Source organism: Malus domestica, chromosome 17 (genome assembly GCF_042453785.1).
Source record: "Malus domestica chromosome 17, GDT2T_hap1".
NCBI classification, from domain to species: domain Eukaryota; kingdom Viridiplantae; phylum Streptophyta; class Magnoliopsida; order Rosales; family Rosaceae; genus Malus; species Malus domestica.
Window position 1 is genome coordinate 23,348,149 of NC_091677.1, and position 72,089 is coordinate 23,420,237.

Sequence of the window (72,089 nt, forward strand, 5' to 3'; positions counted from 1 at the left end):
TCCCCCTAAGTTAGACATAACTTCCAAATAAGAGAACTACAAGCAATTCAATTCAGATAATTTACACATACCGTTGGTAAAGACATAGCTCCAAGATATAGCAGTGTCTCCAATGGTAAAGACATAGCTCGTTTGAGAACCTGCTCTATATGGGTAAGACAGATATCCAGCATTTGTGTAACCAACAAGGCAGGAATCAACCCAAGAATCGAAAGGGGTGATGTCTCATCTCGAGGATTCGTGGGTGTAGAGCAAGCCCAAATCCGTTGTACCCTTTAGGTAATGGAAAATGTCTTTAACACCATTCCAGTGTCTGTGTGTGGGCGCATTGCTGTAACTAGCCAAAAGATTTACAACAAAGGATATTTTGGGTTTAATGCATTGAACCAAGTACAATAAAGCCCTAATTGCACTTAGGTATGGAACTTCAAGCTCTAAAATATTTTCCTCATCCTCCTTTGGACGGAAGGGATCTCGTTTAGCATCTAGAGTCTGAACGACCATAGGAGTACTCCAAGGCTTTGCTTTATCTTCATTAAAATGTCACAACACCTTTTGAGTGTAGTTTGATTGATGTACTAGGATTCCATCCGAATAATGCTTGATCTCCAAGCCGAGACAATATCGAGTTTCCTAAGATCTTTCATCTTAAATTTCGAATTCAAGTGAATGGCAATTTTTCTCAAGCTCTGTGAGAGTTCCGATGAGGTTCATGTTGTCGACATAAACTGCAACAATCGTAAATCTAGAATGTGACTTCTTTATGAACACGCATGGGCATAATTCGTTGTTCACGTAACCCTGACTTGTCAAATGTTTACTCAGACTGTTATACCATATTCGTCCAGATTGTTTCAATCTGTAGAGTGATCTCCTCAATCTAATAAAGAGAGTGTTCTGTGGTCTAGAAGTATTTGAACCAGTCAATGGAAGTACTTCTGTAACTTTCATGTAGATTTCCGTATCTAGATCTTCATAGAGATACGCGGTTACCACGTCTATAAGTTGCATATTCAGTTTTTCAGAAACTACTAAATTGATAAGGTAGCGGAACGTTGTGGCATCCATTACGGAGAAATACGTCTCATCGTAATCAATCTCAGGGCACTGAGAGAAGCCTTGCACTATGAGGCATGCTTTATATTGCACTATTTCATTCTTCTTATTGAGCTTTCTCACGAAAACCCACTTATAACCCACGGGCTTCACATGTAATGGAGTATGAGCTATAAGTCCAAGCACCTTACGTTTCGCAAGCGAATTGAGTTCAACCTGGATTGCTTGTTTTCAGTTTGACTAATCTATTTTACGTCGGCATTCATCAACGGAATGTGGTTCAATGTCATCGTTAAGCATGATGTCAGTAGCTATTGTGTAAACAAATGCATCGTTGACGATCATCTCATTCCAATTCCAGACCTCATCCAATACTACGTAGTGGATCGAAATCTAGCGATTATCAGGAGGTCGGATTGTCTCATCTAAGACATCATCGTAATCTAAAATAACCTCATGCGTTCGAATAGATGAGTGAATGATGGTCGATTCAGACTATGGTCACTAGTTTGTGTCGTTTTCTTCTTTCGGGGTTGTGAATCCTTTGAACCAAGGGGTCTGCCATACTTTAGGGTTGGAGCTAATGACTAGTTAGCTGCCAATGTACCGAGCCGCATAGAAGGTACGGCCTTCCCATCTTCAAGAACTGTTCGGCCTTCCCAGGTGGTATTACGGCATACTCGAGGTACGCATATCCTTGCAAGTGTGTTTGCAATAGGTATATAGGAGCCTATCACCTTAGCTAGATTTGTAAAAGCATCCGACATGCTTTGAGCAATGCTCTGAAAATCTATAATTTGTCACACCTCAGTTTCATACTAGCAGTGTGGGGATCTAAATGAGACATAGTGGGAACATACCACGATAATTCGCAGCATTCTCCAGGAACGTTAGCATGCTTATCTCCCCTTAACAACGAGAAGACTATCTCATCAAAATGACAATTTGTAAAACGTGCAGTAAAAATATCTCATGTCAAGGGCTCTAAAGAGCAAATAATTAATGGTGAATCATAACCGACATAGATTCCCATATTTATCTGAGGACCTATTTTGGTATGTAGTGGCAGCGCTATTGGCACATAGAATGCTCACCTAAACACACGTAAATGCGAGACGTTAGGCTTATATCCAGTAACCAACTGTAATAGTGAACGAGGTTAGGTAGCGATGGGCCTCAAGTGGACCAGCATGGCTGCATGCAATATTGCATAGCTCCTGACATATACTGGCAGTTTGGTTTGTATAACCAAAGTTTAAGCTATCAATTGAAGGCACTTTATGAAAGCTTCTGCCAGGCTATTTTGGGTGTGAACATGAGGTACATGATATTCGACTTCAATCCCTATTGACATGCAATAATTGTCGAAAGTTTATGACGTAAACTCTCTAGCATTATCCAGACGAATCGACTTGATCGGATAATCAAGGTGGTGAGCCCTTAGCTTAATAATTTGTGCTAGGAGTTTCGTAAATGCAGCGTTGCGTGTAGACAGTAAGTAGACATGTGACCAATGTGTCGATGCATCAACCAACACCATAAATATCTAAATGGTCTGTATGTTGGTTGGATAGGTCCACAAATATCCCTTTGAATCCTTTGAAGAAACTTATGAGGGTTGTGAATAATCTTTGTAATTGAGGGTTGAGTATACAACTTCCCCAAAGGACAAACTTTGCATGGTGGGAATCCAATGTAGGGAGGTAAATGATGCCCATGTGATGATTTAAGGATACGGCGCATTATGTCACGTCCAAGATGTCCCATACGATCATGCCAAAGCAGCAAAATGCTCTGTAACTCATGCACAAGGACGGCCATATGGTGGGCTTCTATGTTGCGAATGGTTGTTATGTACAACCCACTCGGGAGATGTTTGAACTTCTCGTGAATATGCTTCTGGCCATACTCGTAAGAAATGATACAAAGAAATTTAGAACCATTCTTTTCAGTGGTTTCAATATGATATTGATTATCTCGAATATCTCTAAAACTTAGCAACGTTCTTCCGGAACATGGAGAATAAAAGGCCTCTTTAATGGTTAAGACAATACCATTAGACAACATTTTACGGGTCTTTCTGTATCCTTCAATCAAGTTGGATGAGTTTGAGAGAGTTGTTAGAGGTGATTTCTTAGGTACAAAGTTAGTAAAATAAGGTCGCTCACGCAATATGGTGTGCATGGTAGCACTATCAGCCAGACAACTAACTTCCCTACTAGACATACCTAGAAATAAATTGATTGAATTGGTCACATGCATAAATATAATTCCATTCATTCAATTAATCAATTCGAGAATAATATCCATAATTCAAAACAAACCAAAACCAAACAAATTATTCCAAATACTTATAAAAATTGTCCAAAAATTAAACCACAAACCTAAATATTAAGGGAGCCACTTCTAGTGGGTTCGGCCATTAGGGGTTAAAAAACACTAAAAGCATGTCTAGAAGAATAAAACTTATTCATCCATAGGAGCTGATGCTTCCTGAAAATTTGATATCTCCATAGATGTAGTAACATCTTCGGGATGTTCCACATGGGCAAAGTTAGACTCATGATGGGAATGATATTTGGCAATAGCCTCAGGGGTAGCTATGCATATGCATAACCAATGATCATCTAGATCCACAGTGGTAACACATGTCCATTTTAGTGGAAGCCGATTGAACGATAGTTTTCCCTTGTTCTTAAAGTTTGGGGCCTTAAGGGCCAGAGGTTGGCGCTTCTGGGTCAAATTTCCTCCATTGGATGGGCCTTGGCTCTGTTGACCTTGGGCGCATGGTTAGGCTTGTTACCCATTACCACGGTCACAATGATTTTTCATAGTTTATGGCTGCTAGAATTTGTCGCATGCACTTCAGGCGCGGTGTTCGAGCCAGTGGGTTGAGCTTGATGATTTTTCATCAAAAGCTGGTTTTGCTTTTTAGCAATAAGTAAAACAAAGATCAAATCCAAAAATTTGGTGAACTTTTATGCCCTATATTGTTGCTGCATGACAATATTGGTGGCATGGAAAGTCGAATAGGTATTCTCCAAGAGATCTGATTCGGTTAAGTCCACTTTATAGAACTTAAGCAGTGATCAGATTCTACAAACTTCAGAGTTGTATTCATTTATGGACTTAAAGTCTTGGAAGTGGAAATGCTGCCAGTCATATCTTACTTCAGGTAAGTAAATGTTTTTCTGGTGATCGAAACGGTCGGCTAGAGCAGGCCAGAGGGTGAGTGGGTCTTCCTCAGCGAGGTACTCGGTCTGCAGTGTATCATGGATATGTCTTCGAATAAAGATCATTGCAGTAGCTTTCTGAGTTTCATTGACGGGTTTATCATCGGTAGGTGCCTTAATGATGGCTCTAATACCCTTTGTAGTAAGATGAAGCTTCACGTCTTGAACCTACTTTAGGTAGTTTCTTCCAGATAGGTGTAATCGAGCTTGTTCAAGTTCGACATGTCCCTAAAACGGAGGGTACAACAAAACGTGGTTAGTCATATTGTAATCCATAGACATACATCGTAGAACATTTAGGTTCTATAGACATGTATTGGTTTAATTTAAGCAGTAAAGCTATAGGTTTCCTGTGGTAAGTTTTGAATGAAATCTTCGGGTTTCAAAGGCACTAAATAAGAAACTACAAGTTCAATTTAGCTTTATGAACGATTAGTTCATAAATGAGAGGTTCTTGCAAGAACACAAAATGCAATATGTTGATTTAAGTGTAGTGGATTTGAGTTCCTTCGAGAACTCAAGTGTGAGAGCTTCGGGACTACGTCAACGGTTCAAAGTATAAAAATAAATTATTGAATCTTTAATGTCCAAAAGTAATCTTTAGGTCAATAATTTTGGATTAATTATCAAATTAATGGACTGCAGGCCACTTTTAATTAATTCAATAGATCAAGACCAAACGGGGTCGATCGTGGAAGCACAATAATGATAGATGAGTCATATTAGCTTTAGTTGATGATAAACCAAGTGATAATTAAATTAGAATTAATTAGCGTAAACCAAAGTGCCCTAAAAAAATATTTGGGCATGATTTATAATATGGGGATGCCAAAAATTGGCATTGGGTCGGAAAAAAAAAAATAACACGGGAATAGGCCTTACAGTTCAGCTGTAGGCTTATTAGGTAGTGGGAGGGCTGCAAGCCTCTGGGCCGTGTGGCTTGGGGAGCCCAACAGCAAAAGCTGCTGGCTTTGGGCCTAAAAAACATGCTTGGGTTCAGGCCCAACGTGTGTTGGCTTGTGGATTGGTGCAGGGAAGCCCAGCCGAAGCTGGGTTTTAGGTTATTGGGTCGAGGTGAGTCAAGCCCAGTAGCAAAAGCTGCGAGCGAGTGGGCCGAATGTTGGGATAAAGCCTAGCAAGCAATAGGTTGTTGTGGGCAGACCTGTCATGGGTTAAGGGAAGCCTAGCAGCTCAGGGTTGCTGGAGATGGGCTAGGGACATGTGGACATGCCCAAGAAGGCTGTAGGCTTCTCGGTTTTAGCTGAGAGACTTTAGGCCCGTGTAAGCTTGCCAGGCCGAAGGCTTGGCGCCTCTGTGCGTGAGCAGCAAAGCCCAAAGGGCTGCTGCTGTGTGGTCCAAGGTGTCAAAACAACACCGTTCCATGATTTTCTTCATGCGGCTAGGTTGCAGGCCAGTGCGGTGGTTCAACGGTGATGCCACGGCGATGCGGCTGTGGTGCCGCATAATCCCATATTTGTTTTTTTTTTTTTGATATCTTTAGGGTTGAAAAACCCTAAATTGCTTCTAATTTATTTATATGCTTTGACTCACAAATTCCACATAGCAAAATAATTGCGTAATGCATGAAACATATATATATATATATATATATATATTGACAAATATATGAATCATTTACAATATATATATATTGGAAGGAAAATATAAATATAGGGGGTTCATGCATCATGGGGAATGTTTTCATGGTTTGTGGACGTTTCAAATATCTTACTTTATTTTAAGTGTACCTGATTAACAGAAAACAAATAAAAGCCTTTGACTTTTGTAGAAGAGAGCCACCTCCTACGATCCTTCATTTCCTTAGCTTTTGGTAAAAGTATGCTGATAACGTGTTGTAGGCATATTTGATTGAACTATTCTAAGGGAATAGAGAGGGGGAGGCCGGCGGCAATAAGAGAAAAAATAGAGAGATTTAATTATGAGGTGTGTGTTGTATCACCCCATTGTGCCTTTATTTATAGTAGTAGGATATGTTAAATCCTTACCCTTTTAGGATTACAACTTTAATAGGATATTAACTAAAGGGAATATTCAAAGATATCTCTAGATACACTATGATTTACACAGTCACATTCCTATTCTAAATATGACTGCATCAAAATTAAGTTTTATTTATTTATTTACTTTTATAGTGTAGTGTAGGCAAAGAGTGAGATTAAAAAATTATAAACCACATTAAAAATAAAAATATCAAGTAATTTAAAAATACCAAACACATTTTTAGTTTGTATAGAAGAGAGTGCGAATGTGGAAAACCTTAATGAAAACATCATCAATATAACTCTTAAAGACAATATATCAAACCGAAGTTTCAATACCATTTCCCTTGGTGATTGGTGAAAGTTGAAAGGTTTTATTGTCAAAAACGTGCAAGGTGGTTCCTCAACCTTGAAACGCAACTCCCTTCATTTTGCATATCCTTGAACATTTGGCCTTTTGTAGTAATGTACTAATGTTTTTTTCATTAGGCTCTTATTTTGGGGTGTGTAATAACTTGAAAGACAAATGTTTTTTTTAATGGTTTGAAGTAATATTTATGTGACCGCGTGATATGCTATACTAATTTAGTATCATGTTTTCCATTTTTTTGGGTCAAATTATGTTTTTCATTTTCATTATTTATTGATTCAAATTATATTTTCTTTAACGGGCACAAGTTAGGTCATATTACCTGATAATATTAACGGATCGATTTTGGGTAAACGGGTGTTACACGACACGACCCATTAAAATATCGGGTATGTCACGAATACGACACGTACACGGAAGACACGACATGAATGCCTGGTCTACTTAAGATTGTGTTTATTTGCAACTCCATAAAACCATCTAAAACTAAAAGTGTATTTTTAAAATTTGTGCCCCACCTTCCTGCAAATAACCTAGCGACACTACCATCACTCTACTTCAGGGCAATAGGTGAAGTCCCAGCGGGCCATGCTTGTTCCACAAGACATGCGATCTGATTCGAATATAAACATAATCATCCTATAAGTCTTGGAGTTTCTACAATTTAGGAATTGGTATATGCTGCAAGTAATTATAACTCCTAAGAGGATGCAATATCTACTTCTAGATATCATCTAGGACTCTCCTAGCTTAGAAAGAGGATTCTATCCTAAAAAGTTCTCTCTCCCCATTATGATAACGCAATCTAAACACTTGAATTCTCTTACTCACTACTTGAGTCTAAAATCATTCATTAATTTGACCGTCGGAAAGCCTTTGGCTAGTACAACCCCCTGTCTTAGGCTTGCTCACAATTTTTTACTGTTTTGCAGATTGCTTAGATTTGTGCTCAACCATTATTTATGACGGTGCGCGAATTTGGTTCCAACAGTTCTTTAAAAAATTTGCATATGATAGAGTTTTTTTTATCACTTCAAGTAGAGGAATAATTATTTTCACTTTTTTTAATAGCTCCATAATGCCTCTTATGTGCTTCTCTTTTTTAGCTTGTCTTGCAAGCTGTGTGAAAGGTAAAGGACTATGAATTTCTGCGGTTGAAGAAGAACGAACAGGAACCTCATATTTGGTAGTTGTGTCTGTCAACAATGGTGTATTGTAGAAAGCAAATGTAGTGAGAGAGAGAAAGTGTTAAACTAGAGAGAGAGGGATGAATTTTCACACTTTGTATTTTCTATTTCTCAATATTTATAATTACATTCCAATATGGTACTTATAGCTTATATCAATATCAACAATTCTAACTAACTCTATATCCCAACCAATTACAATAAGACACATGTCATTCAATCTTACACACTAAGCATATCTATCAACCTATCATCCCCTCTCAATCCTATACTAGGAGCAGCCAAGCATAAGATTGGAACTGAAAGAACTGAACTGTGGAGCACACAGGCCCTTTGTCAAAATATCGGCATATTGCTCAGCAAAAGCTACAAACTGTTACTGAATAGAGCCATTTTGAACCCTTTCTCGAAAAAAATGACAGTTAATTTCAATATGCTTAGCTTTAGAATGCAGAATAGGATTCATAGCAAGAGCCATGGCTAAAATGTTGTCACAATGCAGCAACGGTGTATCAGCACAAGGAACATGTAAATCCCTGAGTAACTGTTGAATCCAGACCACTTTAGCTATGGTAGTAGCCATTGCATGATACTCTGCCTCTGTAGAAGATTGACTAACAGTATGTTGCTTTTTGGAACTCCAAGAAACAGGATTTAAACCCAGAAAAATCACAAAACCTGTAGTGGATTGTCTCATTGGGATCACCAGCCCAATCTACATCCGTGTAAGCTTTTAAAGACATAGAACCAGATGTAAAACATAACCCCAAGTGCATTGAGCCTTTGAGATATCTTAAGATCCTTTTAACTGCAGCAAAATGTTGCTCAATAAGAGAATGTATATATTGACAAACCTGATTAACAGAAAAGGCTATATCAGATTGAGTGAATGTTAAGTATTGCAGAGCACCCACCAGACTTCGATAATATCTAAGAACTGCAACATGATTGCTACCATGATTTAAAAGTTTTTGATTAGGATGACAGAGAGTATATCATATTAGCTTTTTGTATAATCTCCTTGATGTACTTGGTTTGATGAACAAACAACCCGTGTGACTGATACTCAATTTGTAGTCCAAGGAAGAAATGTAATAGACCTAAATCCTTCATATCAAACTCATGAATAAGTTGAGCAATCACAGATTGAACCAAACTGTCATAACTTTCTGTGAGTATGATGTCATCAACATAAAGAAGAAAGACAACCACTTCAGTACCAACAGACTTAACAAAGATAGAAGAATCTGATATGATGACTTGAATCCCAAAGAAAATGAAAACTTTGTGAACCTCTCATTTCATGCCCGATGGGCTTGTTTGAGACCATACAAAGATCGTTCTAGCTTACACACATAGTTTGGATGTACTTGATCCTGAAAACCTTGTGGTTGTGACATATAAACCTCTTCTTCAAGAAAACCATGAAGAAAGACATTTTTAACATCCAATTGCTTAAGTTTCCATCCATTTATAGCAGCAGAGATAAGACTAACCTCACAGTAGTAGGTTTCACAACTGGACTAAAGGTCTTATAATAATCCAACCCAGCCTCCTGAGAAAACCCCTTGGTAACCAATCTAGCTTTATACCTAGCTATAGAGCCATCAAAGTTCTTTTTAATCTTGTAAATCCATTTACAACCTACAAGATTTTTGTTTAAGGGAAGAGGAACAAGTGACCAAGTATGTTGTTGAACCAAAGCTTGCATTGCTTCTTTCATTGTATCTTGTCATGGCACAGACTTAGAAGTAGCTAAAAAAGTTTTAGGCTCTGTAAGAGAAGGATCATCAGCAATAGAGACTAAAAAAGCTTTCTTCTTTACAATACCCGAGGTTGATCTAGTTTGCATAAAATGTGTATTGAGTGTAGAGACTAGCACAGATTGTTGAGTATCAACTTAAGAAGAAGTAACATCAGGATGTAGCTCTGTATTACTTGTAGAGTATCAACTTAAGAAGAAGTAACATCAGGATGTAGCTCTGTATTACTGAGAGACTGTGACTGAGTAGACGCACTGGAATTGAATGGAGCTTAAGGAGAGAGAAGGCCACAAGTGTTATCAGTTGATGCAGAAGTAGACTGGGTAACAATAAGAGTTGACTGTCTAGAGGGCAATAATGTTGACACTTGAGGCAGTGGTATAGCAATAACCAAGGAATGCGTAAATGTATTGGGATGCACCACAGGTTTAAATGCATGTAAGGTGGATGAAGCAGCACTATTGGAAGGAGAGGAGGACAATAGTGAACCAGGAAAACTGTATTCATCAAATATAACATGTCGAGACACAATGAGTTTATTTGTTCTGAGAGAAAAACATATATACCCCTTGTACTGTAAAGCATACCCTAAAAAAATACATGTTGTAGTTTTGGGATCTAATTTGTTGCTCCTATATGGTCTCATGGAAGGATAACAAGGCACACCTAAAAACTCTCAAGTGATCTAGTTTAGGGGGAGATTTAAACAGGAGCTCAAATGGAAATTGCATTTGAAGAACAAGAGTATGCATCCTATTGAATAGATATGAAGCAGTGGCATAAGCATAGAACCAGAAATGAGAAGGTAGAGATACTTTTTGAAGGAGGGTAATAGTAGTTTCCAACAAATGCCTGTTTTTCCTCTCAACTAATCCATTTTGTTCCGGGGTGTATGGACAAGACATTTGATGAACAATACCCTTAGCTCTAAGAAAGGCTTTAAAAGCTAAACCCACATATTCACCCCACCATCACTCTGGAATATTTTGACATGAGTACTGAATTGAGTTTGAACATAAGAAACAAACTGAGCAAAGATAGATAAAACTGCAGCTTTATTGATAATAGGGAAAACCCATGTATATCTTGTACATTCATCAACAAAGGACACATAATACCTAAACCCTTCTAAAGATGTTACTGGAGCATGACCCCATACATCAGAGTGGATGACTTCAAAAGGAAAAATTGATTTTGAAGCACTACCAGGGAATGGTAATTTGGAAAACTTGCCTTGTAAGAAAGGGATACAAGTAATGGAGTCTTTACTACAAGAAACAGAAATGGAGGAATTCCTAAGTGTTGCAGTAGTAATAGCATTTGTAGGATGCCCTAGCCTACAATGCCATAGTTCAGAGGACACATTTTGACCCAAAAAAGCAGTTGGAGTATGACTTCTTGATCGGGAAAACTTAAGAATTGGAATTGGGTAGACAGCATTGTTACTCAGTCCTTGGTATAACACTTTCCCTGTGGCCTTGTCCTGTATAAAGATGGAATACTTATCAACAATACATCAACAAGTGTTATCTTTACACAATTGATACATAGATAACAAATCTTGAGGCAATTGAGGGACATGTAATACTGAATTAAGGTGAAAAGTATGTGATTGGGTAGGAAATGAAGTGTTGCCAATATGAGCAATACTCAAACCTTCACCCCCAGCACCAGTGATTGTCGCATGTAATGGATAAGGAGTTGCAGGTTAAAGATTAGTGATGTCAGAAGTCATATGGTTGTTTGCACCTGAATCAAGTAGCCAAAACTCTTGTTGAGGTGCATTAATAACTAAGTTTGTCCTGGCTGGCATAACAACTAGTTGATAAGGCTGAAATCGTGGAGCTTGTTGAAATTGAGGAGGTTCAGAAGAGTAATAGTTAGGTGAGTGTTGAGAAGAACCAGTTATAGGAAACTATTGAGAAGTGACTAGAAGTTGTTGAGAACTAGTAGCATTTCTATCAACACATGTAGCTGCAGTGTGTCATTTTCTATGACAAATCTGACAACCATTCTAAAAACAATTGAGAGTTGAATGACCTTTCTTGTCACAAATTTGTAATGGGTTGTAAGCTAAACCAGGATGTGATTGAATAGAAGGAACATTCTAAGGAATATTAGCACCATACTGAGATTGCTGAGAAGGCTGATGACTTGAGTAAAACTTTTTACCCTTTCCTTTAGACTTGAAATTATGCTGAGAAGGCTGATAACTTGAGTAAAACTTTTTACCCTTTCCTTTAGACTTGAAATTATTGGCTCGGAAGTTGTTAAAGGAATCAGAGGCATACTGAGAAGGAAAAGCAAATGGTTGATAACCAGGCATAGTAATCTGTACAGGCATTTGATTATGATATCCAGGCATTGGCAGAGGGGAAAATCCAGGTATAGGCATCTGAGAATACCCCAAAGAAGAGCCATCTTGCATCCCAATAGAACCAGACGATTGTCCTTGATCATATTGAGTCTGAGCTTTCTGAGCATACATAGCAGACATTAAGGGAATTTGCTTGTGAACTTCATCAAGTATGGACTCTTCAGCCTTTAATTGAGACCTAAGTTTCTTGGGAGACACTAAATTCTTCTTGCCATGAATGATAGCTTTTATAGTGTTATATTCAGAGGGTAGACGTCTTAGAGCCACAATAGCAATGTCCTCATTAGAGATAGTAACTCCAACAGCAGCCAATTGGTCTCTAGAGTCCTTGATCCGTTGAAGATATTAATCAATAGACTCAAGCCTCTTTTTAATGTTCTATAGATCTATCTTCATTTGTACAATACTAGTGAGAGTGACACTAGCAAATCTTTCACGAAGATTATCCCACATTTCCTTAGAACTCTGACAACCAATTACACATGATAAAGCAGAAGGTGATAAAGTAGCAGCAATAAGAGTCATAAGAGCTTTATCATGAATCTGCCATATCTTGTATGCATCAGAAATGACTGTAGTAGCATCAACAAGATCATCCATAGATTTATCTTCTCCAGTTTTCGAAGGACAGAGAATGAAGCCATCAATGAAACCAATGATGCCATTTCCTTCCAAGAGAAAGTCGAGTTGAAAGCTCCAGGTAACATAGTTAGAATCATCTAATTTCATTGTCACTGTATTTCCCACACTTGGAATTAATAAAGAAATCAGAGATTGAGTAAGAGCTAACTGATTAGGGTTTACCATTGTAAACAATCAAGTTCCGTAACCACGAAGAAATCGCAAAAGTGAAGCAAAAGACAACAAGAATCAATACTTCAACAACACAGAGTCGAGAACCACAGAAGAACAATGAATCTTGAACACAAGCAAATGCACAAATCATTGGACGACAGAATCGAATCAAAGAATAAAAGATCACAGTGACCAAATACAAGATGAAAAAAGAGACACCTTGCAATCGACAGCGATGAACACCCAAGTAAGCGCGCAATTATGCAACAAAAACCCTCAAATCTTAGGGTTTTAGCACTGACGTGAATCGAACGACCATCGACTTAGCAACATCGACAAACAAAGCAAAGAAACGGCGACACCAGCAAACAAGCAACTAGACGAGCGGAAGCAACCAAGTCGTCAATCAATGGCGGTAGCCACGATTGGCATTGATACCATGTCAACAATGGTGTATTGCAGAAAGAAAATGTAGTGAGAGAGAGAAAATGTTAAACTAGAGAGAGAGAGATGAATTTTCACACTTTGTATTTTCTATTTCTCAATATTTATAATTACATTCCAATATGGTATTTATAGCTTATATCAATATCAACAATTCTAACTAACTCTATATCCCAACCAATTACAATAAGACACACGTCATGCAATCTTACACACTATGCATATCTATCAACCTATCAGTGTCAAGGGTTGTGGCATTGCTTTAGGCTTTAGGGAGCTCCCAAAATGCCTATCAAGCTGCTTTCTTTTTTTTGCAGTGACTTCTTCATTTTCTTTTTCATTAATTTTTGGATTTCAGCCTTGTTATCATTCACCTTTCCACTACTTAAAGTGGTGGATAGCTTCAATATGATCATCATTGGGTTCTCATTTGTTTAGTTCAACCTTCATCAATTGTATAAGACATTGAGGGAAAGGCAAATCCTCAATTGTAATATTGTTGAAATGTCTCACATCGGCCGTATCAATGGCAAAAGAAGAGTTTAAATACCCTAATTCCACTCCAACTAATACCGAGGCCTTTTGTGATAAAACTCCACACCTGAGGGATTGTGCAGGTGGTAGTTAGCAAGTTGGGAATAGTATCGGTGTTGTTGAAAGTGGGCCCTTGGCCCGTCTCTCTGATACTTATACAAATATATTTGTGTTCAACACTACCATTGGTGTTGTTAAAAGTGGGCCTTTGGCCCGTCTCCTTGATAATTCTACAAATATATGTGTGTTCAACACTACCATCACAGTGCAATGAGTATTTAATATTATATTCTCGATTATTGGTCACTTGAATCCATTCTTTCACTGGAAGTGAATTGTTGCTCATGATTTTCTTATTTACCTTGCCATCTTCTTCTTGTTCCAATGGGTCACCCTCCTTTGTATCAATCTTAAATCCGCTCTCTACAGTTATAATCACATTGACTTGTTCTTAGCGCTCCCTTTGTGTCCTTGGAATAGGTTCCGTTTGACTGGGAAATTGACTATGTGCTCTCTCCAATGGACTTAGAGTAGTAGCGATTTGCCGTAATTGAACCTCAAAATTGGATTGATTCGTTTCCAACACCAAATGGCTTTGTCTAAAGAGAATCCAACCAGCTTGGACAAAATTATCCAAGAAGTGCTTGTCCAAATCGCTTTGTCTAAGAGAACCTCATAATTGGATTGGTTCTTTATGAGAATCCAACCAGCTGCTCACTTTATCCCTTAAAGAGAGTGGAATAAATGAAGTCAAATTTGTTCTTCACTAACATTGGTGAAAGTGAATGTGGAATATAGTTTGATGAATGCCTTGATATGATGGTATGGATTTTCCTTATCCTTCCCATATAAGATAGGCAACAATTGAAAGATTTGTGGGCAAATCTCAAATCATTGCGCAATTGGAGCCAAAACAACGCATGACTGTACGTTGTACTCCGTTGGTTTTATATAATCACGTATGAGCCTTGGTTATAGTAGTGGCATGGCAGTGGTGGAGGATTATCTCCACCATTATTGAACCCATGGTTTTTCTTGAAACACTTGCTACCTCCGTTGTTCTCATAAAGTACGCTCAAGTTCTTGGTCAATAGGAATAAACTCAAGCTTGAGCGAACATCTTCCCTGCACGCAGCTAGAGAATTTGTGTGTTAATGTGCTGCAAACAAGGCAGTGATATATTAAAGGGAAATAACCAGAAATAAGATATTTTCTTAATCTTGGGACAAAAATAGGACAAACCGGTTATGCACAACCATGCACAAAACCGAAATTACTAAAAGGGATAGTTTAGTTGCGGTCCCTGGTCACTAATTGTTATAGACTCAAACCTTATGCATTTTAGGTTTTAGATTGAAGTCCATCTCCACATAAATAACATAATAATAAAAGAGATGTAATAACTCAAACCATTATTATTCTTTCATTTACACCACCAATTTAATTATTGAAATTTGCTTATGGGTTTCAACAAAAAATAAATAAAAAAAATTGCTTATGGGTGCATTCTAGATATTTGTTTTTAATAATATGAGTACATTTATATAATAAAATTTGGGTACATTTTACATATAAAAAATTGGTACATTTATATAAAAATGTATATACATTTCACATACAAAAAATCGGTACATTTTATACCAAAAAAAGGGACACATTTTATATAAATTAAATGGGTACATTTTATATAAAAAAATAAAATGGGTACATTTTAGATTTAAAAAATAAATAAATAGATTGTACATTAAAAAATGGGTACATTTTACATAATAGGAATGGTACTTACAAAACGAAAAAAATTGGTACATTTTGCATTTAACAAAGTGGTAATTTTTAAATAAAAATGGATATATTAGAAAAAAATTATGGGTACAAATAAAAGGTTAAACAATTATGAGTACAAATAAAAGTTTAAAATATGGGCACAAAAAGAAATTAATAAATGGGTACAAATAAAAACTGAAAAGAAAATTGGTATAATTTAAAAAAAGGGTTGCAAATTAAAAATGGGTACAAACTAAAAATATAAATATATGATACAAAGTTTAGCCATAGCTATTAATATACCAAATGTAACGTTTCTAACACTAAATGAATATATTTAGAAATACAATTTAGTTGAAAAGAAAAAAAATTTAATTATCTTGACATAATATAGTTGAAATAATTAATGACCTTATTAAAATTTAAGGACCTTGATTAAAAATTGAAAATGAATAAGGTCTTAATCAATGGAGTAGAAAAAATAGGGATGGGATCCTAATTTCTCCTTACTAAAATACCCACATATAAATACTAAAAATCATTAGGCCATTGCATCACTTTTCTCATTTGGAAGAGAAGGATGTGGAAAGAGCTCTATGAGCTCTAGGTTGAGCTCAGATCTCTAAGCTTTGATTTCGAAGAGATGAAAGTCCAGAGAGAGGTGAGAAGAGATGAGATGGGTTTTGGGTTGACCTCATACCTCGATTTCGAACAAGGGGATGAGAAAGAGAGGTGAGAAGAATGAGCTAGATTTTGTACCATATTTTTTGTTTTGGCTAGAAAATTCCATTTTTTCCGACGACTGAAGCTTCAGCAGGCATAGCTTGTCTCTATCGCTCATTCTTCTGGCCCTTAGGTAAGAGATGAAGCGGGTCCTTCTCGCGCACCTCCCCCTCGCCACCCATGTTGTCCCTGATGCTTTGATTACTCCCTGTTATTGGATGAAAGTGAGATTCTAAAAGGATACTTACAGCATGCCAAACACCAGATGGATCATCATACAGGGGAATTGATGGCTGCCAATCGTTACGTTTTCGCTGCCCACTCAGATGGCATACATGATGGTTCTAAACATGGCACTTGCTATTTCCACTCCAAGGCTAAGGCGACATTTTCTTCTATAAATTGGGATAATATCCCCATCTCGTTAGATTAGATTTAATCTTGCTTGTAATAAGTTGGGCCCTTAGGTCCAACCGCTATTAGGATATCTAGTAGTGATGATACCTTTGTTTTCACATTCTACTAGGATGACTAGATGACTAGTATGTTTAGTGCTTATTTCATTCTCGACTTTTATTGCGTTATGTATCGAACGTTTAAGAGGTTCTTCTCTTGTTAATAAAAGATATTTCCCTGTACGGTTGGGAAAAAGAATACGTCCCAAGCACTACTTGAGCCTTTATTTTTGCACACATAATGCCCTTTTTTCTTCCACAAACACATGACATATATGTGGAGGAAAATTGTTCTTTGCAAAAATTATCAATTCACCCCATTGTTATCGTTCTTAAACCATTTGACCATGAATTCTTATCTTGAATAGGTATTTACCCATTCGACCTTGAATTTTCGATCTTGATTAGGCCTTTGCCTGATCGGTCCTGGGCTTTCGATCTTGATTGGGTCTTTACCTATTCAATCTTGGATTTTTGATCTTGATTGGATCTTTGCCCATTCGATCTTGGGTTTTCTTATCTCGCTCGATCTTAGATTTTCTCTTGATTTGGTCTTCGCCCATTCGATCTTGGATTTTCGATCTTGATTCGGTCTTTGATTATTTTTATCTTCAGTCCTTGGCCTCAAATTTTGGCCTAGGGTATTTGACCGTTGATCTTAGGTTTATGTTCTCAGCTAGTTCTTAGGACTTTAGTCGAAGATACGAACAAAATGCGAACTTTATTTATCATACAATAAGAAGATGTCAAAAGACATCTAAGGATACACCCTTTGACATGCAATGAAGACAAAAAGGGATTCACCCTTCAACATTGTTGGAAATAGAAATTTAACTATGGAAGATATAAATATGCAAAGCTAAATGTAGCACTTTCTCAAATGAATTGTGTTCCAAGGGCATGGCACATATCAACTAGTTTCAACATGCCTGAGTTTGTAAGCTCCCTTTTCCAAAGGCTTCGGTCACCTCGTATGGTCTTTCCCATATGCATCAAAGCTTTCTTGCATTCAAATCTTTTGTGTTTTCCATGACCTTTCTCAATACCCATTCACCTACCTTGAACCTTCTTGATTTGACCCGTTTATTAAAGTAAGTGGCAACTTGGTTCTGGTAGTTCGCAAGTCATAGTACGGCTATCTCTCTATGTTCCTCGACTAAATCGAGGCTATGGCCTAGCTGCTGATCAGTCTTTCCATTTTCCACAACTAATGTTCTAATCATAGGTAGAATCACCAGACTAACTTCCGTGGGGATAACCGCTTCAGTGCCATAAGCGAGGAAGAATGGGCTTTCACCTATTGGCTTCCATTTCATGGTGTGATAGCCCACAATACATTGGGTAGCTTCTCATGCCATTTTCCTTTGTACTGTTCCAATTTTTTCTTTAAGCAAGCGAAAATCATTCGATTTGTCTTCTCAGCTAACCATTGCCCTGCAGTAACCTCTGGAAGAGAACTATAATATGACCCCCTTCTTTGTGCAATAACTCCTAAATTTTGATTATTGAACTTTGTCTCATTGTCCATCACAATTGCCTTTGGTATGCCGAACCAGCATATAATGTCTTGCTATTCGAATCTTACTACGTCATCTTGTGTAAGAGAAATGTACACTTCTACTTATACCCATTTAATGAATAGTTTATGGCGAGAAGGACGAACCTGTTATTCCCAAGTGCCCTCGGCAACGGGCTTACGATGTCCATGGCTCACTTTGCTTGTGGCAAAGGTCCTACCTAGGTGTACTTTTGGCATTTATCACATTTTCTTACATACTGCTCTGCATCCTAAGCCATGTATGGCCAGAAGTAGCCTTAAGTTAATGCTCTATGTGCTAAGCTTCTTCCTCCAAAGTGGTTCCCACACATTCATTCATGTAATTTTCTTATAACCCATTCAGATTGCCTTGGATTTAAGCACCTGAGGTAAGGTCCCAAAAATTACCGTTTATAGAATGTGTCATTAATGATTGCATATATTACTGAATCTTCTAGCTGGATTCCTTTCTTTATATAGTTTATGATCGGCGACACCCAACAGTCCTCATCTTCAACTTGAGCTTGCTTTAGCAACGGTTTGCCAAGTCTTGACTTTTGCTCATCTATCTACATCACATCTGGTTCCACAGTTCCAATACTCAGAGAGTATAAACACTCCACTTTAGTTACCCTTAGGTTTTCTTGCGTTACAGACAGAGTGCATGCTAGGTGGTCCGCCCTTTCGTTCATCTCCCTAGGTATCTGCTTCAGTTCGAAATACTTGAATCCATTTGCCAGCCTTTTTACCAACTATTGATATGTCTCCATCTTAGCATCTTTAGTTGCGTACTCTTGTGTTGTTTGGCCGATAATGAGTTGCGAATCACTGTGCATGATGATGCGGCTTATCTTTAATTGTTTCGCGAGTTCAAGGCCCAATATCATGGCCTCATGTTCTGCCACATTGTTAAATGCCAGAAAATCCAACCGAATTGAACACTCCAGGTCTATCCCTTCATGAGAAATTAAAATGATCCATGCCCCCACTCCTACTTGATTGGATAAGCCATCCACATATAGCTCCCACTTAGTTTCTCTAGGTTAACTTTTGTAATTTCCTCGCACTCACCCTGTAAACTTTCACAAGGATAGCACTCTACAAGGTACCTAACCTTTGGCTACAGTCTGAGGTCGGTATTTTATGCCAAAAGAACTAAGTTCGATGACCCATTTAGTAATTCTTCCTAATAAGTATGGTTTGGATAAAATAGCCATGATCGGTCGATTACTAAGGCCAACACCAATTTCTCAATGGTTGAATACCTCTTTGCTACATTAATTAAACTTATGCTCACATAAAATATGGGTCGTTGAGCCGGACCTTCTGCTCCTTCATTTATGGCTAGGTATAAGCACAACGGCTCCTCTTTCTTTGGAATAGTCAACACCAACGGGCTTGTGAGATACTTCTTCAACTGTTCGAAAGCCTCCCTTTGCTTATGCCCCTACACATCTCCTTTCATGTTTAGAATGGCTTAAAAGAAAGGTTTGCATTGGTTTGATGATCATGAGATGAAACGGCTAAGGGCCACGATTTGCCTAGTTAACACTTGAATGTCTTTAGACATTACTGGATCTGACATGTTTCACAAGGCTTCAACTTTCCCTAGATTTGGTTCAATTCCTCGATTGTTCACTATGTGCCTTAAGAACAGCCTAAAAGATACATCGAATGCACACTTTGCCAGGTTATGCAGCATGCGATATCTTCTCACTACATTGAATGTGTTGTGTAAATGATCCATATGTTGGTACTTTTGCTGCTTTTGACGACCATATCATCGATCTAGACCTCCATTGTATTTCCAATATGATTTTTAAACATCTTGTTCACTAGCGTCTGATAAGTTGAGCCAGTGTTCTTGAGTCTGAAAGACATTACCGTGTAGCAATATAATCCATGCTCAGTGATAAAAGTAGTTTTTTCTTTATCTATAACTACCATATGAATTTGGTTATAACTGGAATAAGCATCTAAGAAAGACAAGAGTGCATACTCAGTCATAGCATCCACTGTCTGGTCAATTTTTGGAATTGGAAAACAGCCTTTCAAGCATGTCCTATTTAGATTAGTGTAGTCTACACACACACGCCATTTTCCCTTATCTTTCTTTCCCACTACCATGACGTTCGAAACCCAAGTTAGGCACCAAACATCACGAATGAATCCAACTTCAAGGAGTTTATCAACTCCTACGCTGATAATTTGATTTTGCTTTAACGTTAATCTCCTCTACTTTTGTTGGTGTGCAGGATAACTCAAATCAACATTAAGCCAATGACATGCCACCTCTGGGTCAATCCTTGTCATATTCATTTCTCAAGATCGGTTGGATCCAAAATCTCTGCCTTCAGTGGTTCTATAGTCAGAGGTTCTTGATCGTCACTTTCTTATTCCTGTAGTGGTGAGCCCTCTACTAATTGCTATAGATTTATTCTTATGCGAACTTGTGATTTGATCTGCTTTCATTGCTGCCTTGATGCCCATTGCCATGTTGTAGCACTTTCGAGCCTCCAACTGATCCCCTTTGATGTCTATTGTCGTTTGCCCGTCGGTTGATAAACACCTCATCACTTGACATCTAGTTGATGTTTCCTTATCCATTTGATGGATCCAATCCCTTCCCATAATAGCGTTATACACACTCGGTGCATCGATAACGATGAAAATGATGAAAATAGTCCTACCTGCTGTAGTGACGGGAAGAATCACATCTCTAATGGGTCGGGCTTTAGTTCATTCAAACTAATAGATGGGGGTTGGATTTAGCTTATCTCTTTCTTGTCAAATTTCATCCTCCTAATGGTGTTCCAGAATGAACTATACTACTCCTCCCGTCAATCATTACCATTTTCACTATTTAATTGGCAACGTGTAGGGTCACAACCAATATGTCATTGTGAGGGAATCGAATCCTTTCAAGGTCTTTTTAGCTAAAGGAGATAACCCCGGATTCTCTAGTGCTGTAGACATTTTAGGGGTTGATGTTATGTTGTGCACTCGCCTAGACTTCTCGGCTTTTTACCTTTACTACCAAGAGCGTACCATACGTCCTTTTGGGGATTAGGGTCCGCCATGTATAGCATTCATATTCAATAGCCCCTCATCTACTCTAATGTTTCCTATTATTACTTTAAGTCATTCGTTGTTTTTACGTTCATCTCTCAATTTTAAGCGATACTGTGACAATATCCTCTTCTTCAGCATGGCTTCCACTTGGTTCCTCAGGCTTCGACAATCGCTAGTGGTATGGCCAAAGTCGTTGTGAAGAGCACACATCTTGTTCATGTCTTACTTCTCTAGTAGCACTCGATTGTAGTGCACAAAGATTCCCTTCCCTTATTCTTATAGAAGATTTTGGCCAAACCCATAATGAGCTTGGTGTATGGGCAATTAGGTATGGGTCTATCAACAAAACCATCTTTCAAATCACATGAAAATCTTCCTTCTTACCTCAGTTGTGTCGTGGGTTTCAAGATAGGCATAGTAGTACTCACCTGGGGTGTAGCAATAATGATGGTGGCCCACTTTGACTGGATAAGTTCTTCTTCCTCTAATCTAATGTTTCCATCGGCTCGAGCCATCACCTTCCTCATTCTAGGGGTAGAGTTTCGATTAATGACCTATGCATCTTCTTTCCGGGTAACACCCCATCTCAAAATGCCAAAGGCGCAGTGTGAGAATCACATTTTTCTAGGGTGGACATTTCTTCCATGAACCTTGTCATGTAGCTTTTAAGGCTTTTGCCAACATTTTGTTTGGTGTTGAACAAGATCGTAACATCTTTTCTTGGCTTCCAATTGTAGGCGTATTAAGATATAAATGCTTCACAAAGCTACATGAAACTACATATAGACTTCGGTTTCAGTTGTCTGAACCAAATTGAAGATGATCCCTAAATGCTTGATGGGAATAACTTGCATAGGAGGGCCTCATCGTTTCTTCAAGCATATCTACTGTTATAAGTGGTAAGTGTTCTCAACTAGGTCGATCATACCTTCAAACAGCTTGAACTTCGGTTGGGTGAACTTAGCAGGTATCTTAGCTTTCAGAATGTCCTTTGTGAATGGCGATGACCATTTCCAAGGCAATTTCTGTCGAGGTTTATGGCTTATATCCTTTCATTATTTTTCAATTTACTCTTGCAGATCAACATGTTTACCTTCTTAGTTCATTTTTCCTTATGATCAACGTCGCTCCGATTTTTTGGTGCCTCAACACGATTGCTGGATGGCGAGCTACTCGAGCTACCATCCTTATCTTCTTCTTCTGCATGTTGTCTCTTGGTCCCGATCATGTCCTCATTTACATTTTTCGCTTTAGCCTTCTTCAAAGGTTCTTCTACTTTCTATTTTGTTTCACGCAATTCCTCCATTAGCTTTCTAAATTGTTCCATGGCGAGACCGGGTTCATAATTTTGGGATTGAGACCTTGAGTGTCTTGATCGAGTGCCTGCGTCTCCAGAATGATTTAGAACTTCTTGTGTGGATCTAGTAATGTTTGTAACTTGATTTTGTGAGAGATTACCCATAGACGGCGCCAACTGTTTGTGCGAAATTTCCTACATGAAGAAATACCTCCACAGGTTCGTTGATCGTAATCCACATGTTCGCCGAGTCCCTCGTCAGAGGCATCCTCGAACAGGCTTTCTCTAAAACTTCGTTTAGGTGGGGGTACCTGCAAAAGGTACTCCAACGCTCAAGTCAGTCAATTAAATTCATGTTCTTTAACCAAGGGTTTTGATTGCGTACCTTGTTCTTTGACTTGTTTCCCTATTTTTAAGATTCTGACACTTAGAGAACAAGTACAATGATATGTCTTTCGCTCCTTCTTCCTTAGTGGTTCCTCGTGCAATGTCAGACACGTTTTCCTTGCTATATGCGAATGAAGAGTCATGGCACACACATGGTTATCATGTTTTTGGTGGACTTTTCTCGTTAGTTTACCCATCATAGGCTTATCTTATGCAACATCATCTCTTTGGATGATTGATATTGGCCTAGGAGTCAAAACCGAATTTTATCCTCTCACAGTTTAAGAAACTAGAAGACATACTTGCTGTGAAATTCATTCACTATTTAGATTTTCTATTTCGTATCTCTTTGTTGCCACGACGCATTTTTATTTTCAGTGTATCATTTATCGAAATATGCTAAATGACGAAAATGCCTATGTTGGGCTAGATAGAGTTTTACATGGACGTATTTGATCCTTCCATATTTTGCCACATTTCTTGGCATATTTGGTTAGTACATGTCGATATGAATACATAGGCGCAAGCGGAATGTAATTCGAAGCTAGAACGAAGATTCTCAAGTCTTGGAACATCAATGACATTTTGGTAATTTACCATTTATTTGGCACATGTGGTTATCCTTTTTTGATCTTAAATTGTGAGCCACGTATGGCCTACTCCCAAAAAACAACTTGAACACTCTTTCTCATTTTCTCTCGGTCACTCTCATATATCTTCTCTCAAACTCTCTCAAAATCTGTTGAACTCTCTCCCTTTCTACCGTGGAAAAACACACCACACCACCTTCATTTCTAAACGTTTTATCAATGAACAAACATCACATCGTGCTAATCTTGTCCCCACAAACCCAGTTATGGGGTTTGTTTCGTGAACAACCTAACTAAGGAACCGTGAGCTTCAAAATGGGCCAAGAGTTTCCCATCTATTTCAGATAGTTTCCAGCCAATTTTTGGACTTCAAATAGGTATAAATGTGTTCTATCCTTCTCTAGCTTCATTTTGGTATATGAATCGTCAAATTTAGTTGAAAAATGATACAATTATAAGCATTTGAAAATTCTCAGAAATTCCAGCGAAAATTGCCAGATTCCGACTGCTGCTGTCCACACAACCGATGACGGAGGAAGGTTGAAGGAAGGGGAATATTTTGTTAGGACCCTCAGGTATAAACTCTGAGATTCCCATCAAGACTATCCCACGCTTAGCAGAACAAGTGATGGCATAAGGCGGCTCGTGGTCGGCCAATAGTGGCTTACGGTGACGTGTGGCAATAGCCCGACATCGCATCCTTTGTCTTTGTCGAATTTCGCTAAATAGTCCGGAACCTGATCTGTGTAAGATTTTGTTAAGTGGTCTGTAATCGCATCCTTTGTCTTTGTTGGTCCGTTTGTTCCTTGAAGTCGGTCTAGAATGTGGAAGCTTAAGAGTAGTATGCTTTAGTCGAACTGCATCCCTCTAGCCCTAGTTCTCTGTGCTTTTATGAACTATAGATTAAGAACCTTTGTGGTTTGAGTTAGAAAGGCTGATGGATGTATGTGTTATTCTTTCGGGATTGTCAGCGGATTGTTTATGGTTTTATAAAATATGATTTTATGATTGATGTTTGTAAACTGTGATCTATGGACTTGTTTTATGGTTCTCATATACATCGGATTATTGTCAATCATACGAGTTTCGCAGCTTATCCTTGTTGTTACTTTGCCCGGTGCACCATTCCCATAGTGTAGGGGGTGATTGTACATGAGACAGGTCTGAGTAGATGCGAGGAGATTTTGGGGTAGCAATTAGAGGTTAGAGAGCTTGGAATACTTAGGTTACCCCTATATCTTTCCTCGTACTTTTTTTGGATTTTCTTTTTTGAGAGGTTGCGAGCATATTACCCTAGTGATTGCATTTGTTGTACAATTGTTGTATATTATGATAAAGACCCCACCACTTTACTTTTATTATGAATTTCTATCTCAGTTTGTATTTGGGTAGCTTGTATGTATTCCTCACACCCCCTACAATCGAGCGTCATGTGTCGATCCTAGACATATGTCGGGATCAGGGTATGACAACTTTTAGTGGTATCAAAGCTTAGGTATTGAATTCTTATACCTTTTTATTAGAATAAGGAAGCCTTTGGTAGGTCATAGGTAGCTAGACCTGGCATGAGTTGACTCGAGTTTTATTTATTTGCTTACATTGAATTTTTTCATTCTTCAAACATATGAAGACGACTTTACACGGTGCAACCCAGCCGATTGGGGATGATGTTCCTAACGATGACAAAGCTTCTGGTACTGATTAGGAGGCTAGGCATGATTATGATAAACCCGATGGGGCTTTCCGGGCCATTGAGGATTTGTCATAGCTTATGCAGGCCCATGTTTGTGCAACTTCTCCTAAAGGGAAGTCTTTGTATGGAGAGTTCCACATTCATAAGCCACCTTCATTTTATGGTACTACTGATTTACGGGCAGCTGAGTCTTCAATCAACTAGATTGCTAGAATTTTCACTGTTTTGTGTTGTTTATCTGAGGAGTAGGTGGACCTTGCTGTGTATATATTGACAAGTAAAGCATATTAGTAGTGGTAGATTACTCGTTCTTTACTAGCAGCTGTGAGATCCATTACTTGGGAGCGTTTTCATACTACATTTTACAAGCAAGATTTCCCATAATCATTTCGAAATGAGCTCAAGGCGGAGTACGCTACTATCGAGTAGGGCACTAATACAGTTGTGAAGTATATGGCCCGCTTCACTAGACTATAACACTTCTTTTAGCTTCTCTCTAAGGAGAAGAGGATGAAGAAGCTAACCAAAGGATTCAAGCCAAGTATTTGAAATTAGTTATCGGTTTAGTGATTGACTTCATATGCCAATCGTGTACGCACAACAGACCTTAATGAGGAGCGTAATGCACGAGCAAGCGGGGATCAAAGGAAGAAAACCTGGTCAGAAGATCGGTCATCTAATACACATTCGAGCAAAGCTCGACGACGGCTTTAGTTTTCATATACTAGATCTCATGGCTTTTCCCACGAATGACAACATGATGATATACGAGAAAACTCTCCAGTTACTTCTGGGAGAGGCTTTTAGCTTTCTACTGGGAAATCAGCATATTCGCTTTCATAGAGATGCTCAGAATGCCTTTAGGTGTACATCCTATAGTTAGGGGTATTTACTAGACCATGAATTTTGAAGGGCCAAAGTAGAGCGGATCGGAATATGTGCACCTTAGACGTCGAGTCATAAATTCAACGACTCCAATCAAATTAAGCTGCTCAAAACGGACCAACGATGCCACCACATTCTGTTGTACTCTAGAAAAGTAAGCAAAGTCAGTTGACTTCATTGAGTTAACTATTTTTGTTCTGCAAGACACGATAACCTAATCTGACTGGGGATCAGACCGGTTTCCTATATTCTTAGAGATTCCTGCAATCTAGATATTGGCATGGCCATAAGTAACCACTCCTATATCAAATCCTAGATATCCTCATGGATTGTCCCAGTTCAATACGGATTTCATATCCTAAAAGCTCTCTCTCCCGACTATTATAAATATTGTCATCTAGGGCATAACTCTGGTAACGCATATAAAGCACTTCATTTGCATAATGCATAATCTTTGCTTATTCTCTTGCCCCCTACTTTAGTTTTAATATTGCTTACTAACTTGACTACGAAAAGCCTTTGGCCGATATCCTGCTGGTACTCAAAGTCTGACTACGATTGTTTGCTTTCTTACATGTGGTCGGACTTGCATAACTCCTTCGTCCTCAACAGTGCGTGAATTTGGTTCCAACATTATCCATGTGTTAGGTGATGTTAGAGTTGTTATTTTAATTGCCTTTTCATTCACAATTTTACCCCTCTATGGTTGAAGATGAGTTTATATCTCCTTATTTCCCTCCTTCTCCTCTTTTCTCTTCAATACTTGTCTCGCTTTTTCTCTCCTCCTTCTGACCTCTCTCTCTCATTCTCTTCTTCTTCATATTGTTACCTAGATTTATGAGTTTTTTTTTATGAGAATTATTTTAGCTTTTATTCTAGTATTATCTTAAAGTATTTGATTTTGAGGTTTGATAATTTGGATGCATGAATTTTGAAACTGATCTTGTAGAATTGCTAGAATTTTTAAACTAATCTTGCAGAAGTGCATGTATTGTGAAACTATTCTGGCAAATGTGCAAAAACATTATAAAATTGATCTTGCAAAAATTAATTTTGACAAATCTAAAGTCAATTGACGTTTTTATGAGTGGTGTAGTTTTGGACAAGTCTATTAAGGGCACGATTGAAATTTTAAAATTTGATTTGATTATTTTTTAGCTAGATTTGTTGTGGTTTCGACTTTTGTCTCTCTTCGAAATGCTTCAAAACTAGTGGAGTTCTTGAAATGTATTTTTTGTTTTTGTATCCATAGGTTAAGCTCCCATTAAATTGATACATGTTTACTAACCCGTACGGAATCGAAAAAAGTGTAAATTTCCCCTAAAATCCATAATCATATACTAAATATTAACATACTTGATAACCTTCTTAACTGCTTGTAAGTGAGACTATTTGGGGCAGCTTTGAAACCGTGCACATACCCCAACAGAAAATGTGATGTCTGGTCGACTAGAAGTTAGGTAGAGTAAGCTGCCAATCATACTTATCTATAGAGTCTGATCAACATCCTTGCCACTAGAGTCTTTGTGAATTTTGTTACATGTGCTCATGGGAGATTTAGCAACTTTTGAACCTTCGAGGCCAAACTTCTTCACCAAGTTCTTGGCATACTTTGTTTGAGAAATGAAGATGCCATCCTTTTCTTGTTTCACTTGAAGTCCAAGGAAGTAATCTAATTCACCAACCAAGCTCATCTCAAATTCACTTGTCATCATATCAATAAATTGTTTCACAAGAGAATCAGAAGTAAACCCAACAACTATGTCATCCCCATACACTGGAGCAATCACATCATAAGATTTAATCTTCTTAACAAACAAAGTTTTATCAACAGAGCCACGAATATAACCATGAGTAAGAAGATGGGAAGATAATCTATCATACTAAGCACGTGGGGCTTGTTTAAGACCGTAGAAAGCTTTCCTCAGTTTGTACTCCCTATCTAGCTTGTGAGGATCCTCAAAGCCCTTTGGCATTTATATTGTTAGTTCGTAGTTATTTTAGTATTTTAAGCTATTTTCGTGTGTTTGTAGGTCCAAAAGGTTAATGTGGTAAAGAAGTGCATTTTGGAGCCTTTTGGAGCATTTTTGGGCATGGAATGGATAACACATGCTTGGAGCCAAGTGAATGGACGAAATTGAAGACCAAAGGAGGCCAGGAATGAATAATGAGATGAAAGAAATGAAGAACAAAGAGTTCAGAATTGGAAGCCAAAGTTTCTAAAGTTGGAAGTTTCTATTCTTGGAGGTTTCCATTTGTGAAGGTTTCCATCTTTGGCTCTAAACTTTCGTAATCCTAATTCACCTATGTTCCAGCTGCAAGGAGGCTTCCTAAATATTTTAGGACACTAAATAAATGCTTCTAGAAGACCTAGATCTATCCCTAATCTTTGCCGCACCCACCTTCCTATTTTCCTACTTTACCTTCCTTGTTTCCCTTTCTTGTTTTCCTAGTTCCTGCAATTAAACACATTCCTGTTTTTGTCCAATGCCTTGTCGTGCAAGGGGATTGTTTTCTTCCCTATTTTGTGTCCCTAATCTCCTTTCCCTTTCTCCCTTAACCTATGCCACACCTTATATCCTTTCTTGCCTATTTTCTGACCCAAAACACATTCCTAAAATATGTCCTACAATTTCTGCCAAATTTCCCTTTCCTATTCTTTTTAATTCCTGCACCTTTCTTGCCTATTTTCCATTGATTTCTGATTTCAAATTTAATAAATTCGTAGCCCTTCATTTCCCTATAAATAAAACCCTTTTCAGACCATTCTAAACGACTCCACCCTTCACCATAACCAACCTATATCCATCCACCACCACAAATCACCACAAAAATCTTCACCCATCCCTTGTGCCGCAACAAAGAAGAAGGAAGGAGACCCTTGGATGTGCTTGACATTCAAGACGTTGGATTGTTGGAGCATTTCTAGGTGTTTTCATTCTTTGTGTTCAATGTCTAACTTTATGTATCTTTGTTTTGTGAACATGAGGAACTAAGCCCTTCTTGGCTAAGGGGCTATTCAAAACCATGATTATATTTGCATTATGAATTAATTACCTTAAGTTGTTATTTCATAAGTTGTGAATGCAATTTGCTTAACCGTTTGATTGATAACTTATTCTTGTATGTTTATTAAGAGTGCACACTTAGTTTTCATGCAAGGATTTGAAGCTAAAATATAAGGGAGTTTCACCTAATAGTTACAAACTTATATTTGCAAGTAGTGAAGGTCGCTTATAAACGATCATGTTAAGTGAATTCTTGGCAAAAGTTTCATGTTTTTCATAGTTACAATTGCCTTGTCAATGCTTATAGTTTTCATAAAACTTAATGATCTTTGATTGTACCTTTATTGTGCTTTTCACGTAGGGGACTTTTAGAGAATGCTTTGAATTGTTGTATGTGCTTTCCCATCCAATTCATTAACTTAAGGAGAACTTGAAGGTTAAAAAAGTGTTGTCACAGTTAACCTGGAGTATTGAGTTTCATGACTTATTGAGAGAAGCAATTGGAAATCAATTTGAATGCAAGTGTCATGTGTAGAGAAGAACCCTCTAGCTAGCCCATCATCCATCTAATTCAACAAATTTCGTGCAAATCTGTTTAGTTTTAATTCTTGCTTTGTTTTCCTTATTTTCGTCCAAAACCAAAATCCCCTTTACTATATTGAGTCATATTAGTTAGAACTTATTTTAGATTGTGTTTTTTAAGTGTTTTGAGTCAAGATATAATCAATTTTCGTCCAAAACTTGTGTTAGTAGCAGAAACTGCCTTAGTGTTGTTTTTAGGCAGTTTTGAGTCTTTTAAGTTTGTTTTGAGTCTTGTGAGTCTTATTAAGTGTTTTTATGTTTATTTGTGTGTTTCTAAGTCAGTTTAGAGTAGATTAGCAATCTCTCCTAATCCCTGGTCTAGAACGATCTCTACTTATCCATACTACAATTGTCAACAAGAGGGTTTAATTTGTGTGTTAAGTTAATTTTCGCATCAAAACCCTATTAAATATGTAATTGTAGTATTAAGCCAGTAGAGATCGTTCTAGACCAGGAATTAACTAGGGCTGCTAATCAACACAAATATGACTCAAAAACACAAAACTAGACTTAGAAACACAAAATTAGACTTAGAAACACAAAACTAAACACTTAAGACTCAAAACTGACTCAAATTATTCAAAACAGCACAATACTATCAAATAGATTCAAAACAGACTCTATAGAGTTATTTGGACGAATTTAAGACTATGAAGACTTAAAACACTAAATTGAATAGATTATAACACTTTTCTAACTAATCTAAGACACTTAATTAAATGGGGATTGATTTGGACGAAATTAATTAAATTGAACAGATTGCAAAACTAAATCAAACTAGATATGAAATTGGATGAATTGAATGGTGAAATAGGCTAGTTAGAGGGTCCTTCTCCACACATAAACATATGCAAAATAAATCAATTTCCAGTATTGTTTCCTTAAATCATGAATGACAATGCCCCAAATCAATTGTGAATGCACTAATTAACTCTCAGATGTCCCTAAATTCATTGAATTGAATGGACAACGCATTGCAACCAAATTATTCTTCTCAAGTTCCCTATATGAACAGCATGATAGAGATACATTCAAAGATCATTAAATTCCATGGAAATCATAAGTATTGACAAGGCTATCATAACTATGAACTACATGATACTCCAACCAAGAATCTATTTAACACGATTGTGACTAGCAACCTTCACTACTTTTAATTATAAGTTCCTAACGATTAGGTGAAAGTCTCTTATAATTTAGTATCAGATTCATGTATGCAAACTAAGTATGCATCCTTAATCAACACACAAGAATAAGTTATCAATCAAACAGATAAGTAAATCACATTCATGTTTTACGAAACAATAACTGAAGGTAATCAACCCACCCTCTACCATATTTTTCTACCCCATCCACCACACATACAAGAGCCTAAATTCAGAAAATCCCCATTGTGCCGCAGTTGTGCAAGGAAGGAGAAGAAGAAGCCACTTGGAGCCGTGCTTGCCATTCAAGACATTGGAGTGTTGGAGCGTTTCTAGGTGTATTCTATCTTTGTTTTCAATGTTTAATTTAAGATATATTTGTTTAATTGCGAACATGAGGAACTAATTTTTTTATAGTTGGAGGTGAATTCGAAGCCATGATTATATGCTTTATATGAATTGATTACATCCAGTTATTGTTTCTAAAGTCTTGAATGTGATTTGCTTATCTGAGTTATTAAAACTTGTTCATGTATGTTAATTGAGGATGCATACTTAATTTGTATGCATGAATTTGATGTTAGAGTATAAGGGAGTTTCACCTAATCGTTATGAATTTATATTCACAAGTAGTGGAGGTTACTAGTCACGATTGTGTTAAGTAAATCCTTGGCAGGAGTATCATGCTTTTCATAGTTACGAATGACTCATCAATGCTTATGATTTTCAAAGAACTTAATGACCTTTGATATGTTTTCTATCATGCTTTTCATAGTTAGGGAACTTGATAAGGATAATTTGGTTGTGATGCCTATCCCGTCTAATTCAATGAAATAAGGAAAATATAATGGTTAATTTGTGTTGTCATGGTTAACTTGGGATGTTGTCATTCATAGTCTAAGGGAACAATACTAGAAATTGGTTTATATGCATATGTTATGTGTGGAGAATGATCATCTGGCTAAGTTTTCACCATTCAATTCACCTAATTTACTTTGCTTTGCAATCTGTTTAGTTTAGTTAAATTTCGTCCAAATCAATCCCCATTTTAATTAAGTGTCTTAGATTAGTTAGAAAAGTGTTTAAACTGTCCAATTTAGTGTTTTGAGTCTTATTAGTCTTATTTTCGTCCAAATAACTCTCTAGAGTCTGTTTTGAGTCTAATCACTAGTATTGTGCTGTTTTGAGTCTTTTTAGTGTGTTTTGAGTTAGTTGAGTCATAATCTATTTTCTTTTAGTCTTTTGAGTCAAGATAAGTTTTATTTTCGTCCAAATCATTTGTTAGGTCTAGAATTGAGTCTTTTTTATTGTTTGTTGCTGTTTTGAGTCATTTAAGTCAGTTTTAAGTTTATAGAGTCTAGTTTAGTATTTTTTAATCTTATTTGTGTTAATTAGCAGCCCTTCTAATCTCCGGCCTAAAACGATTCCTACTTTCATATACTACAATCATAGGGTTTTAATTTGAGTGATAATTAAATTTCACATCAAATTTTGGGTTAAACCACGTTAATATTTTATATTTTTTTATAGAGATAATAAAACAAAAAGAAATAGTAATATAAAATGTTGACGTAACTTAACCGTAACAACACAAAACAAGAGAGGAGACCAGAAGTGGTGGGAGGGCAGAGAAACTGCCTCCTTCTCCAGCTGCATATCCAGAAAGCCCCAAATCCCAAATTGATGATTGCAGACGACGAATTCAACTCCTGAATCACATGAACATTGACCTCGAAGCCCAAGAATCACAAGCCAAAATACAAAAAATTGTTTGAAAATTTGAAATCTGCTGTGAAAATCGTCAAAGTAGCAAATCAAATGAGGATCAATGGGAGCATTTTTGTTGGGATTGGACAGAGCTAGAGATAAATCGTGTATACAATATGAAAAAAAAAATACAAAAACTGGCGAAGGAAAATAATTTATATCGAGCCATACAGTTTCGGGTTTCTGAAGCAATACCTTACGACTTTGAGTTTATCAGATGCAGCCTAAACACGTTGGGCTCTCTCTGAAACAAGTCACCTCAGGTCAAAGGCCTAGAGAGAATTTTTTTAAGGTGATTTGGGAAGCAGAAGAATCATAAAAAATATTAAATTAATATTTAAATTTAAGAATCAGAAATTTGGGAAGGAGAAGAATCAGCAATTTTTAAGGAGATTTGGGATGAACACGGTTGTTGTATGGAGAAAGGAGGAGGAGATGGAGATGGAGGCCGTACGCTCAGGGTCAGGGATAAGAGCGGATGGGGCCGATGGGCACCTTTTTACTTTGTTTTAGGGATAAGAAGAAGAATCAGAAGAAATTGGCAAAATTAGAGAATGGGGGTTTTAGGGATTGGGAGGGGGAGGACTGACATTGGATGGGTGGCGGTGATGGAGAAAGGAGGGGATGGAGGGTGGCGGTGATGAAGAAAGAAGGAGGGGATGGAGGCCCAATGCTCGGGTGGAAGAAGGAAAGGGGGGGGGGGGGGGGAGGGCCCAGTTTTACTTTGTTTTGATTTTATTTCGTATTTGAATATTTTTTTATAATTAAACATTTTTGTTATATAACATGTCATTAAAATATGTGAGTCATTTATTTACCACATCATCACTTAATTAAATTGACAGTTTGATTAATGAACGTATAAAATTGCAACAAAATATAAGTTTGTGTATAAAATTGAAATGTTTTAAAGATATTATATAAGGTTGCAATTACACATAAACTTGAGATGATAAAATGTAATTTATCCTTTTTTTTATCAAAAAGTCATCGTATTTTTTAACAAGAAAATTTTATATATTTACAATTCAAGCACAAACTTATGGGTGGAAAAGTGTTTCGTATAAAAGTATTTCACAAATGAGCTCTAACACTCTTTATTTAGCCATTTCACTTTCTATGACTGTAAAGAAATTGCAATTGAAGTGCAAATATCTTTTTGTCCGAAAATAGAATCTGTTCGAAATATTTATGTGCATGGTTGTGTGCAGGTGAAAGAAAAATAGGACATTGAAGTAAAAAGAAGACAATACCCAACAAACTTTGTATAGTTGATTCGAATGGAACATTTTTGTTTTTCCCCTCACTTGTTTTTCTATGCCGACATCCAAAGTCGACCAAAACCATTGCTCATGCGGACACCACCAACGTCACACATCAAAATGATTTGCTTTGCTTACCTATTTAGTGACTTATTAATTTATTTATTTGATATAAAAACGAACTAATTTGAGGGCGTGGCATATAGAGGTTGTTTAGTCAAAATGGTTATTGAGATTTGCATAAATTCTCTCTTTGGTTTTTGAGATTTGAAATTGATAGAATTAGTTCCTAAGTTTGTTCACAAGCAATCATTTTTGTCATTCTATAAAAAATCTCCATAAAATAAGAATTAAATGACAAATATACCCTCAATTTTGTCAAATCATTTTGGCATATTGTTTATCAAATTGAGGGTAGTTTTATTTTTTTTATTCTTATTTAACATAATTTTTCACCGAATGACCACAATGATTGATGGTAGACTCAGAGACCAATTATATCGATTTCAAATCTCAGTGACCAAAGTAAGGAGCTATGCAAATCTCAGGAAATATTTTTGCTAAAAAGCCATATATATATATATATATATATATATATATTTCATTTAATGGTTGGTGTGGCTAGTTGAATACAAATGTTAAATTTTTTTTTCCCTAATGGATGTATCAAATATTTATTTTGTTATTATATTTGGACCGTAATTACATTAACTATTAAAAAATAATTAAAATTGATTTTAGTTTTTATTCTATTGGTTGTCAATGAGATATGTCCCATCCCAGCCCGGGCCCCCACCATATCCCGTGCTCAACTCCACCGTAGCACGATATTGTCTGCTTTGAGCCCCGACCACGACCTCACAGTTTTGTTTTTGGGAACTCACACGAGAATTTCGCAGTGAGTCACCCATCCTAGGAATGCTCTTGCATGAACTCGCTTAAATTTGGAGTTCCAATGGAACCCGAAGCCTGTGAGCTCCTAAAAGGCCTCGTGCTAGGTAGAGATGAGAATATACATATAATGCTTACAGGATCTACTCCCTTGGGCGATGTAAGATGTTACAATCCACCCCCCTTAGGGGCCTGACGTCCTCGTCTACACACTTCCGGGCAGTGATTAGCTCTGATACCAAATTTTCACATCCCCGGCTCGACTCTATCGTAGCACAATATTATCCGCTTTGGGCCCCGACCACGCTCTCACGATTTTGTTTCTGGGAACTCACACGAGAACTTCCCAATAAGTCACCTATCTTGGGAATGCTCTCGCGCGAACTTGCTTAACTTTGGAGTTCCAATGGAACCCAAAGCCAGTGAGCTCCCAAAAGGCCTCGTGCTAGGTAGAGATGGGAATATACATATAAGGCTTACAGAATCCACTCCCCTGGGCGATGTGGGATGTTACAATACCCATCCTGGGAATGCTCTCGCGTGAGTTCCCAGAAACAAAATCGTGAGGGCATGGTCGGCGCCCAAAGCGGACAATATCGTGCTACGGTAGAGTTGAACCCAGGATGTGGTAGGGGCCTGGGCGGGGATGTGACAAGATCCATGCAAAAAAAAGTTAAGTTAAATGTATTTGACTCCTTCTTTGTTTGTTGAAAAAAAAAAACAGCTAGAAAGTAAGATCTCGATGTTAAATAAGCTACATATGATTAAAAGACATTCATATGTTCTCCAATGGGGCTGCCATAAATGATGTGGCAGCTGAGTCATTTGACTTCTTACTTTTTAATGTCTTTTTTACAACAAACAAGGAATGAGTCAAATATATTTGATGATGGACCATTTGAATGGTCGCATAACATTGCAAAAGACAGACCAAGAAGATACATTAAAAGACCCATCAAGTTTCAAGATTAATTATTCAATAGTTTGGGAACTGGTGGTTATTAAGTTATGCCTAGAGACTTGTTTTATGCCTTTATTGTAATGTTATGTCTTATTTTCTTCCCTATAAGTTTGCTGGAAGCAGGAGATGTATTCAATTTTTGGAGATAAGACAATATAACTCTATGAGTTTATTAATCAAAGAACTTTATTTGCTTCCAATTGCTTTATTGCTAGCTGCTTTCATTTCCTATTCTCTGTAGGATAACCTGACCTGCATCAAGTGGTACCAGAGCAACTCCTTGGGACCGCTGCTGTTAACCTTTCTGTAAACCGATGGTGCGAAGTAGTCGTTGCAGTGGATGTGGTCCAGGACACGAAACTCGTGATATCGAGAATGAGGATTTGAGAAGACAAGTGTAGCAATTAGTAGAGCGATTAGAGCACTTTGAAACCCGAAGCCATCAAGATGATGAACTTCTCTCAGAGGATGATATCAATCCCTTCGGGTAGCCCACTGACAGGTTCAATGATATCAATATGAAGGTTGATATCCCTGAATTTGAAGGGAGGATTAAGCCCGACGAATTCATAAATTGGTTGAACACTATTGAGATGATCTTTGATTACAAAGACATCCCTGATCACCGAAAGGGAAAGGTTGTGGCCATTAAGTTGACCAAGTATGCATCAGCTTGCTGAGAGCAATTGAAGGTACGAAGATAAAGGATGGGAAAATCTCGAATTAGCACATGGGAAAAAATGAAGAATGAGTTAAGGAAGAAATTCCAACTTGAGAACTACATCCAGGAGTGGTACTCCAAATTGAATAATTTCTAGCAAGGTAGAAAATTAGTAGATGACTATACCGAAGAGTTTGATTTATAAATGGTTCGATGTGGTATGGATGAGCTTGAAGAGCAGACAATAGCTCGTTATTTGGGAGGACTGTGTAGAGAAATCCATGATGTCGTTTGCCTGCAACCTTATTGGTCTTATGATGATGTCTACCAACTAGTCAAAAAGGTAGAGAAGCAATTGAAGCAGAAGGGCAATCGAACAACCAGAGTTGGTAGGTTTAATGCTAATCGGAATGAGCAATCTTTCGAATCAACAAAGGCAAATGCAAAGTTAAATCCCAAGGCCTTTGATAAAGTAAGTGGTAGCAAAGACGGTGCCAGTAGTAGTGCCGTAAAGCATACTGCAGCAACCCAACGATTGCCTAAATGTTTCAAGTGCTTTGGTTTTGGACACAAGCAAACAGATTGTCCAAATCAAAGTTTTGTCAACCTTGTTGAGGGGCAATTGTTTTTGGGTGATTCCAAAGTGGATGAGACACCTCTTGTCTATGATGAATATAAAGAAGATGATGAGGACATCACCTGGAGTAACCATGGAGAAGCTTTGGTTGTACAACGAAGCACGACTACTGCACGTGTCGACAACGATTACTGGTTACGTCATAACATTTTTCGCAATAAGTGCACCACCAATGGGAAGATTTGCAATGTGATAACTGATGGTGGTAGTTGCGAGAATGTTGTATATCAAGATATGGTCGACAAGCTTAAACTAAAGACAGAAAAGCATCTGGTTCCTTACAAGCTCACTTGGTTCCAAAAAGGGAATTAGGTGCATGTTGATAAGTGATGTCTAGTCTCATTTTCTATTGGGAAAGTATATCAAGATGAAGTTTAGTGCGATATCGTACCAATGGATGCTTGCCATCTTTTGTTAGGAATGTCTTGGCAATATGACCGAAAGGCTATTGATGATGCTTTCAAAAAGATGGAGTGAAGGTAATTTTGGGGCCTTCAAAAGAACCGCATATAGTCAAACAGAAGATGGGAATAATCTACCTCACCATGGCAGAATTCATGGAAGAAATTGAAAAAGGTGCATCCGTACATGCTTTGGTGATCAGAAAGGAGAATGTTGGGATCTCTCTTCCACCTGAAATCATGTCTTTGTTACAAGATTTCTCTGATGTGATACCAGATGAGCTATCTGCTGGATTACCACCTATGAGAGACATATAACACCAAATCAATCTCATTTCAGGATCTAATTTATCAGACGAGCCCTAATGAACACTGACAGCTATAGAGGCAAGTCATGAAGTTACTTGAGAAGGGATTGATTTAAGAGAGCTTGAGTCCTTGTGATGTCCTTGCCTTTTTGACCCCAAAGACTAATGGAACATAGAGAATGTGTACGAACAGTAGGGCGATAAACAAAATCACAATAAAATATCGGTTTCCCATTCGTGCCTTGATGATACGTTGGATTTGTTGAGTCGCTCTCAGGTGTTTTCGAAAATTGACTTGAGAAATGGATATCACCAGATAAGAATCAAATCGGGAGAAGAATGGAAGACAGCCTTCAAGACAGCTTTCATGAATTAGCCTCTTTTTATAGGAGATTCATAAGGAACTTTAGCTCTCTTATTGCTCCTATAACTTATTGTTTAAAGAAGAATGCTTGTTTTGAGTGGACTAAAGAAGCAGCTGGCAGTTTTGAATTGATAAAAGAAAAAATGACAACAACCCTTGTATTAGTTCTTCCAAATTTTGAGAAGGTATTTTCTCTAGAATGCGATGCGTCGCATAAAGGCATTGGTGCTGTCTTAAGTCAAGAAAGAAAACTTGTTGCCTTCTTTAGTGAGAAATTACATGATGCAAAGAAGCAGTACTCAACATATGATGTGGAATTCTACACTATAATTCAGTCTCTGCAACATTGGTATCATTATTTAATCCAAAGAGAGTTTATTTTATTTTCTGATCATAAGGCTTTGAAGTATATCAATGGTCAGCATAAACTTAATGCTCGACATGCGAAATGGGTAGCTTACTTGCAAGAGTACACTTTTATTAGTCTACACAAATCAGGGAGTTAAAACAAGGTTGCGGATGCATTCAGCAGGAGATCTTCTTTGTTAACTTCTATGCATGCATATGTGATTGGATTTGAAATGCTTAAGGAGTAATATGTGGAGGATCCTGATTTTGGGAAGATTTGGTCTGATTGCCAAATTGGGAAAGCTTTTGAGTTTGTGTTGCAAGATGGGTATATATTCCATGGCAACTGGTTGTGCATACCTCGGTGTTCATTGCGTGATGTTATAATTTCATAATTGCATAAAGGGGGTCTCACTGGCCATTTTAGGTGTGATAAAACCTTGGGACTTGTTGAGGAGAAGTTTTATTGGCCAAAATTATACAGAGACGTGGCCAAGCATGGGAGTAGATGTCGGGTGTGTCATGTAGCCAAGATTAGATCCCAAAATACAAGTTTGTATACTCATTTACTTGTTCCTACAACATCTTGGGAGGATGTATCAATGGACTTTGTATTAGGGCCTTCAAAAACTAGACGTGGGGCTGATTCCATACTTGTTGTGGTAGATAGATTTTCCAAAATGGCTCATTTCCTGCCATGTAACAAGATTTTCGATGCCACCTGTGTTGCTGACTTATATTTCAAAGAGGTTGTCAAGCTCCATGGCATACTGAAGTCCATCACATCAGATCATGATCCTAAGTTCATTAGTCATTTTTGGAGAACCTTATGGCGAAAGTGGGAACTCACCTTTAATTTAATTTAGTAGCTCCCATCATCCTCAAACCGACGGTCAAACTGAAGTGGTGAATCGATCGCTTGGGAACATTTTGAGAAGCTTAGTTGGAAAAGAAAAACATAATTGGGATTTCACTTTATCACAAGTTGAGTTTGCCTTCAATAGGTCTAAGAACCGATCAACTAGAAAATGTCCCTTTGAAATAGTTTATGGACTTTGTTAATGCACAAAATTGGGGAAAACTTTGGTACAACAAAAAGTGTCAAGTTTGTGACCTTCATTAGATTGCTCCAGTCACTAGTATGGATAAGTATGTAAATAGACAAAGACAGGGCAACAAGCTCGAGATGTACGTGGTTCACCCAGATTGGCTACATCCACGGAGTAGAGGAGTTCTCATTAATTATGAAGGGTTTACACAAATACATAGGTTTAGGCTTTCATTTAATGAGTTCTAGTGAATGATTCAGTATAAATGACATTAGGGATTATTGTGGGAGAATGATATCTTTTTATAGAAGAGAGTTTCTAGCTTTGTTCTAGCCTTGACACATGTCATGTTGTGATTGGCATTTGATGTTGACATGTGTTGCCTTGTGATTGGCCTCTTGGTGTTGACACGTGTCGCACTATGATTGGCCTCCTGGTTTGAGGGAAACTCTTCTGGATCCTTGACGGTATAACGTTAACCGGTGCTCAGTAGTTTCAGGATTGGTCAAGTATGGTACAAACAGTGCTCCCCTAAGTTCCCGAGTGAGGGAAGCTCCTCGGTTGGGGACTTGCAAGATCCAAGCCACTGAGTAATCACGAAACTTCTAAGTACCGAAGCGTGGTATCATTTTCACTTGCCTCTGCCCCATGGGTAGAAGTGGTATCTTTGACCGATGTTGACGCACAAGGTAATGTATCATTTTCACTTGAAGCTTACTTGTAGTTTCGGGCTTGGTCAAGTGCCGTACAAACCATATAGTAGGAGTCCCCCAAGTCGTCGAGTTAGGATATCTGCCGAAAGAGGTGACAGACAAGGTAAGCAATCAGAGTTCCAAGCAATCAGCCTTAGGTCGGAAGTTTTGATTTCGGCTTTCGGCTGATGGTTCTCCTTCTCCTTGTCTTGCAAGCAACAACAAGGACAAAGAAAAGGAAATAGAGAAGAGATAATAAGAGATACTTTTTCTTTTGAAGAAGTAGTTTTCCATAAGCTTATTCTTGAACTGGGTTGGAGGGTTTTCTGGTTTCCTCCAAAGTAGAAGGCCGACTCAAGAACTTGAGATTCAAAACAAGTCTATCAAATCAAGAGTTCATTCGACCTTGATGATATGAGATACCTTTGCTTTTGAAGAAGTAATAGATGAATCAGCAAATGTTCTATTGCGCTTTTCTCCACATACTTCCTTGTATCATTTTCACTTACCTTATCTGTTCCTCAAGCAGATGTGATATCTTCTATGGAAACACAAGATTTTGAAGATGAGTACTTGAGAGCAATGCTAGGTAAGTAATCAGGCAAGTGGTTCCAGGCAGTCAGTTCCTGACTGGAAGCTTGATTCCAAGTGCTAATTGATTGCTCTCTTTCTCTTTGTCATGCAGGTAAGAGCAATGGCAAAGGAAAAGATAGGGAAAAAGCATGATATGGGATACTCTTGCTTTCAACCCTGATGATATGAGATACTCTTGCTCTGGCGTGACTTGTTTGTAGAAGTATTATCGGGGGGAAGAAAGCTAAGTATTTCGAGAGACTTCGTTGGGAGTGCCCTCTCAGATGTGAGGAAGAGTTGAACATTTTTTGCAAGTATACCTGGTTGTGGAGGATGGAGATCAACATATATAGGAATTTCTTTAACAGCAAGTAGTAAAGCTATTCCTTTACCCTTCTTAGTCATAGCAATGTAGTGGGAGTTGCAAGCTTCACTTGTTTTAACTTTGTCAAAGCACTTTGAAAAAGTGGTCCGTGGTATCCAAAAAGCTGATGTTGTGTGTGAAGATTGTAGACAAGTTTTATCCAAGGAAATATGGCTCCTGAAGTTTGGAGAGTGATGCCTCTTCGATTTTTGAACAAGAAGATATGTTGAAGATTTGGCTCTCGAAATTCGGAGAGCATTGCCTCTTCGATTTTTGAACAAGCAAATCTATTGAAGGTGTGTTCTTGGATATGAGGAAAAATTAGGCATTCTTATGAGTATGCTTTGCCACGAAAGATGAAGGTCGACACTCTAGGGATTTTCCAATTAGCCAATAGTGGTGTTGTTCCTTTACCCATGTGGGCAATAGTGGAGTAGCTAGAACTGCAAAATTCACACGTCTTAACTTTGTCAGAGAGTCTTGGCCCAGTTACTAGTGGTATCCGACGAGCTAATATTGCATGTGAAGATTACCAACAAATTTTAACTAGGAAAATCTGCTTCTCGAAATTCGGAGAGCGGCGCTTCTTTGGTTTTTGAACAAATAGCCCTTTCTTTTACAAGGGTGAAGCATTTAGGTTGAAATAATGCTCCATTAATTTCCCGAGTGAGGAAAACTTCTTAGTTGGGGACTTGAAATGTCCATGTCACTGAGTGGTCGCGAAACTTCCGAGTACCGAGGTGTAGTAGCATATGGTAAGAGTCCCCCAAGTCTTCGGTCGAGGGAGTTGACGAGGGAGGTGTCTTGCTAGTAGCCAAGTTTCCAAAAGCTTTGTAGGTGAAGCTTTTGTATTGAAGCTTTGTAGGTGAAGCTTTGAGTTTGAAGTTTTGTAGGTGAAGCTTTGTGTTTGGAGCTTTGTAGGTGAAACTTTGTTGTTGAAGCTTTGTAGGTGAAGTTGTTGAAGCTTTGTAGGTGAAGCTTTATAGGTTGAAGCTTTGTAAGTGAAGCTTTGTTGGGTACCAAGAATTGATTTTGCTTCACATTATCTTGATCAAGAGTGTGTGAAGCTTTTGGCATTAGTAGTTGCCCTCCATTGTTGAAGCTTTTGTTGGTGAAGCTTTGTAGTTGAAGCTTTTGTGTTGAAGCTTTGTAAGTGAAGCTTTGTTGGATACCATGAATTGATTTTGCTTCACACTATCCTGATCAAGAGTGTGTCAAACTTTTGACATTTGTAGTTGCCTTCCATTTGTTGAAGCTTTATAAGGTACCATGAATTGATTTTTCTTCACACTATCTTGATCAAGAGTGTGTGAGGCTTTTGACATTTGTAGTTGCCCTCCATTTGTTGAAGCTTTTGTGGTGAAGCTTTGTAGGTGAAGCTTTTATGTTGAAGCTTTGTAGGGTACCATGAATTGATTTTGCTTCACACTATCTTAATAAAAAATGTGTGAAGCTTTTGGCATTTGTAGTTGCCCTCCATTTGTTGAAGCTTTTGTTGGTGAAGCTTTGTAAGTGAAGCTTTTGTGTTGAGGCTTTGTAGGTTACCATGAATTGATTTTGCTTCACACTATCTTGATCAAGAGTATGTGAAGCTTTTAGCATTTGTAGTTGCCCTTCATTTGTTGAAGCTTTTGTTGGGTACCATAAATTGATTTTGCTTTACACTATCTTGATCAAGAGTGTATGAGACTTTTGACATTTGTAGTTGCCCTCCATTTGTTGAAGCTTTTGTTGGTGAAGCTTTGTAATAAAGCTTTGTGGTGAAGCTTTGTAGGTGAAGTTTTTGTATTGAAGCTTTGTAAGTGAAGCTTTGTAATGAAGCTTTGTGGTGAAGCTTTGTAGGTGAAGTTTTTGTATTGAAGCTTTGTAAGTGAAGCTTTATAGGTGAAGCTTTTGTGTTGAAGCTTTTGTTGAGCACCATGAATTGATTTTGTTTCACACTATCTTGATTAAGAGTATGTGAAGCTTTTGAGAATTGTGGTTGAACTCATTTGATGAAGCTTTTGTTGGCACCATAAATTAATCTTGCTTCACACTATCTTGATCAAGAGTATATGAAGTTTTTGAGAATTGTAGTTGCCCTCCATTTGTTAAAGTTGTTGAATTTCCCAATTTTTTTTTTTTCGATTTGGGAAAACTGGAAATTTTAAAATGTGGGAGAGACAACATATACAAATTTTGCTTCCACACTCTTGAGCAAGAGATTGTGATGCAAGCCACACCTTGTAGCATTTGTAGTTGCCCTTCATTTGTTGAAGCTTTTGTTGGGTACCATAAATTGATTTTGCTTCACACTATCTTGATCAAGAGTGTATGAGACTTTTGACAATTGTAGTTGCCCTCCATTTGTTGAAGCTTTTGTTGGTGAAGCTTTGTAATGAAGCTTTGTGGTGAAGCTTTGTAGGTGAAGTTTTTGTATTGAAGCTTTGTAAGTGAAGCTTTGTAATGAAGCTTTGTGGTGAAGCTTTGTAGGTGAAGTTTTTGTATTGAAGCTTTGTAAGTGAAGCTTTATAGGTGAAGCTTTTGTGTTGAAGCTTTTGTTGAGAACCATGAATTGATTTTGCTTCACACTATCTTGATTAAGAGTATGTGAAGCTTTTGAGAATTGTGGTTGAACTCATTTGATAAAGCTTTTGTTGGCACCATAAATTAATCTTGCTTCACACTATCTTGATCAAGAGTATATGAAGTTTTTGAGAATTGTAGTTGCCCTCCATTTGTTAAAGTTGTTGAATTTCCCATTTTTTTTTTTTTTGATATGGGAAAACTAGAAATTTTAAAATGTGGGAGAGACAACATATACAAATTTTGCTTCCACACTCTTGAGCAAGAGATTGTGATGCAAGCCACACCTTGTAGTAGTCGAAGGTTTGGATGAACCATATAAATTGAATTTGATTCGAACAGTTTTGATCAAGAGTGTGTGAAACTTTCTACGAGTTGTAGTTTTTGCACTGTTACAAAAGAGAAATGTCTGGAGCAGATGCAAGAAGGCTGAAGAGCTTGATCTTCGTATACCATGCACTAATGCTGTTGTTGCATTGCAATAAGACTTTGTTGGTGACTATAACTCTTGTTAGGCATAATATTAGAGTACGGGTTGTACATTTCATCACCTGGTTGGTGGCACAAAGCTGAATTCCTTCTTCACCTAGTTGGTGATAAGAGTGGCAAGTTGCCAAATAATATTAGAGTACGGGTTGTACATTTTATCACCTGGTTGGTGGCACGAAGGTGAGTTCCTTCATCACCTAGTTGGTGAGAATAAGGGCAAGGTGCCGAAGCACATTGTAGCAAGTGTCGAATGACACAAAGTATGTTGAACCCTTTCGAAGCACAGTTGGCTTATGTATGAATGTGTTGGAATGTATAATGTTTATGTTGATTAACATGAGTTATGCTTATGAATGTTTTGCTATGCATGAAGGAATCTATGCTTTCGATATGTGAACCATGTTAGTTGCAACACTTAGTATCACTTACTTTGTGTCAAAGTATGTATGTTGAAGCTTTAAGTTGGAGTATAGAGGTAGGTCAGCGTAGACTAAATGTTCCATTGCTAAGAATGCAAAAGACTCAGAAGAAGTTGTTTGAATTCCCTCTTCTTTAAATATTTGCTGAATGGCTTGTGTTACCAAAAATCTCAATCAGCTGAGGGTCAAAACATTTGTAATGTGCATGCCTTTTTATAATAGCATTTCCTTTAGCACCTAGTCCTCCACTTTGAAAGAGTGAGGCTTGGCCCCATAGTCATAATAGTTGACAGTACGTTCACCCCTGGATGTCTTGATACAAACTTTTATCCCTCTTGTTGTAATAAGCTTGCTAAGGGTAAAAATCATTCCTCTTACCAAAAGACAAATACATTTGGTGACTTAGCGAGTAGCTAAATGAGGCAGGAGAGGATGCAATGGGTGTCTGAATGGCCAAGATCTCCTCACTTGGTAAAACTTGACTTCCTCATCCTACTTGTTGATAGCGATTAACCATATGGGGTTCCCTCGGTATGTCCTTACCTAGGCAAATACATGATTGTAAGCTTACATCATTACCTTAGAGTAAGTCTTCCAAGTGCTAGCATTGATCATGTACTTGAATAAGCATTCATGCACGTCTACCGTGAAGGCCTTGAGTGTTGTTTTATCATCTGCCTCAGCACAACTAAAGTACTCATAGCTGAAGAGACCGATATATTTATGCAATGACTCATTTGATTTATAACGAATAATGTATAGCTCATCAGCGGAGTGTACGTAATCAGCTTGGAAGATGTGTTATGCCAAGAAGAGTTTCCTTAGCTCAGCGAAGGAATCCACAGTATTAGGTTAAAGACGACAATACTAATTGAGAGCTCAACTAGAGAGAGTTGAGGGGAATATGAGACATTGTTCCTCATCATTGTGTCTTCGGTATGCCATGGTAGATTCAAAGAGGTAGATATGCTCAATTGGATATTCCCTTTCAGTATAAGATTGCAAGCCAAGATTCTGTTTCATTTCTCTTTATATAGGGGTGCCAAGGATTCTCTTTGTCAGAAGGTTGGGCCTTGGTTGATCCCAGCCAGGGATTTAGGCATGACGCTCGGCCTTTAGCATGTTCCTCTTCGAGGAGATGTAGGATAAGAGGGTCCTGAGTTGAGTCAGGCATCATTAGAACTTTCATTCGCAAGTTTTCCTCATCCCTTGGAAGCATGGAAGTTTAGTCAAAGGCATGTGGCTTTTTCTTAAATTCATCGTACTGGCTTTCGAGACATGCCATTTGGAAGTCCCCCGAGTCTCCTTCACCTTTTTGTCCCTCCAGGGCATATGGTTCCTTTCTTGGATTAGGCGTTGGCCTACATTGTGGTAGAGGACCAAGCCATTCGATGATTCTTGGGTCTTTAATCCTTGAGCTTATGTGGATAGAATTTTTTTGACCCTGTCTTAAGAAGTCTTGACAGTCATGATAATCGGCTCTTGATCCTTCCATTCCTTCTGCAAGAAGGTGCATTCTCCCACTTCTTATACTTCTGGTCGAAGCAGCTGGGTTGAGAGAAATCTCATGTTGATCGACATTTCGATGAGTAGCTCGCTCTTTGTCAGGAATACTCATGTCGAAGGCAGGCGACCCTCCATGTTGAGGGGCACCCAGTTGATGGTTAACTTCCACGAAGGTGATGAACTCGTGTGTTTGAGTATGCCTAGCCTCATAGAGTGTCTCAAAGAACTTCTTATACTGCTTCTAGATGACCTTATTCTTCATTGCTATCTTGTTATTTTGAGTCTCCAACTCTTTGACTTTAGCTTGAAGAGCGAATTTCTTTCGTTCCTTCTTTCACTGCCTTACACTAGATGTGATGGGGTGTCGTTCTGTGTGTTGTGGCTTCCTTCGCTCCCATGTTGGAGAGGGATGCCTGGTCAAAAGAGAGTGTGCAAATGGTGGAAACCAGCTTGACAAAGTTGAAGAGAGTAGGAATAAGTGTGTTCCCCACAGACGGCGCTAAATGTTGATGCACAAAATCGATGAGGACTTTGGTACAACAGAAAGTGTCAAGTTTGTGACCTTTGCAAAATTGCTCTAGTCACTAGTGTGGATAAGTATGTAAATGGACAGAGACAAAGAAGCAAACACGAGATGTACGTGGTTCACCCAGATTGGCTACGTCCACGGAGTAGAGGAGTTCTCATTAATTGTGAAAGGTTTACATAAATACATAGGTTCAGGCTCTTCTTTAGTGAGTTTTAGTGAATGTTTCAGTATAAATGACATTAGGGATTATTGTGGGAGAATGATCTCCTTTTATAGAAGAGAGTTTCTAGCTTTGTTCTGGCCTTGACACATGTTATGTTGTGATTGGCCTTTGATGTTGACACGTGTTGCCTTATGATTGGCCTCTTGGTGTTGACGCGTGTCCTGCTGTGATTGGCCTCTTGGTTGGAAGGAAACTCTTCTGGGTCCTTGACGGCATAACGTTGACCAATGTTCAGTAGTTTCGGGATTGGTTAAGTATGGTACAAACATACTTATTCCAAATGGACCCCTAGATTTGATTCTTCTGCCAGTAACTAACTGTTTTAGCGGAGATGCCAATGATATGGTAGTACACATTAGAGACCTACACTCTCAAGTCACAAGAATTCTGGAATGAGCAATGAGAAGTATAAAGCTGCAATAGATAAACATCAAAGACCCATGGAGTTCAAAGAAGGTGACTTGGTGTGGATTCGCAAAGAAAGGTTCCCACGTGGACGGTTTAGCAACTTCATGATAGAGCTGATGGTCATTTTCGAGTAATGAAGCGAATTGGTGAGAATGCATATCAGTTAGAGCTGCCTGGTAACATGGAAGTGTCTGCAACTTTTAATGTGGCTGATTTGCAGCCATATTACGAAGACATTCTAGAGTAAAAGTCTGACTCGATGGTGAGCCATTTTCAGCTAAGAGGGAATGATGAGGGACCATCTGAATGGTCACATAACATTGCAAAAGACAAACTAAGAAGAGACATTAAAAGACCCTTCAAGGTTCAAGATTAATTATTCAATAGTTTGGGAACTGGTGGTTATTAAGTTATGCCTAGAGACTTGTTTTAGCCTTTATTGTAATGTTTTGTCTTATTTTCTTCCCTATATGTTTGCTGGAAGCAGGAGATGTATTCAATTTTTGGAGATAAGACAATATAACTCTATGAGTTTATCAATCAAAGAACTCTATTTGCTTCCAATTGCTTTATTGCTATCTGCTTCTATTTCCTATTCTCTGCAGGATAACCTGACCTGCATCAATATTTTATTTAATTTTTTAATGCATGGGTCCTATTGACAACCTATAGAATAAAAACTAAAATCAATTTTAATTAGGTAATTTAACTATGGAGCCTAATATAATAATAAATTAAATATTTGACGTGTTCATTGGGAATAGAAGAAGATTTGACATTTGTATTCAATGAGGCACATTAGCCATCGAATAAAATTTTGACATATAATATTTGACATTTCCTTTGGAGATGCTATAAGGTAAGGACTCAAATGACTCAGTTACCACATCATATATAACATATCCATTGGAGACACCTGAATATCTTTTAGTCCTATTTGACATATTTGACATCTCATTTGGAGATGGTCTTAGCAAGCATAAATTATGAAGGTAGCAAATAGAGTTATTATTGTTTTTCATTTTTCATAAACAACAAGATGTTGTACACTAAACTCGAATTGGGAGTGCTATCAACCTTTTCACTTACCTTCTCATCTTAATTTTCTAATTTCTACTCATGTAACATATATTTTACTAACACACAAAACTAAAATTTAATAACTTTTTAATTGACAAACTAAAATTTTAATATATTAACAAAGGAAGAAAAATAGTGGAATTTTTATGTTAATGAAATTTTTTGTTTCGAGTACTAGTAGAGTACGCGTGATATGAGTAGAAGTGAGAATGTAAGTGAGGAAATTGCTAGCATTTATCAACTCGAATTTGGCTACAATACTTCTATGTATTTAATACAATAACTATCTCGATGGTCAAATATTGTTGTATTAAACATATATTCACATGAATTACATATGACCATCACATGATTATTGTATTAAATACATTTAAGTATTGTAGTCAGTTCTAACTAAACACATCTAGATTATAGTCAGTTCTAACTAAACACATCTAGATTATAGAGTCCTTTAACAACTGCTTAATTTTTTTAGTTCAAATATTTTTAATTGTAAACTTCTTTAGTAACTATTTTTAATTTAAAAAAATAAAAATTGAAAACTCAAAATAGGGGTTAATTTCACTAACACTTCCTGAGGTTTATCGAGTTTTCACAAAATCAACTCACGTTTTAGACATTACACTAACACCCCCTCACGTTTTATTTCACTTTCACATAACCCCTTCAGTCAAAATTCTACTATAACATTGGCAACTTTACCCTTATAACTAATACTTAATGACACATCCCGACCGAGGTCAAGGCATGCTGGCCGTCACGTGAGAGTGACGTAGCCATGTGCACAGTGCGGAAGCGAGAAAGATAGAAATTATACGAATAATTAAAAACCACATTACTAGATTGCACTTCTAAATAGAAACTGATAGGCGTTAAGTACAACAATAACACTCCTAGTCAGAGCATAAAGTCTAGGTGCAGTCTAGTAGGACAAGTACTAATTATATAGTACCAGGAATGTCCTACGATTATTTAGACAAGTCAGAATAGCCTACATCCTCGAGCCACCAACAACAAGCTTACTTAAAACCTAGAAGGGCGCAAAATAGAAAACGTGAGTGGGCAAGAACAAATGTTTTAAAATCATTTCATTTATCAACATACTAACCCCTCACTGTAAAACATATAAGATTTTCCCAGAATCAAGATATAAGCATATACAAAAATATATCTGAAATCATATCAAGTCAATTCATGCTTCACCTAATCATATTCATATGTATGCCATGCTAAAATATAACAAAGTAAACAGTTCAGGTAAGAATAATTTCATAGAGATGTGATATGTTAGCCGGAACTCCTGTGGTAGTCTGTAAGGTTGAATTCATAGCTCAAACTCAATCTAGCCAGAGTCACTACTACGACCTATACGGCAATATACTGCACATAAGTCAGAACCACTAAAAAGGGGTCTGTACGACAAGATTGGGTGTAATATAATTATGCTCAATTTTACTCTCTCAATGCTAGCTGTGCGATAATACGTTAGTCACCTACGAGTCGGAACCACTTATAGTGGTCTGTACGACAAGACTGTGCACTAATTGGATCCAATGTGAGCATATGGTGCGGGAGGTGACATAATTTACAGGCCTATGCCAGCTCTCTCTCTGGCTAAATCGCAATCACCCTGGTGCAGGTTATGAGCTCAATGTTTATCAAGGCATTTATAATCATTCTATCCACAACTAAGGCCTTTGTTTCAACTATTGTATGACTGCATCTAACGTATCGTTAGACTGCCTACGTACCCTGAATAGGGATCAAGTCATTCGTAGTTCACATAATCAAACATAACTTACCTGAGCTTACCTGTGCCTCCACAGCACCACATTTATATATGTATACAACCATTAAAAGCATAACCAAAATATAAAGGCAATTGGCATGCAAATTCAAGGCTACTTTCATTTAAATGTATTTCTGGGAAATATATCAAGTATATAAATATATACTGAAAACAAAAGCCCACTCACTGATAAGTCAAAGGATCGTAGCCCCCAAGTTGCCCGTGGATACGCTTGTCCTCGAGATAAGTCTCACCTATATGCGAATTAACTATAAAAACATTATTTTAAAGCACATAGACAAAACTGGCTAATAACTTCTCATACATTGCGCAATTTTGGTATATAAATATACCAACGTGACCTACACAACCTCACGAACATCGTGACATTTTTAGATAAATTTTTAGGTGGCTCACGCGCCCCCACGTGCCGGGGAGGGCACCGCCACACGCGCGGCCCACGCGCATCGTCTTCAACCTCCAGACACCGGAATTGTTCACCGGCGCCGGATTCTAGGCAAACCTTCAAACTCACTATTCTCCTTCATTTCTCAACCATTTTTCATGCAATTGGTACCAAAATGAAGCTAGGGACATCTACAATCACGATATACTACTTTTAAGCCTTGGAATCTACTAGATTTTACCTGAGGAAGCTTAATAATCCGACCAACTTTAAAACCTTCAATCTCGGCCCTTCGCCGTCCAAACTCTTCCAACGAACTACCCCAAGCTTCCTTAGGACCTCCTAAAGCTCCCTGTGAGCTTGAAATCTTCTGAAACACAAGGTTTTACGTCCACATGAATAGTGCATGAAAAATGAGTTTCGGGTTCTCGAGATTTCGAATGAATCCTTACCTGAAATGGGTACCAACCAACTCGAAATGGCACAAGGAATGCAATGGTGCCTTTAGAATCTTCGATCTGTGACTGGAAAGCTCACTTCGAGCTTGGTCTGTAAGAGGAAGAAGAGAGAAAGAGTGAGTCCGAGAGAGATGAGGGCACGGGAAGGAAGAGAGAGGGAGTGAGTGTGGTGTGTGTGTGGTCCACGTGGTCACAATCCTTAAAACCACCCAACAAACTCAAAATTTCAATATGTCACACATACACACTACAATTTCCCATCCAAGAATAAAACTATCATTTTACATCATCGAAACTTATATGTTTGGGACAGGCTGTGACACTTAAACAATAAAAAAAATCTTTATAATTTTATAGAAAAATAAATTAAACATTAACAAAATATCATCATTTTCATCTTCCTTTTCCCTGAGAATGTTTATGAACAATGGAATTCTACGCCTTAAGCATTCTGCTTGCAACCATAAGGAAATAATTAACAGCAACAAAATTTCAATGTCATGAAAAATTACTGTGATATGCCAAAACAAGTCAAGAGTTGCAAGAGGAATCAATTGTAGTTGCAACTTGCAATAAATTTCTTGTATTTTGGTCTAATTCTATTCTTTCAAACCAAAAAAAAAAAGGAAAAAAAAAGGATATGGTTGCTTTTCTTCCTCAAAATAATTTCCAAAAAAAGAAGTAAAATGAGAATTCATGAAGAATAATGGAACGTCGATGCATAAACTTGCTAAATAACTTAATAGTTATCATAAACTTCAGAACCTTGATGCCTATAAAGCCTCGATGCCCCTCCCATTTTGTGAAAGCCTTGATAACATTGCATTCTAAGTTACTGTATCCCTCGTTGGCATCTTCCTACACACCAGACTGCTGTCTTCCAAATTCCCACACTTTGCATACATGGTTTAAAGAGAATTTCCAACTAGTACTATAAGACTGAACCCATACTTGATGGTACAGGCATGGATTTGCTTTCCTTGTTCAAAAACACTTAGACTCGAACATGCTTTGAGGACACTAGCCCTAGTTCATTAGGCATCATTCCCTCCCTTTTATTAATGTTTAATTTATTTTATAATATTTTCTTTCTCTATATAATTATAAAGATTTTCTTTATTGTTAAGTAATTAATTATAACTGTAATATTATCCATTTATTAGCAGAATTTTTGACTGAAGGGGTTATGTGAAAGTAAATTAAAACATGAGGGGGTATTAGTGTAATGTCTTAAACGTGAGGGAGTTTTGTAAAAACTAGATAAATTTCAGAGGAACTAATTAATTTGCTCGCCCGTGGGTGTAAATTAATCTAGTTTCATTAAGTTTGATGTGATATAAAATAGCACACAAACTTAAACCCTCTTTTTGATAATTGTAGTATGTGTAAGTAGGAATCTTTCTAGGCCGGGGATTAGGAGGGATGCTAATCTACACAAATTTAACTCAAAAACACAAAACTAGACTCTAGTGACTCAAAACTGACCAGATTGACTCCAAACAGCACAAAACAAACAAATTGACTCAAAACAGGAACTTAAAGGGTGATTTGGACAAATTCTAAACTTAACTTGACTCAAAATACTAACGGGGGGTTGTTTTGATGAATTTAAGATTTAAACAAACAAACTTGCAGAAACAAATTAAAGGGTACGAAATTGGGTGAATTAAGGGTTGAAAGGCTAGCTAGAGGGTCATTCTCCACACATGACACATATGCATACAAATCGATTTCCAGTTATTCTTCCTATAAACCATGAATGACAATGCCCCAAGTTAACCATGAACTGCACAAATTAACCATCAGATTTTCCTAAATTTATTGAATTGGACTCAGCGACGCAACCAAATTATTCTTATCAAGTCCCCTACATGAACTGCATAATAGAGATACATATCAAAGATCATTAAGTTATGTGAAAATCATAAACATTGACATGGCACTAGTAACTATGAATTGCATGATACTCTTGCCAGGAATTTACTTAACGCGGTCGTGACTAGCAACCTCCACTACTTGTAAATATAAGTTCATAACTATTAGGTGAAACTCTCTTATATTCTAGCATCAAATCCCTGCATGCAAACTAAGTAGGCCTTCTTAATCAACATACAAGAATAAGTTATTAATCAAACAAAAGTAAATTGCATTCACGATTCATGAAACAATAACTGGATGTAATCAATTCATATCACACATATGTTCATGGCTTTGAATTCACCTCTAACTAAAACAAATTTAGTTCCTCATGTTTGCAATTAAACAAAGACAATTAAAGTTAAACATTGAAAATAAAAGATAGAATACACCTAGAAACGCTCCAACAATCCAAAGGTCTTGAATGGCAGGCATGGCTCCAAGCTTCTTCTTCTCCTTCCTTGCAAAGCTGAGGCACAAGTATGTTTTTCTGATTTTAGGCTCTTGTATGGTGCTCCTGAATGGTGTGGCACAATACAATTTATAGGGAAAAGGTGCGGCTGAAACCAAAGAGGAAAAGGATTGATGTGTTTAGACGGATTAGGACTCCTAAATTCAGATGGGAAAGATTTAAAATAAGATAAGGACTCATTTTACAGCTAGAGATAAGTTTAGATAATGTTGGATTAAATAGGATAATGTTTGGATAATATGAGATAAGATAAGATAAGATAAGATAAGACTGGATAAGATAGGATAAGGTTAGTTTGGATAATGTTGAGATAAAACAGGACTGGATAAGGTTTTGGATAATGTTCCTTCCTTTTAGCTGATTCCTTATCTTCTATGTCTTGAATTAATTTCTTCCAGATCTTTAGCACATTCCTAGCCTCTTTTGACCTCCAAAAACATCCATCCATTATGCTATGTGCATGTGTTGTCCATTCCAAGCCCAAAACTGCTCTAAAATGCTCCAAATTTCCTTTTCTTGCCACTTTCACCAATTGGACCTACAAACACATGAAAATAGCTTAAATCAATATAATAAACAGAAACTAACTCACTAAATGCAAAGAAACAAGCTAACAAAGTCGAAAAAAATGCTCCTATCAAAGTTTATTAGGGATAAAGTTCCATGCCATCAATTACAAAATCTCACTATGAGCCCCATAATAGGTTGTGGTTTTAAGGCATGGAAATCGGTTGCATCATGACGTATTTTGTGTCTCATGAAGAGACTTGTTGATGCAAAGTATTGGACCCATGAAGATTAATCAAGGATTGCTAAGGTACGCAATATTTAAGTCTTATGCTTGTAAATCTTTTCAATTTGGACTATGATGTTGTTTTTAGAGGATGAAATTTGACTACTAGAGCTTCCTTTGGACATCAAAATTGAAATGATATGAAATTGAATTTGTTATGGATGTATAAATTCATGATAGATGCACATAATTGTTTCTCGCAAATTGCATGTCTTGATTTAAACCGGGTGAATGACACGTCTAATGGTCACCAAATGATCTGAATTTTTTATATGTTCAACATATATATGTCTACTATGTGTAATTTTCGTAATTTTTTTCCATGTAGTGTAATTATGGTGAATTTACTAGTAACCCATGCTCATACAGACAGTTTTGTTGGCACATTGTTTTTGTCTTTTGACACGTCACTTTAGACAACTATTTTGACCTAAAACGACTCCATATTTTTATTTTATGAAGATTAGTATCCCTATTTTGATCTGTAAAATTTTGGTAGCAAGTAAGCTTATAAATTAATTATGATAAATTCTAAAGTAAGTGTAACTCATTGTTGAAATTATGTTTAATAACTTTACGTTGGTTGTGATGTCTATTTAATTATGTCTAAAATATGAAGCAATTTTGTTTAAGTAAATCCTTGAAAGAATAAATGAATGAGTGTTTGCCCAAGTGGGAGAATCAGTGAAAGAAAATTGGGCTTCACACTCATTAACTTATTTTCAATAAGTGTATAAACTCTAAAAGTTTAGTGGGAGTTGTTCTAAAGTTTTGAGCATTAAGTGGACTTGCATAACTCTATTACAGTGTTTTTCTATCTTCCATGAATATGTGTTTTGGTTGATGAAATTAGAATTATGCCTTGACTCGAATGACAATAATATGTTTAAGTTGCATAATGAGTATTTGGTGTATGTGTATATTTTTACTTGCAATAATTTGGATGCCTTGATTGATTATTTGTTAATCTTTAGAAAGAATTTTGAGGCTCATGGGGACTTAACACAAATATGGAATTATTAATGCAAATAAGATGGTTGTGGAATGCATGATTTTGTATAAACAGCGGTGAATGTCTTAGTTTTACCTTTCATTGAGATTATGTTATTTAAGGTATTAAGGAAAGGTTAAAGAAAGACAATTTTGTAGTTATATGCATTCATTGACAAAGTAAGGGTGTTCCCACAAGCATATTTCAAAAGTATGATTTGAGTAGTGATTTGCAAATTAAGTGACGATGTTGTAGATCAATGGGAGCTTAAGTTTCATGTAATTAATGCCTTACATTTGCAGATGACCTATAAGGTATGTATAAGTGTTTGAATCCATTTATTTAGTTTAATCTCTGGTTGGATTCATTAAGTCACATGTTTATGTGTTGATAATTATCAGATGGCGATATATCTGATATCCAGTTAAGCAAATTGCATTTTAAATCATAAAGGAATGGTTAATCTTCTTGCTCGTAAGTGTGGATTAATTCTTTTGGTTCAACTTAAAATGGCATGACGTGATTTATATGTTGTATTAGTTGTGAGGGTTTTTCATCTTGCTCATAAGTGTTGAAAATTTTCTCACGAAAGTAACTGATATGGTATATGAACCAGTGTCAAAAACATATTAATTCATCTTACTTGTAGGTGTTGAATTAATTATGTTTTATGAAGTTTTTTTTGCAACTGCAATAGAAGTTTGCATTAAAGAGGACCTGAGATGATAAAAGTTGAGACACATTCAGGTAATTAAAGTTCATCTCTGCAATCATATTTTGACGATGTTTCATGTGGATGAGGATTTTAGCATGTGTGATTAGGAAGGTTTTGGGTAGTGTCAACCTTACAACCTTATTAGCTCCATGTTGCTAAACTTATTTGAATGAAACTTGTATCAATGATAGGATGTTATCACAACTACATGGCCATTAAAGTGACATTAATTTCCAATTTCAAGTATAAACATAAATATTATATTTGTAGATTAGTGGGAGAATGTTGGATTGATTCCGATGTAAATCAACCTTAAATGGTCTACAACATATAATAGAAATGTAATATTGGAGATTAATGTAGATATTGTGATTTGATTTCCTAAAGATATCAATCTTATATTAGGTATCTTGTAATACAAGTAAGATTGATGGAATCCTTGATTTTATGTGATTATGATACCTAACTGATAGGCTAAAAAGGTGGGATTTGGGATTTCTTTATGGACGGAACCTTAATACCTTAGCCAGTATAAATACTAAGGTCCCTGCAAACCTTAGATACATAACAAACACTTCCCATAAAGTAGTTGTATTTGGCTAGGTGCTTTGTAGAAGACTTTGGTGTTGCTGCATCCCTCATCTTCTCCGTTTGATCTCCAATGGTTATCACTTCATGATCAGGTCAACTAACTCCTTCGTTTGTGTTTTAATTATATAACCACATAAAGTTTACACAGACTCCATGGTTTAGAGCATACAAACAAAGCCTTGTGGTTGCATGCTTGCAACTTCACTTGGTTTACGTCACTACTACAAATTTTTACATACATGACGCGATTTATGGGTCATGTTAAAAGTTTAATGACGCAAGGTTATAGTGTCATCTTTGTGGGTGTCATTAAAGATATTTTTTATGACTTTGAAAGAGTGTCATATATTACTTTTAAAGACGCCTAACAAGCATCATTGTACTACCATTTAAGACGCGGAATAAGTGTTATAAATTGAGGAATGAGTGTCATGGTATACTAATTATGACATACGCACAGTGTCATGTATAGCTTTTAGAGACACCTAACAAGTGTCATTGAATTAAAAAAGCGTGTCATCTATTTCAATTTGAGACGCGGAATATGTGTCATAAACAGAGGAATGAGCGTCATGATATACTAAACATGACATCTGTATAGCGTCATGTCTATATCACTACAAAGTCATTCAATATTAGCAACAACACACAAAGCTTGTCATAAACCATTCAATGCATGTCTTGAAATATGTTTGATGGCATATGTAATGTATTTTTAATTTGAAAACAAGACTTACATAATTCATCCAAGAAGTAAGATATTTACCTCAAATAAAATAATATTACTTCATAAATTTGTAATTCACCCACCACCAAAGTATTACAAAAAACAATATAATGTGTAGAGCTTTCCTACTAAAATAAAACTATACGTTCACTTAATTTAAAATTTCACAAACTAGCTAATCTAGAGTTTCATCTATTGGGATGTATTCATCAACATACTCAGCCCACTTTATTCTTAATGCATCAATTTCCTGTTGAGTGTATGTAGCTTTTATCCTTCAACCTGCTCCTGCAAAAAATAAATAAATTGAATGAGTGGATCCTTACCATAAGACAACAGAAAAACAAAAAGGAAAACTCTTTGATGATCACTGTGGATCTTCCCGTCTCCCTTGTCCTAGTTCTTCTTGATTTGTGCACAACTAAATAGAAACCGTAACTTAGTGGTTCAATTTGCAGTTTAAATTAGAGGTTAAATAAAAATAGAATAAACACATATTTATCCAAGACTTGAAAGCAAAGCCTAAACATGATGCAGTTTTTATGAGGTCTGGGTGGAGGGCAAGTTTGTAGCATACTAGTTGAGATCGAACTTGTGGTGCTACAACTTATCATCTCAATAATTGAACTAAAAAAATAAACATAAAATTTATAATATTATAGACTGAATGAGCAGGATACGAAATTATTCCTATGACCAAAATGAAGATGAGTGACCGAAAAAAGCAACACGCATGCAAAGAGGGTGAGTGAGAGTGTACCTTTGGAGTGATGTTTGTCATCATCACTAAACAAAATTTTGATTCTGAAAGACCTATCATGATTCATATAAAAAACAAATCCAAGTACAATTTTCAAAAGCATATAAAAATCCTCTAGACAAACCTACTCTCTTAAATACCAATCCATAAGATTGCCTCTGCTTGCTTTACGAATCTTGCAAATATCAGTCTATTAAATATGAATGATGAAGACAAACCTACTCTCTTAAGCATAAACCAGATGCGTCACCACCGTCTGTCCAGAACCCAATTCTGGGAGCGGACACTCAAGAATGAAGACATCAGACCAGAATTGAAACAACTATAAACTAAACTGACTAAACCACTTAAAACCACAAAACTAAGATAAGAGTTTGTATCATAAAAGCATAAGTTTGCGTGAGTGCAAATTTGAGTACTGACAATGGTTCACTTCTTCTTGGCAGCAAACTTGGTGACTTTGTCACCGCTGGGATCCTTCTTCTCAACACTCTGGATAACACCAAAAGCAACAGTCTGGCACATGCCACGAACAGCAAAGCGACCTAATGGAGGGTACTCAGAAAATGTCTCCACAACCATGGGCTTGGTAGGAAGCATCTTCACCATAATTGCATCTTCGTTCTTCAAGAACTTTGTCTCCTTCTCAATCTCCTTGCCAGACCTCCTGTCAATCTTGGTAGGATCTCGCCGAACTTCCCAACCTTGCGTAGTTGATAAACAACGTGCTTCTCAAGCATAGTGGCATTAAAAAGAAATAATCTACAACTGCTTGAGAGATTTAAGGGATTAATCTTCCACTTTTCCTTTTAAAATCTTCCACATATTTTATTGAACAAAAAAAAAACGTCTTCCACACATTTTTTTTAGTTGCGTCATAATATTACTTTAATAACATTTTAATAAAAGAATGTCATTAAAAATTTTACCAAGTGTCATGAAAGCTCTATTTTGTAGTAGTGCGTATGCACCACGTGCTAAATTTTCTGGTTCGCTGAATCAATGCAATCTAGTCAGGGCACTTTTGGGTCCAATAGCCCAGGCTTAGGACTGCATCAATGTGGTCTTCGTCTAGTGTTTAAGGAGGATGTGGAAGATCTTGTACAAAATTTGACCCTCTGCCAATTATCTGCGAAGTGTTATCATTCGGAACAAGCAAGGCATGGTAATTAAAATTGGTAACGTACAAGAAGAAGACATGTTGATCATCTGATTCTCAAGTACTAGGGCAAGCATGCATGTTACAACTTGTACATATAGGCTTTAGTCTTTTTTCATTGGGATCAATTTTGTTTGTTTTTGTGGGAGGCTATTTCCTTTAGTTGTGGGGTTTTGTTTTTCAATGGGGTGTCTTCGTCCTTCTAAAGGTTTGCTAGGCAGTCATGGTTCATTGGGTTGGCGCGGTTCTTTGCACGCATGTTTGTTATATTTGAACCATGGCGACCTGATTCAGTTGGGTTGCTAAATGTGTGTGTGTGTATTTATATATATATTGGACTTCTTTGTTTTCATTAATTATTTATCATTATTATTATTACTACTACTTATTTACTTTTTTAAAGATTGAAGTGTATCAAATTTATTTCATCTGAAAAGCGATAACCCAGTCTAAGTTACGAGATGGGAATTCGAACTTGTATCTGCATCTCTATGTACAGTATTTGAATTTTGCAGATTAGGTCAAACTTTTAAGGGATGGCACACAATTTGGTTAGTTGTTTTCATTTGTAGATTGGAAAGTTTCATTTGCTTGCATTCACAATTACGATTACTTATAAATTGTTGCCAAGATTACAATTAGTCTTTGGTCTAATGATAATTCTGTTAATTTATCTTTAGGCTAGATTGATATGAATAACGATGACAACATATATTTTTGATAAATTCAATAACAAGATGAGAATAGCGCTCTTGAAATAACTTGCATGATCTTAACTTTTGTGTCCGATGTGCATAGAAAATTCAGAAAATTATCTCGAGCATAAAATTAAGGGAACTTTAACGAAAAACTCTCGGTACTGTTCAATTTAACGAAAAACCACATTTTTACACTAAAAAGTCAATCTTGGTACTATTCACTTTACCTTTTATTTTGTCATTATCGTAAACACTCAAAGTTTTCAAGCCCTTTTTATTAGTTTTCCTTAAAATTAAGTCTCAAGAACGAGAACAACCTACATATATGGCACAATATTGTTTCGTATAAACGTATGTGTCTCTATCCATTGACACGGAACAAAGTGGCGTCTCATGTCAATAAGTGTAGATTTTATTTCATTGACGTGAGACGCCACTATGTCGGTATACTTGTATCATGTACATAGTTCTTGTCAAGAGCTTCCATCCAAACATTAAATAAATGTAGATTTTTGGGGCTTTTAGATCTAGGTTCAAAAACATAGATGATTTTTAGGAGCAAGTCTAGTTATCTAATTACATGTTTTTATTTCTTTTATACTCATTTTATATTTTTTTAAATATTAAAAATCAATTAAAATCTTCTAATATTATGCATTTTTCAACTCCAAAAATCTAATTAATATCTTGTAACAAAAAAAAAGAAAAAAAACTAATATACTAACATAAATTATCTACAAAACATTCTACCTTAACTCAGTAACAAATATATGAATGTATATTATACCTGTAAGCGAGATATGAAACATAACTAAAAGGTAGGAAAAAACATAATATACCTACAAGCAAGACACATTAATCTGTGACACGTTGATTAGAAAAAAGGATCTGTCATATAGATACATAAAAATAATTAACATGTGATATAGGTTGATTATAAAAATTAAAAATAAATTCTATAAATGAGTTTTAAAGCAGGAGGAAAACAAGAATTAACAAAAAAAAATAAAAAATCAAAGAGATGATTAGGAAGAAATTTGATTTTTATAATAAATCTTATCATTGAATAGATAACTATTGATAATTAAATAATTAAATTTAAGGAATTGGACTTATTTTAATAAATTGGACTAGTTCTACTACTGGCTAAAAAAATTGGACTTATATCAAGTTTTCCCTAGATTTTTCTTGAGATTTTGTTCCTTCTTGTTGACTAGTAGATTTTTTTTTGATAAAAGAGTTATTTTATTAAGGATAAATTAGGTTCACATCCCTCATTTCTCTTTCTCATTAATTAAAACCTTATTCCTTTTTCATTTTTGATTAAGGTCTCATAACTTTTCTTCATGTCATTTTATGTCAATTTAAAAATGAAATATTATTAATCATTTTTAAATATAATATTTTTAGTATTTTTATTCATATATTTCTATTTATAATTTGTATCCTTTTTTTAATTTATACCAATATTCTTTTTAGTTTTAATTTGTACCCATAATTTTGAATTTTAATATGTAACACTATTTTCAATTTAATTTGTACCCATGATTTTGAATTTTAATATGTATCCATATTTTTTAATTTTATTTGTACCAATATTTTTTTATGAACGTACCCATGCTAATTATTTGTTTATTTTATGTTTTAAAATAGGAAAAATTAGGTTCACATCCTTCTTTTTGTTACTCCATTGATTAAAACCCTATTCATTTTCAATTTTTGATCAAGGTCCTTGGGTATTAATAACATCATTAGTTATTTGAATAATAAAATATTTTTATTTTTAAATATATTCCTTTAATGATAAAAATGTTACAATCAGTATATTTATATTTATGGCTAAATTTTTTATCATATATTTTTATTTTTAGTTTGTACCTATTTTTAATTTGCAAATATTTTTTAATTTGTACCAATTTTCTTTTCATTTTTAATTTGTACCCATATATTAGTTTCTTTTTTGTGCCCATATTTTTTAAAGTTTTATTTGTGTTTGAACCCCTGTGTATACCGTCACGTGACATTTAATCAATGATAGAAAAATTACATATGGTATATTTATGTTTTATGCCTAAACTTTGTATCATATATTTATATTTTTAGTTTGTACCCACTTTTAATTTGCAATATGTTTTTTTTTTTAATTTGTAGTATTTTCTTTTTAGTTTTATTTTGTACCCATGTATTAATTTTTTTTAGCGCCTATATTTTTAAAAATTCATTTGTATTCATAATTTTTAATCTTTTATCTGTACCCTAATTTATTTCTAATGTACTCATTCTTCTTTATTAATTTACCACTTTGTTATATGTGAAATGTACCAATTTGTTTGTATAATGTACCAATCTTTTTAACACTACGGATACATTATTTTGCCATTTATTATTTATTATTTTTACATAGTTTTTATCCATTTATTCAATCAAAATGTTTGATTTTTTTTATTGTAACCATTTCTAACGGTATTATAATGAGGGATTTTAAATTTATAGGATTATAAATCTCATAAAATATCAAACAATTAATGTCAAAACTATAAAACTATAAATATTAATAATAATATAATGAGGTGTACAAAGTCAAGAGACCTTGATCAAACTTTGAATACTATTAAGATTTTAATCAAAGAATATTAAGGATTAGGGGCCGCATCCAAAATATCCCATTAAAATATATCAATAGTTATTTGATTTGTTTAAATTTCATAATTTGTGGAATATTGAATGCATAAATGTATGAGTTCAATCCCTTAAACGATGCTAGGGACCTTAATCAAACTATTTAAACATATAAGGTTTCATTCTAACAACTAGGTTGATTAGGGACTAGAACCAAAATGACCCTTTTATTGGACACCAAATACAAACTTACAAGCAAACTAAAGGCTCAACTTACACATATAAACAAACAAAAATAGGCCTAAAACAAAAGAAAAAAAAATACAAAAAGAGCTCATAATTAGTAAGGCCCAAAAACATAACACAGTAGCCTAAACCAGAGGCCTCCATTGCAGTCTCTATCGACAGAGCACTATTCAATCCATCTGATTCTCGGTCCACCGTTGACTATCGCCTCATCCGACGCCACCTTCAACTGATTTGCTACCTAAGCACAACCATAAACTAAGGATAGTTGGCAACTAAGCAAGAGAAACCAACTACTACTATGAAGCTTGTGGAAACCCACGAGCAACATTGTCGGAACTGGCAGACAACAAAGAGAAAGTGGTGGTTGTAATACCCTGAAAATTCAAACATATGTGGAGAAAATCGAAAATAATCGATTTATGGTTATGAAAAAAAAAATTGAATTGAGAAATTTTAAAGTTTTATTTTGAGAATTTATATTAATTTATTTGAAATTAGATTTTAATTAAACTAGTTACGAAGTTTAATGTTTGGAAATTAATTATTTAAATTCTGTAGACCTTCGGGTGTCACTCTTAATGTTTTCGAATTGAGCTCAACACCACAAGCGCGTAGGCGAAGCCCGTTCGTGAATCGAGACGAGGAAGGAGAAGTCATGGATGTTAGAAGTTTCTTAAATAAAATAGGAATTTAATATTTTAGGGGTTCCCATAACTTTGGGAAAGGGACCAATTAGAAAAGAAGAAAATGAGAGAAGAAAGAAGAAGAAAAAAAAACACTATAGAAGCTACCAGATGGCAATAAGGGAGAGGGAAGGAAAGGAGAGTGCGGGAGATAAACAAGGGGGAGAGAGCGAATCAGGAAAGGGGAGAAAGGAGAGAAAGGAGGGAGGAGACGGGTGTGTGAACACGGAAAATTCCTGAAACGAAAGAGACAAGAACAACGTGCACAAACAAATATTTGTATTTGATGATTTTGGGTTACAATCTCTCTCTATTTTGATCCTCTGATTCGATCTCCGTAAGGTATTGATTTGTGGATGTTTCCTTGATCCAAGGGTCGTCGAGGCTTGATCTTGGATGAACTGTTGGAAGTTTCTTCAAGGGGCCGTGGGCTTGATCTTTGAAGATGGATTTGAGCGGATCTTCAAAGGGGCTTTTGGGCTTGATCTTTGAAGAACAGTGACGAACGGATCTCCAAGGGCTTTTGGGCTTGATCTTGAAGAACAGTGATGAACGGATCTTCAAGGGCTTTTGGGCTTGATCTTGAAGAACAGTGATGAACGGATCTTCAAGGGCTTTTGGGCTTGATCTTGAAGAACGGTTGGATGTGTGGATTTGTCGACGTTGTTGATCCAAAGGGCCGTTGGGGCTTGATCTTGGATGAACGGATGATGAACAATGGTGCTTTCTTCAAGGGCTGTCGGGGCTTGATCTTGAATTGGTGGATGGTTGATCCAAGGGGCCGTTGGGGCTTGATCTTGGAAGAACGATGAACGAAGAACGAAGAAGGCTTTCTTGATTCTTTGGGAACCTGGATGCTTGAGAGCTTCGGAGTTTCAGAGCTTCAGAGCTTCAAGGTGTAATATGAATTGGTTCTTTTAAATGAATGAATTAGCCTTCTATTTATAGAATTTTCCAAGGCCTAATTTTGAATATAATATCCCAGATGAAATAAGTCGTTTCTGCCAGGTGTTGACACGTGTCCTATTTGATGACTTTTCCAACTCATTTCAATTTTCGTTTAGTCACACGTTATGTGTAAAATTTATGTAATACATGAGCGTTGACACTTTGATTTATCGGTCAACATTTATTTACCGAAATTTCGATGTCTACAAATGCCCCCACTTCAAGGCACGTCGTATACATGTGCTTGTCACGTGTAGGAGATGCGTTTTGAAGTCCCTTACTGTAGATGTCGATCCAAGGGCCGTCGAGGCTTGATCTTGAATTGGGCTGGAGATTTCTTCAAGGGCCGTTGAGGCTTGATCTTGAATTGGGCTTGAGATTTCTTCAAGGGCCGTTGAGGCTCGTTCTTGAACTTTCGTTTGAAATTTCTTCAAGGGCCGTCGAGGCTTGATCTTGAAGGTTGAAATTGGACCACAAGGAGCTTCATGTGGTAGATGATCTTTGGCTTTGGTAGTGGGTGAATCGGCACGTATTTTGTTGCGCTTGTTGACTTTCCACAGCTTTGATCTTGAACTAGGTTAAAGGATTTTCTGGATTCCTCCAATTGTTGATTTTCCACAGCTTATTCTTGAACTAGGTTTTGATTCAAGGGTGGTAAACACTTAATCTTGAATCGGATTTGTGATTTCTTCCAGGGTCGTCGAGGCTTGATTTTGAATTTGGCTGGAAGCTTCTTCAAGGGCCGTCGAGGCTTGATTCTTGAAGGTTGACTCGAACATATTGCAAGCAGGCACAAGGTGAAGGTGATGACTTGTTGCTTTGTTCAATCTTTCTAATTCGCACCTGAGCAGTTTGGTCAGCGGTATGATCTTCAAGATTGATGGGCTCTTGTTCCAGCTGGTGACTTGATCTTTAAGGATTTGATTCAAGGGTGGTGAATCGGCACGTGCAGCCCACAACGCCTAGTAAGTCGACCCAAGAATTTGAGGGTCAAAACGAGTTCACCGTCCTCAGGCAGATGCGGCATCTTCTCGAGTTCTTCATCTCAGACTCTTTCTGCTGAGTTGACTGTGCATGCTCTCTGCTTGTTTCTTCAGGCAGATGTGGCAGCTTCTCGAGTTCCTCAATTCGGACTCCTTCTACTGAGTTGACCGTGCAGACCGCATTCTTCTCTGCTTGTTCCTTCTGCACCTTGTCTCTACATGCTGCAAGGTATCATTTTCACTTGCCTTATCTGTCCTCCAGGCAGATGTGGCAGCTTCTTTAAAAGTACAGCAGCAGTGGAAGGCGAGTACTCGAGAGCAGTGCTAGGTAGGCAATCAGGGAAGGGTTCCAAGCAGTCGGTTCCTTACCCGAGTTTGAGTGGAAGTTCCGGCATATTGTTTTCTTTATCCTTGTCTTTGTAGGTAGGAACAAAGACAAAGGAAAGGACAGGGAGAGTGCATGATATGAGATATTCTTGCTTTCTACCCTGGTGATATGAGATATTTTTGCTTTGGAGTCATTGGCTTGCAGAGGTACCCCAAGGAATAAGGAACACTGAGTGACCCGAGAGGCTTCGTTGGGAAAGCATTCTCGGATATGAAGAAAGGTTCTGTATGTCTGCCTTGCTATGAAGGGTGAAGGTGGACAGTTATAGGAATTTCTTTAGTACCTGTAGAGGTACTATTCTTTTACTCGTGTCGGCAACCAATGCGTGATTGATCAGTATGGCTTCACGTGCTTTCTTCTTTATCAGAAATCTTCGACAAATTGTTCGTAATTTTCGTCAAGCTTAGTGTGCATGTGATAGGTGTTGACGAGGCTGAAAAAGACTGGCGCCTCTTCGATATCTGGGATCGGCGCTTCGAAAAATTGCCCGTGATTTCCGCAAAGCTGAGTTTGCGTGTGACGGGTGCTAACGCGTCTGGAAAAGAAAGATGTTTCTCCGATTTCTGAGCTTGCCTCTTCGATTTTTGAATCGACATTTTCGAACTCTGAGCTCACCTCTTCGATCTCTGAAATCTCGTCGAGTGCTGATTTTTTATAGAGGCACGCAGTTCGTTTCAAAGCACACTTGAATTTTCGCTTGTGAAAACTCCCTTCTTGCACTTCTAAGATCTTGATTTGTCCGATCTCTTCTTCCTTCAACACTTTTGAAAATGTCTGGACCCTCCGACCGTCGTTTTGACTTGAATCTTGGTGAAGAGGCAGTCCCGCCTTCTCCAGACAACATATAGCGCCCATCCTTCATATCCCCTACTGGTCCTCTTACTGTTGGGGATTCGGTGGTGAAGAATGATATGACCGCTGCAGTGGTGGCCCGAAACCTTGTCACCCCTAGAGATAACAGACTACTTTCCAAACGGTCTGATGAGTTGGCTGTTAAGGATTCTCTGGCTCTCAGTGTGCAGTGTGCAGGTTCTGTGTCTAATATGGCCCAACGCCTATTTGCTCGAACCCGTCAAGTTGAATCATTGGCGGCGGAAGTGATGAGTCTCAAACAGGAGATTAGAGGGCTCAAGCAGGAGAATAAACAGTTGCATAAGCTCGCACATAGCTATGCGATAAACATGAAGAGAAAGATTGACCAGATGCAAGAATCTGATGGTCAGATTTTACTTGATCATCAGAGGTTTGTGGGTTTGTTCCAGCAGCATTTGCCTTCGTCTTCTGAGGCTGTACCGCGTAATGAAGCTCCAAATGATCAACCTTTGGCTCCTCTTCTTCCTGGAGTTCCGCCGAGTGGTGTGGCTTCAAACAGTCAACCTACGAAGCCTCTCATTTCTAGAGCTCTGCCGAGTGGTGAGGCGGCACCTGATCGTCCTTGAAGATCCCCTCTTGTAAATTTGATTTTTTATTTTTATTTATTTTTTTTTTAAGTATGTATAATGCAAATTTATGTAAAATTTCCAGAAAAAATGAATAAAAACGAACTTTATTTCTCTCGATGCATTTGTTTTTTTTTTTTTTTTTTTTGCCGTAAACATGCATAAGATTATGCACACACACACATACATACATATTAATTTTTCACATGGACTGATCCACCATTCCAAAACCTTTTCCCTTTTTTTTTGCATGGTGCTAGCCACCAAGGATCCATTTACTTCTTTATATATATATATATTTTTTTTTTCTTTCTTTCTTTTTCTGCACATGGTGCTCTTTCTTTTTCTGCACATGGTGCCAGACGTTTCTTTCTTTCATTTTCTGCACATGGTGCCAGACGCACCATGAAGCCCTTTACTTTTTTATTTTTTTAATTTTTTTTTATTTTTTTATTTATTTTTATAATTCCTTTTTTTTTTTTTTTTTTTAATCATTATTATTTTTTCTTTCGTGCTGGATGCACCACATACATATATATACATATATTTTTATAAACACGCACACAAAGCATCATACCCCTTAAAAAATTCTAATCTATTTTTTCTTTGCCTTCGGTGCTAGCAACCACTTGGAAACTTTTTATTTTTTATTATTATTATTATTTTTATTATTATTTTTATTATTTTATTTATTATTATTTTATTTATTTTATATATATATATAGGGATAGAGGGCTTGCAGAGAGCATCGACGAAGATGGACGGAGAAAGGGAGCCGGAGGTGTGGAGTTCGTGGCTGATCATCCTTGCTGGGCAGAAGGAAAGGTCTTGCAGAGGAGGACGAGGACGAGGACGAGTCGGCGACGTGGCTGCTGCTCGTTGCTGTTTGCTATGCTCGCTGCATGGAAGGATGCCCATTGCCAGGGTGGCTGTCTGCTGCAAGGGAGGCTGTCTCGCTACGCTCCGTTGCACTCTTACCGTCCACTGCATTAGTCCTGCATTATTCTGCGTTTCTTTCTCTGTTGAAGTCTCTGCCCTTTTCATTTTTTGTACACTTTCTAGCTGACTTTCCCGGAAAAGATGAAAGATCCCTATCTGGGTTTCTGGGGCTGTTTCCCTGTTCTGCTACTTTTGTTCGTTTCACTGTATCCACCATCAGTACACTCCCAGTCCGGCGGCGGCGACGACGGAGCGGCCATGGAAGCACTCAGCAAAAGCATCGGCGGGGGCGTTCGGATACAACGCCTCTCCATGAACATGGCGGCTCGTCGTACGACTTCCAGGTTTGCAGGAGCATGGAGAGGATCGTGAAGGCATAGGCGCTGAGGGACAACAGCATAAGCTCCAGCATGTCAAGCAACAGGATGATGAAGATCAACCTGGACAAACGGAATCATGGACGAGCAGCGAGAAGTTTGGGAGAGGTCGCTGGGTATGGTGCGAGGAAGAAGGACGGTGTCGGTCTTCTGAGCAACGAGGTGGGATTCTCGGGTCATCAGCGTAGGCGAGTGGCTCCAGTCCGATAAAATCTGGTCGGGTCGGCTTCGGGTCGTGTCGTGCAAGGACCGGTGCGAGATCCGGCTGGAAGATCAGAACTCCAGCGAGCTGTTCGCCGCCTACTTCGTGCTCAAGATCGATGATGGCACCGGGAAGCACACCTTCATCGGACTAGGATTCGCGGAGCGGAACAAGACTTTCGATTTCAACGTGGCGCTTTCGGACCACGAGAAGTACGTGAAGAGGAAGCACGAGAAGGAGAGCAACGGCGGTGAAACCAGCGACGACTGTCATATCGATATTCATCCCGCCGTCAATCATAGATTGAAAGAAGGTGAGACGATAAGGATAAATGTGAAGCCGAAGCCGCAGCCGACGAGTGGGGCCGGGATGTTGTCCTCATCTGGTATTGGGTTGAAGCGGGGACCGGAGGCGGTTCATTTCCTGCAGGAATGTTATGGAAGAAACGGTAGAGAGTGGGGAAATGGCCGGGACGAGCTGTTGCTTCATAATAATATCATCAACATCCGCCTCATTTACTGTTTTCTGGAAAACAATCAGGAAGAGTTGGGTCAGGACCCGGGGATTCCGGAGGCACGGCAGTCCAGTGTAACCACGCTGACCGTCGGCCGCGTGTCGATTAAGTCTCGTCTGAGCACGACGTACTGAACCAGGACGTCCATAGTGTTGGACTTTGGGATATCCGAAGTGGCTTCTGAACAAATTTTGAACCAACAACTTTCTCCGATGAAGGTAGCAGTTGAATGATTAGCAACAGCCTTTGGTAACATGGTTTTACCGGTTCCAGGCGGACCATAGAGTAATATACACCACGTGGGGGGATCTATTCCAATCTGGGCCAGGATCGACAATGGCGAAAGCTACAAAATGTTGCAGACGGTGGGTGCGGTGTCGATCGAGAGAAAAACGGGCCTGGGCTGATGCGTTTTGTTGCACCTGGGCCTAGACATATACACATATATATATTTCCTTTTTTCTTTTTTTTTTTTTTTTTTTTTTTTTTTGTACAAAGAAATTGTAATAGCATCAAAACTTTTAATAAAATTTCTTATTCTTTATTTTGATGTGACTGAACTCGAATATTGAATGCTCGAGTTGCCTACGTACCCTTCCAAAGAAGAGATCAAGTCGTAACGTAGTTCAAAATGCATACATTTTTTTTTTGGGTATTTTCTTTTTGTGCCGTTTGCAGTTTTAACTCATGTAGGCAAGGAGTGTTGGTGCCGTGTTGCAGTTTTAGCTGGTGCAGGCAAGGAGCGTTGGTGTCGCCTTTTATGCTCGTGCAGACCAGGAGCGTTGGTGTTGCCTTTTATGCTCGTGCAGACCAGGAGCGTTTGGTTCGTGCAGTTTAGGCTCGTGCGAATAAGGAGCATTATTGGTTCGTCAAGCGATCCGAGAGAGTTGTTCCTCGCAATCTTCATAGCAAGGAGCCTTGACCGCGTGATTGAAGAAGTCTTCGGGTAAAAAGTCGCGCATCGTGATGGCAACAGACGATCTTTGTATCGTAATTTCATCATCTTCAACACGTTCACGTTGCTTTGAAGGTTGACAAGAGCTGTTTTGCCCCCTTTCCGATTGGCGGACTTGTGGAGGAGACGTATGCTTCTTGTGCAATTTCTTAGGAGTGACTTGAGTCCATCCTTCAATTTTGCTTGTCTTGGACGATGCCCCCAACGGTTGAGGTGAAAACTTTGAGTCGGAAGAGCCAGAAGTGAAGGTGGTATAGTTTGACTTCGCCACTTCGTCAAGATCTAGCTCGATGATTCCTTTCTGAGCCAGCTTCATGATGAGATCTTTCAGCACGAAACATTTTTCTGTCGGATGACTAATGAAGCGGTGGAATTTACAGTACCTTGGACTGTCGGTGCGATTCATCTCTTCTGGCCGTTTGCACTCAGGCAAACCAATCACCTTCTTTTCCAGCAAGTCTTCTAACATGGCAACCACATCAGAGTCGGGGAATGGATAAGTCTTCTCCTCAAGCTCCTTCAAAGTGCGTCTACGCATCTCTTGATCACGAAAGCCTTCGGCTTGAATCGCCTTGCCTCGTGTAGGGATCTTGACGGGAGCTGTGTTGACTGTCATTGCTTCTTTGGTGGATTCCCACGTAGTCTTCTCCAACTTTGGCCCAAGAACTTTGTCGTTCTTGTAGTCGGCGATCGGTTCTTTCTTCCCATGATGGGCGATGCTTAACTCCATGTCATGGGCGCGGGTGGCTAGCTCTTCGAAGGTCCGTGGTTTGATGCCTTGAAGGATGTATTGCAAACCCCATTGCATGCCTTGGATGCACATCTCGATTGAAGAGGTTTCCGAGAGCCTGTCTTTACAGTCGAGGCTTAGAGTGCGCCACCTGTTGATGTAGTCAATGACTGGCTCGTCCTTCCACTGCTTTGTGCTCGTTAGCTCTAGCATGCTCACAGTGCGGCGGGTGCTGTAGAAGCGGTTGAGGAATTCCCTTTCCAACTATTCCCAGCTGTTGATGGACTCAGGCTCTAGGTCCGTGTACCACTCAAAGGCGTTTCCTTTCAGCGAGCGCACAAATTGCTTGGCGAGGTAGTCTCCCTCCGTCCCCGCGTTGTTGCAAGTTTCGACGAAATGTGCAACGTGCTGCTTTGGGTTTCCTTTTCCATCAAACTGCATGAACTTTGGTGGTTGATATCCCCTCGGCATCTTTAGGGCATCAATCTTCTTGGAATAGGGCTTCGAGTAGAACAAGGAGGTATGTGAGCTCCCTTCGTACTGTGCTTTGATGGTGTTGGTGATCATCTCCTGCAGCTGCTGGATAGAAAGAGATCCCATGAGTGCCGCTGCTTGGTCCGGCTCTGGCTTCCCATCGATTTTCTTCACCGGGGGTTCTTCGTCTCCGCCAGCTCCTCCCTTTAGTGGATCATCCTCTGGGTCGGGTTTATCGCCGTCCTGCGCCTCCAGTCGGTTGACTAGTGCTGCAATTTGCAAGTCTTTTTCTTCCACAGTTCGGGTTAGCCTTGCGATTGCTTCATTCATTTGAGCCAGCTGCTCATCGATTGAAGTTGCTCCAATGGTCATGACTTGCATGGCTGAACTGTCGCTTGAATCGGCATCGGAGAGCATGGATTCAGAGTATTTCCTTAGGCTTTCCCCTCTTGGTGCCCTTAGTGAGGCTAAGGTGATCAAAGGCTCGTGCCTTGGGTGCTTTTGTTCCCTTGGCAGAGTTGATGCAGAGGTGAAAGAGGCGGCAGAAGTAGCTCTTGCCATGCTTCGAGTCGTGATGCCCAAAGTGACACCAGTTGCGACGAGGACGCTTTTGTTCTTTGCGCCGGTTGCGGGAACAGTTTGAGCCTTCCTTGATGCCATTAATTTTGGAAGTGCGCTTGAATTTCTTGAACGGAGAAAGAGATGAAAGGCAGAGATTG

General features: G+C 37.6%; 2 long non-coding RNA genes across 2 annotated transcripts; one reads left to right on the plus strand and one right to left on the minus strand.

Moving 5' to 3' along the window:
* The first annotated feature begins 23,669 nt into the window (after positions 1–23,669).
* On the plus strand, positions 23,670–24,592 carry LOC108169895 (uncharacterized). Its single transcript, XR_001786209.3, has 2 exons — positions 23,670–23,961; positions 24,061–24,592. It is a non-coding gene; the product is annotated as an uncharacterized lncRNA (long non-coding RNA).
* Positions 24,593–27,360: 2,768 nt separating this feature from the next.
* Positions 27,361–33,340, minus strand: LOC114822705 (uncharacterized). The gene is made up of 2 exons (XR_003770877.2): positions 32,860–33,340; positions 27,361–27,834 (listed from the first exon to the last, which is right to left on the minus strand). It is a non-coding gene; the product is annotated as an uncharacterized lncRNA (long non-coding RNA).
* Between the last annotated feature and the right edge of the window lie 38,749 nt (positions 33,341–72,089).